The sequence below is a fragment of the Dreissena polymorpha genome, chromosome 11 (genome assembly GCF_020536995.1).
Source record: "Dreissena polymorpha isolate Duluth1 chromosome 11, UMN_Dpol_1.0, whole genome shotgun sequence".
In the NCBI taxonomy this organism is placed as follows: Eukaryota; Metazoa; Mollusca; class Bivalvia; order Myida; family Dreissenidae; genus Dreissena; species Dreissena polymorpha.
The window spans coordinates 81,011,510-81,072,457 of record NC_068365.1 but is presented as its reverse complement, the minus strand read 5'-3'; the positions used below and the strand labels follow the sequence as shown (position 1 = coordinate 81,072,457).

Genomic DNA, 60,948 nt, shown 5'->3' with positions numbered 1-60,948 from the left:
GTGGCTCAAAGATGTAGATAACGGTAATTGTATTGGTTCTGTTTTTATTGACATGAAAAAAGCTTTTGATTTAGTAGATCATGAAATTCTGTTATACACACTTAAACTTCATCACTTTTCGGATGGTACCTTGTCCCTTTTTCATTCTTATCTTAGTCAAAGACAACAATGCGTTAAACTAGGAACTAGTTTTTCTACCCCTCTTACTATTAAGAGTGGTGTCCCTCAAGGTTCTATTTTGGGCCCTCTCTTGTTTCTAATTTATATAAATGATATTGGGTTATTACTAAACCAATCAGACATAGACTTGTATGCTGATGACTCGACACTACATGCTACAGGGGCCAATCCTTCAGAAATTCAAACTAACTTACAAAATGATATTTATTCCATACAAAAATGGTGCACCCTCAATAACATGATGATAAACCCTAATAAATCAAAATGCATGCTTATTGGATCAAAACAAAAAATTAAGAATTTCAACCTTGATCTAAAAATAGATAATAATGCTATTGAAAATGTCACTAGTCAAAACATTTTAGTTCTTTATATTGACAAACATCTGCAATGGAAAGTACACATTGATAAAACATGCTCTAAAATAAGCAGTAAAATAACTCTACTAAAAAAGCTATCAAATTATCTCACTTTTGATATGAAGAAATTATTTCATAATTCATACATTCAAACATGTTTCGATTACTGTTGTACGATCTGGGGCAACGCTAATAAAACCAATTTAAAAAAGTGAATATTTTACAAAAACGCGAAGCGAAAGTCATTCTGCAAAAGCCAAATAGAACACCATCCAAAGAATTGTTTTTACAGCTTAATTGGCTCTCGTTTAATAATAGATGTAAATACCACACGGCAATCTTGATATATAAATGTGTCAACAATCAGACTCCAGAATATTTAAATAATATTATAACTTTTTCTCAAAATCAAAAATATAACTTAAGATCTGCCACCCATAGAGATATTGTTAATACCAAAGCAAATACAGGTTATAAGAAACGAGCTTTTTCATACCATAGCATGGATATTTGGAACAGTATACCGATTGGAATAAGAATGGCATGCTCTATCTCTGCTTTTAAAAAGCAATATAAAGCACATTTATTTTCTAATCAATAATATGTAATATGTTGTTGTTGTCTTTTTTTCTAATCAATGATATTTCATGTGTGTCTGTCTAAAAGGCAAAATGTGTGTTATGTATTGGTGTAAGAAAATATTGTTTAAATGTTTTACTTGTTATAGACCTATTTGTGTATGTTAGTGTAAGAAGGCCACATTGTAAAAAAGTATTGATTCATCTGCATAATATGTATAATGCGTCATTGTCTTTATTTGTAATCTTCTGTTAATAAAGCTTTTATTATTATTATTATTATAATCAATAATATTTCATGTGTGTCTATCTATGTGTGTTATGTATGGGTGTAAGAAAATATTGTTTGAACGTTATACTTATTATAGACCTATTTGTGTATGATATTTTAAGAAGGCCACATTGTAAAAAAGTATTGATTCATTTGCATAATATGTATAATGTGTCATTGTCTTTATGTGTAACCTTCTGTAAATAAAGCTTTTATTATTATTATTATTATTATTATAATCGATGTATATGTTTCGAATACAGCCCTAAAAGGCTTCTTTTAAACAACATACTATCATGCTTATATGATGCTATTTGATAGTACGAAACAAATCAGGATAAATGTATGCTACATTTTAAAAACCAATTTCTATGTTTCTAAATTGTTAATAGAATATCATCTAGTAATCGGTACAAGGACAAACATAAATATAGGCAGCTATACTACCCAAAGTAGTTGATTGAAAAACCTCTAAGATAAGAACATATTGTATAATAGTCTAAATAGATTGGTTAAATGCTTAGAAAACGTTTCAGAATTATCTTGCATGTATGTTTTTTGAAATATTGTTCTCAAAGTGATCTTCTCCAAATGTTGGAAACATACAACTACAACTTTTGTTAAAATTTTGTATTCTAGTCTACACTGTTCGTCAACACTTGTATTGTATATATGTCCTTGTGGGCTTAAATGCCTTATTGGATTGAAATAAACTGTCTGTCTGTCTGTCCATAAAATAAACTCTTTCCTGCTATAATGAACATGGTTCCGAACCACAAATATGATAATCTATAAATCACAGTTAAAAGTGACTTAATTTTGAAAAAAAAAATTGTACTCAGCTTATTTAGAGGTTAATTTAGAAAATGCTTTCCTCCAAATAATTCTTTACTGAAAAAAGATTGACATTTAAATTACAAATTTCATATTTATTTCATTTTACAACATAATAGCATGCTTATCTGTGAATGTATGTTTGTTTAATTTATTAAATATCTGAAAAGTCTTCGCTATGTGATGTCAAAGTAGTATATGTTTATTTCAGAACTGAGATCAGATTGCAGTACACATGTTCCAACACGACTGAGATCAGATTGCAGTACACATGTTCCAACACGACTGAGATCAGATTGCAGTACACATGTTCCAACACGACTGAGATCAGATTGCAGTACACATGTTCCAACTGAGATCAGATTGCAGTACACATGTTCCAACTGAGATCAGATTGCAGTACACATGTTCCAACACGACTTTAACGCAGATTCCAGCAGCAAATTGATTCCGGTGGTGTTCTTTCGACACATACATGATCACATTTAGCCCTCAGAAGTATGTTTCATATTGAGAAATAAACAAAAAAGAACATAATGAAATAATCACTTGTTAAGGAAATTTGAATATGCAATATATAATATCATTACAACCATCATTAACTTTCCACATAATTTGCAAAGGGAAGCAGATGACTGCGCTAGTTAAAACACGTTTGTTTGATTAATTTCCCCAAAATTACTTTCACTTCCTCCCGAGTTTTAGAAAATTCTGTTTAAAATCCTCGTGGATTCTAGCATAACAGTTGTGGACTCACGTCGCGGCAGGTGATCTACGCGTGTTCAGTGGCCCCGTCCCGATCGGATACTAATTTCATCAAATCTTTTAATAATGACATATATGCCGCAATTAATGGAACAAATGGCGAACGATAGTGTTGATGCAATTCTGGAGCACTAATATATGTTGCTCAAGCGAATAATTACCGATAAAACAGAAACTTTATTGCAAATAGAAGTTATAAAAAAGTTTAAAGGGACCTTTTCACGTATGTTGGCATGTAATGAAGTTTGTCATTAAATGCTTTTCATTTAATTATGTAAACATTGGATTTTAAAAGTTCCAGTAAAAACAAGAATACAATAAAAAAAATAAAAAAGTAACCCTCAACTGGGCTCGAACCACTGACCCCTGGAGTAAAGGTCTATCGCCTAGAACACTCGGACATCCGCGCTCATACAACGCGTGATGAATTTTTATACTATATACAGAAGATGAGAAATTTTCGTAGTATCACAAAATATAACGACAACCACAAAACTCTCCAAATTTATTCAATCGTTTCGCGTTGCAACGCTTTATAATTTTTAGGTTTTTAAATCGTAAAAAGATGCATATAATGGATGATTTAGTGCATCGTAAATGTTCAGTATTACTGTTCCTCACACATTTCATAACTACAACGAAAATGTGCAAATCTGAAACTTTTTTAATTTTTTTTGTCAATGTAATGAAACGTGAAAAGGCCACTTTAATTACTGTTCAAGTTCGAATAAAATATATGAATATATTTTTGAAGTTGTGTTAGCCATATATCTTTTGCAATCGCGTACTCTTCCTTTTCGGTGTGACGTCTCGATACGAGCACAGGCAATCGCCATTATTTGCTAGCCTCCCCCCCCCCCCTCCAACTGCTATCCCCTTCCCTCCAGCTTCTACCCGCTCAAAAAAACCTCAAAAGTGTGCATTTGTTATACAAAATATCAAAACAAAAAAGTTTGTCGAAAAACATAAATATTATGTTTTACTTATATATAGGAAATAGGTTTTACTTATTTATAGGAAATAGTCACACCTCCGTTATTAACCAATGAAAGCACAGCGGTTTTAACGCGACTATTTTGACTCGACAATGGCGTGGTTATTATGAAAGTCATCGGTAGAAAAGTTAAAAAGCTAATTTTCGCAACAGATTGAAGTACGGTGGATATATATGTTAGTAAGTGCTAACTTGGTTTAATTTTGATTGTGTTTTATTGTATGAGATGTGTTATTACAATGTGAATGACTGTTCAACCCACAGGTACATGAAAATTAATGTTTGGTCCTTATACTAGTATATATAATTAAAGAAAATGTATGCAACGATGATTCCACAGGTCTATTGAATAACACTATGCAACAACATGAAAGATCGAACAATGCAAACATATGTCGTTGTGGTTGCCAGCGGTTCGCTTTTATCATGCCAAAGGCAGAAACCGCAATTTTGACCCGCAAATACTAGTAACGCATAATAGACACTATGACATCATAAGAACAAGACAACAGCGATTTGTGTTTTACTTTTAGCAACTCGAAAAGACTGACTTGTGACCGTTGTTCTCAGTTCCAAAAATGACTTTCGGAATGAATTATACTTGTCGTTGGCCGTTATGGACAGTTGGCCGTTATTCTAAAGTGATATGGCGATTTTCGTTGGGGTGGGTGGGGACCGTTGTCTGCAGTTGATCGTTGTTCTCTGTTGGCCGCTATGTCAGTTTTGACTGAATATATCTGATGAATCCTCACATTTGCATAAGCATTTTCGACCTCATTCTCTGCACATAGTCATAAACAAGGTTTCAGTGTAACTTTTGGGCGGATATAACATCCGTTGTTAGGGTTAATATTTCAACTTTAACCCATCTACGCCTAGTGGACTCTCCCGTCCTTCTAAATTGGATCTTTTTTTTCCAAAATTAGGGATGTCTAGTATATTTATTTCTGTATTTAGAATATTTTTACAGAAAATCCTTTAAGCAAACAGCGCAGACCCAGATGAGACGCCGCATCATGCGGCGTCTCATCTGGGTGTATGCTGTTTGCCAAGGCCTTTTTTCTAGACGCTAGGCATAAATGGGTTAAATATGAACACAAATTTAAACTTTTGAAATATTATAAGACATTCTTTTCCGCTACTCTTTTATTTGTGGAAAATGGACAGATGTTAACAAAACAGACAGGTAGAAAAAAGCTTGTTTTTTTTCAACTGACTAAGTATACATTGTCTCATAGGCACATTTTCATTCCAGCTCGATAACCGCCGCTCCGCACAATATCTTGATAACTGTCATGCAATAAGCATACGCCGTCTAAAGAGCTGAAACTAAAACCACGACACAAGCTTTCTTGCGCGCATTTCGATGAACATTCTACAATACTTCGTAGCTGTAAACTTTTGAAAGCCTTTCCATTGATCTTATGCTCTTTTACAATCTTAAACTCGATATCATTTGAACAGGTGTCAGTTGTGGCCGTTGTTGTTCCTACTTCCTCTTCTACCGTCTCTGTAACCTCAGTCACACTCTCTTCCGGTGTAGGGACTGTAAAGCATTTTTATCATTTTGGTTAACCTTTTCCCACTTACAAGCAAAGTGAAAATGGCTATGTGCAAACAGCATAAAACCATAACAGCCTGCGAGTGACTCGCAGTCTTATTAGGTTTAATGCTGTTTGCTTCTCATCAATATCTAAGGGTTGGAAATAAAGCCTTTACAATTTGAATCTAATAAGAAAGGTCTTTAATGAAATTTAACTTTCTAAGGGACTACAAATGCGTCAAAATACGTATCGAAGTGGTTAAGGGTTAAACATACCTTACAGTCTCTGAATATGTGCACGTTTTACAAAGAGCCAAAATCAAATGCATAGTTTTTCATCATTTATTTGGTATGCAGTTAAAAAACATTTGCTTTATGAGATATCACGTTGTTTCGGTAAATAAGACTGTAAATACTTGCAATGTTTTTTGTCATGGCGCATTAATTCGTTAATTGATTTACCATAACCACAAAAGCCGTTGAACACCGGGATACTGCCACACTCTGTGACGTCACAATACTCCCATGTCCGGTCGAGATCCTCAGTGAAGCACCACGGAGCGCCCCTACTGTCGTCTGGGTCCCGGCAGAAGTTGTCGGCGAGAAACATAGAGGCTTCCGGAAACATGACGGCGTCTCTAAATCTAGGAATATAATACTATATTATTATTAATACAAAAAATTGCGTTTATTTGTATTCACAGTTAAATGAGCTAAACAATAACCGTGACAGCAATGACAACTTTATAAATTGTGTGATCGAGTATGATTTCTGATAAGTCACCGGACTGCCGACGTGTTTTATCAAATGTGTCGCGTTCAGAGAAAACTTGGCATTATGCATGTGCGTAAAGTGTCGTCCCAGATTAGTCTGTGCAGTCCGCACAGGCTAATCAGGGACGACACTTTCCACTTTTATGACATTGTTCGTTTAAATGAAGTCTCTTCTTAGCAAAAATCCAATTTAGGCGGAAAGTGTCGTCCCTGATTAGCCTGTGCGGACTGCACAGGCTAATCTGGGACGACACTTTACGCACATGCATTATGCCCAGTTTTCTCAGAACACGACCCAAATATGTAAATAAAGCGATACGTCACCCATGTATATAACCTCAACGCACACATAAACATTTAGTTTTTAATATAGTTATCGCAGCGTCTGTCCGTTCGTCAGTATTGCTTCTTGATCGTAGTAAGTAATCATCGAAAATGGAAGATGAATATGATGTTTATGTAAGGATATCTCGGCATTCATGAGAACATTTCTTGTTTTGACTCACTCTACTCGTCTCACCTATACATACTACACATGAGCTCCAAGTACGATTTGTGACAAACAAAGTCATATCAAGCCCTAAAGTCCTTATAATAGTAAGTAGAGTATATACCGGTAATGCAGTATGTCATTTGCTGTGTTAATTATTAATCCTCACAAATCTACATTTGTAGAGAAAATATAGTAATAATAAACGAAATCTTAAAAGCTAAAATAGCTTAATATCTACATTTGTAGAGAATATTTATTACTGATAAACGACGGTTGTGCAAAAATAGCTGAATTCCAAATGCACAAATTGTCTTTTATCAATAACAAGCATCAACACAACTCGAAACCAGTGCATGTGAATCAACCACTTTCGGACCAATGCATTTGAACCCACCCACTGACTGCAAATATGACCCCATACACTGACTGATCATGTGACCCCACCAACTGACTGATCATTTGACCCCACCCACTGACTGATCATTTGATCCCACCCACTGACTGATCATGTGACCCCACCAACTGAATGATCATGTGACCCCACCCACTGACTGATCATTTGATCCCACCTACTGACTGATCATGTGACCCCACCAACTGACTGAAAACATGACCCCACACATTGACAGATCATGTGACACCACCCACTTACTAATCATGTGACCCCACCCGCTTACAGATCATTTTACCCCACACATTGACAGATCATGTGACCCCACCCGCTTACATATCATTTTACCCCACACACTGACAGATCATGTGACCCCACCGCTTACAGATAATATTGCCCCACACATTGACAGATCATGTGACCCCACCCGGTTACATATCATAAATTTTGACTCCATCCACTTACTGATCATGTTACTACACCCACTGACGGATAATGTGACTGCCACCCATTGACTGATCATGTGGCCCCAACCACTGACCGATCATGTGATCCCACCCACTGACTGAACATGTGATTACAACCACTGACTGATCATGTGACCCTACCCATTGACTGATCATGCGACCCCATCCACTGACTGATCATGTGACTCCAACCACTGACCGATCATGTGACCCCACAAACTGACCGATCATGTGACCCTACCAGTTGACTGATCATGTGACCCAACCACTGACTGATCATGTGACTCCAACCACTGACTGATCATGTGACTCCAACCACTGACTGATCATGTGACCCCACCCACTGACTGAACATGTGACCCCACCCACTGACTAATCATGTGACCATATCAACTTACTGATCATGTGACCCCAACCACTGACTGATCATGTGACCCCATCCACTGACTGATCATGTGACCCCGTCCACTGACTGATCATGCGACCCCAACCACGGACTGATCATGTGACTCCAACCACTGACTGATCATGTGACCCCACTCACTGACTGATCATGTGACCCTACCCACTGACTGAACATGTAACTTCAACCACTGACTGATCATGTGACTCCAACCACTGACTGATCATGTGACCCCAACCACTGACTGATCATGTGACCCCACCCACTGACTGACCATGTGACTCCAACCACTGACTGATCATGTGACCCCAACCACTGACTGATCATGTGACTCCAACTACTGACTGATCATGTGACCCCAACCACTGACTGATCATGTGACCCCAACCACTAACTGATCATGTGACCCTACCCACTGACTGAACATGTGACTCCAACCACTGACTGATCATGTGACTCCAAATACTGACTGATCATGTGACTGCCACCCACTGACTGATCATGTGACTGCCACCCACTGACTAATCATGTGACTGCCCACCCACTGACTGATCATGTGACCCCATTCACTGACTGATCGTGTGACTCCACCCACTGACGGATCATGTGACTCCACCCACTGATTGATCATGTGACTCCACCCACTGACTGATCATGTGACCCCAACCACTGACTGATCATGTGACCCCAACCACTGACTGATCATGTGACCCCACCCACTGACTGATCATGTGACTGCCACCCACTGACTGATCATGTGACTGCCTACCACTGACTGATCATGCGACTCCAACCACTGACTGATCATGTGACTGCCACCAATTGACTGATCATGTGACCCCATCCACTGACTGATCATGTGACTCCAACCATTGACTGATCATGTGACTGCCACCTACTGACTGATCATGTGACCCCACCCACTGACTGATCATGTGACTCCAACTATTGACTGATCATGTGACTGCCACCTACTGACTGATCATGTGACCCCACCCATTGACTACTCATGTGACCATATCAACTTACTGATCATGTGACCCCAACCACTGACTGATCATGTGACCCCATCCACTGACTGATCATGTGACCCCGTCCACTGACTGATCATGCGACCCCAACCACGGACTGATCATGTGACTCCAACCAATGACTGATCATGTGACCCCACTCACTGACTGATCATGTGACCCTACCCACTGACTGCACATGTAACTTCAACCACTGACTGATCATGTGACTCCAACCACTGACTGATTATGTGACCCCAACCACTGACTGATCATGTCACCCCACCCACTGACTGACCATGTGACTCCAACCACTGACTGATCATGTGACCCCATCCACTGACTGATCATGTGACTCCAAACACTGACTGATCATGTAACCCCACCCACTGACTGATCATGTGACCCCATCCATTGACTGAACATGTAACTCCACCCACTGACTGATCATGTGACCCCACCCACTGACTGATCATGTGACTCCAACCACTGACTGATCATGTGACTCCAACCACTGACTTATCATGTGACTCCAACCACTGACTGATCATGTGACTCCAAATACTGACTGATCATGTGACCCCACCCACTGACTGATCATGTGACTGCCACCCACTGACTGATCATGTGACTGCCTACCACTGACTGATCATGTGACTCCAACCACTGACTGATCATGTGACTGCCACCAATTGACTGATCATGTGACCCCATCCACTGACTGATCATGTGACTCCAACCATTGACTGATCATGTGACTGCCACCTACTGACTGATCATGTGACCCCACCCACTGACTGATCATGTGACTCCAACCATTGACTGATCATTTGACTCCAACCACTGACTGATCATGTGACTCAAACCATTGACTGATCATGTGACCCCACCCACTGACTGATCATGTGACTCCAACCACTGACTGATCATATGACTCCAACCACTGACTTATCATGTGACTCCAACCACTGACTGATCATGTGACTCCAACCACTGACTGATCATGTAACCCCACCCACTGACTGATCATGTGACCCCATCCATTGACTGAACATGTAACTCCACCCACTGACTGATCATGTGAGTCAAACCACTGACTGATCATGTGACTCCACCCACTGACTGATCATGTGACCCCAACCACTGACTGATCATGTGACCCCACCCACTGACTGATCATGTGACTGCCACCCACTGACTGATCATGTGACTGCCTACCACTGACTGATCATGTGACTCCAACCACTGACTGATCATGTGACTCCAACCATTGACTGATCATTTGACTCCAACCACTGATTGATCATGTGACTCAAACCATTGAATGATCATGTAACCCCACCCACTGACTGATCATGTGACTCCAACCACTGACTGCACATGTAACTCCAACCACTGACTTATCATGTGACTCCAACCACTGACTGATCATGTGACTCCAACCACTGACTGATCATGTGACCCCACCCACTGACTGATCATGTGACCCCATCCATTGACTGAACATGTAACTCCACCCACTGACTGATCATGTGACTCCACCCACTGACTGATCATGAGACTTCAACTACTGACTGATCATGTGACCCCACCCACTGACTGATCATGTGACTCCAACCATTGACTGATCATGTGACTCCAACCACTGACTGATCATGTGACTCCAACAATTGACTGATCATGTGACTCCAGCCACTGACTGATCATGTGACCCCAACCACTGACTGATCATGTGACTCCAACCATTGACTGATCATTTGACTCCAACCACTGACTGATCATGTGACTCAAACCATTGACTGATCATGTGACCCCACCCACTGACTGATCATGTGACTCCAACCACTGACTGCACATGTAACTCCAACCACTGACTTATCATGTGACTCCAACCACTGACTGATCATGTGACTCCAACCACTGACTGATCATGTGACCCCACCCACTGACTGATCATGTGACCCCATCCATTGACTGAACATGTAACTCCACCCACTGACTGATCATGTGACTCCACCCACTGACTGATCATGTGACTTCAACTACTGACTGATCATGTGACCCCACCCACTGACTGATCATGTGACTCCAACCATTGACTGATCATGTGACTCCAACCACTGACTGATCATGTGACTCCAACAATTGACTGATCATGTGACTCCAGCCACTGACTGATCATGTGACCCCAACCACTGACTGATCATGTGACTCCACCCACTTACTGATCATGTGACTCCAACCACTGACCGATCATGTGACTCCAACCATTGACTGATCATTTGACTCCAACCACTGACTGATCATGTGACTCCAACCATTGACTTATCATGTGACTCCAACCACTGACTGATCATGTGACCCCAACCACTGACTGATCATGTGACTCCACCCACTGACTGATCATGTGACCCCCAACCACTGACTGATCATGTGACTCCACCCACTGACTGATCATGTGACTCCAGCCACTGACTGGCCATGTGACCACATCCAATGACTTATCATGTGACCCCACCCACTGACTGATCATGTGACTCTACCTACTGACTGATCATGTGACCCTACTCACTGACTGATCATGTGACTCCATCCACTGACTGATCATGTGACCCCACCCACTGACTGATTATGCGACGACATCCACTGACTAATTATGTGATTCCGTCCACTGACTGATCATTTGTACCAACCACTGACTGATCATGTGACCCTACCCATTGACTGAGCATGTGACCCAAACCACTGACTGATCATGCGACCCCATCCACTGACCGATCATGTGACCCTACCCATTGACTGATCATGCGACCCCATCCACTGACTGATCATGTGACCCCATTCACTGACTGATTATGCGACCCCATCCACTGACTATTTATGTGATTCCGTCCACTGACTGATCATGTGGCACCAACCACTGACCGGTGTCTGTTTGGCTCCTGCGCGTCCCATCGCTGACACGGTCTGCCGCTCTTGGTGCACGTGCGTCTCCCCTTGTACTCACGTGACCTGCCCGCGTTGTAACATTCGGAGACTGTAGAAAGTATGCATTATAATCATAATAATAAATTATGTTGTGAAATTGCATGCTTTATGGGTTATTATGCAATAGAGTCTAAGAACAACCCAGAGGCAGAGCTTTTCACAAATGCGTCAGGGCTCACATCTTGATGAGTATGGAAACGACGCACAGAATAATTCAAGGAGAACGGACAAGCATCCTTAACCCATTTATGCCGAGTGGACTTTCCCATCTTTCTAAATTGGATCAATTTATTTCCAAAATTAGGCATGTCTGGTATATTTATTTTTATTTTAGAATATTTCTTACAGAAATTCATTAAAGTTAACAGCGCAGACCCTGATGAGACGCCGCATCATGCGGCGTCTCATCTGGGTCTACGCTGTTTTCCAATGCCTTTTTTCTAGACGCTGGGCATAAATGAGTTAATACACAGGCACACACTTCACATCTAAAAACATCGACGATTGAACAATGGGATCACAAACAGAAATAACTTCATATTCATAAATTCATAAATTCACGTAGCTTTGTCATCATTAACAGGTAACGGAAAACATTATTTTTATAGGACTGAAAACATGCATCGTTATTTTGTTTGAAATTTTAGGCAAAAGACAGAGTAGAATTATACACGAGAAGACATTATTGTTGTTTCGGTTTAAATATAATTTAATAGGACATAGATAATATACAAATATCAGACATTAGAATGGCTGAAATGGACACACTTCGTGTTTAAAGTGTCGTCTCTGTTTAGCCTGTGCAGTGCACACAGACTTATCCGGACGATACTTTCCGCTTTGGTTGTATTTTTCGTTTAAAAGATGTTTCTTCATAGCGAATATCCAGTATAGGTGGAAAGTCTCGTCCTTTATTGGCCTGTGCAGACTGTAAAGGATAATATAAGACGACACTTTACGCACATGCATTAAACCCTGTTTTCCCAGAGCGATGTTCAAATACAAATATACGTAGGTCAAGGCTTAAAATTGGGTTTTCAATTGACTTATATGATTAATGACAAAATTACATACATTATTTCACCCAGGTGCAGAAAAGTCAAACACCGATAGACAAAAGAAGGTACGATTCGTTGATTAGTATGCCCCTCTTCGAAGAAGAAGGGGTATATTGTTTTGCTGGATGTCGGTCGGTCTGTCTGTCTGTCGGTAGATCAGTTCGTTTTCGATCAATAACTCGTCAATTAATTGACCGATTTGCTTGAGACTTCAGATGTTCATAGGCCTTGGACAGTAGATGACCCCTATTGAAATTGGGGTTACTAGGTCAACAGTCAAGGTCACTATCACACAAAGTGTGAAAATCGATTCCGATCAATTACTCGTCAACCAATGGACCGATTGGCTTGATAATTCACATATGCATTGGTCTTGGACAGTAAATTACCCATATACAAATTGGGGTCACTATGTCAAAGATCACTGTTACACATTAAAAGTAAAATCGTTTCCGATCAATAACTCGTCAACTGATTCACTGGTTGGCTGAATTCTTCACATGTACATTAGCCTTGGACAACCCATGCCCCCTAATAAAATTGGGGTCACTAGGTCAAAGGTCAAGGTAACTATTACACACTTAGTGTGAAATCATTTCTGATCAATAACTCGCCAACTGATTCACCGATTGGCTTGATACTTCCGATGTGCATTGGCCTTGGACAGTAGATGACCCAGAATGAAATTGAGGTCACTAGGTCAAAGGTCAAGGTCACTGTCACAATAAGTAAAAATTGTTTATGATCAATAGCGTATCAGCGAATTTACCGATTGGCTTGATAATTTACATGCGCATTGGCCTTGTACAGTAGATGACTTCTATTGAAATTGGGGTCAATTGTTTAAAGCCCTGTTTGGGGGGGGGGGGGGTACATATGTCTCCGAGGGGTACATAAGTCTCTGACCGCGGAACTCTTGTTTAATTAACATTGTACATTTATATAAATAAACGGTTATGGGCATTGGCTCATATCTAAGAAGAAACATATCGTTAATTTACTTGTATTGCAAAAAGAAACATTATTGGAATTGATTGATATAGAGAAATGAAATATGGAAATATATTTTTATTCTATATTTTTAGACGATTAATTCAACCTTGTATATAAACTGTGAAAATCTTTCAGAATGTCCATTATTCAGGACGGTTCTCAGCAAAATGCGGAACACATACATTCTAATGACGAGACTCAAGAACATAGAGAGTGTACTCACGTGCGCATGAGATGGAGGGCTCGGACCACGTGCCGTTCGCCATGCACACCTCCACGGGACAGTATTTGATCAACGCCTGTGGTTGGTCTGGTGTGTATTTGAGGAAGAGGGGGAGAGCACGAGATAAGTAACTGATGTAACAGCGATCAAAGTAAATTGGGAATCTTACGTTAGTTAATTGAGTCGTGTTCTGGGAAAACTTGGTATAATGCATGTGCGCAAAGTATCGTCCCAGATTAGCCTGTGCAATCCGCACAGGCTAATCAAGGACAACACTTTCCGCTTTTATGACATTTTTTGTTTAAATGAAGTCTCTTCTTAGCAAAAATCCAATTTAGACGGAAAGTGTCGTCCCTGATTAGACTGTGTGGATTACACAGGCTAATCTGGGACGACACTTTCCGCAAATGCATTATGCCCAGTTTTCTCAGAACACGACTCAATTGTTCAAAGAAGATGAGCCTCGCTATGGGAACACTGGGCCTAATGGGCTTAATGCGTTAAGTGTCGTCCTAATTCAGTCCGCACAGGCTATTCAGGGACGACACTATCCGCTTTTATGGCATTTTTGTTTCAAGGCAGGCTCTTCTAAACGAAAATTCAGTCTCGGCAGAAAGTTTCGTCCCAGATTAGCCTTTGCGGACTGCAGCGGCTAATTTGTAACATACATTACGCACGTGCATTTAGCCCCATTTCCCCAGAGTGCGGCTCGTACAGGAACGCAATATTGTAAAGATTACACCAGGATAAGCCTCCGTAAGCGCGACTGACAAGTGCCCTTCACGCACCCCGTGGGGTCAGATCAGGGGATTAGCGGCCCCTTAAGTGGACATTCAAGTGTCCGAGTTCTCCCGTGCTTATCTCGCGTGATATAACTTAATTACAATTTCCGTTCCTGATATGGAAACAGATTTAACATATGCGTCTTATTTCGGCTGATACTTAATGGTAAGCAAACATTTAAGATCGAAAAATGAGTCAATTGCTAAATTGCTTCAACACTTAGAGCCTTGGTTGTGTTTAACAATATTTTCCGGCCGGGATTTTCAAGAATCTTTAACTAATTTTAATTAATTGATAATTTTAGGTAAATGACCTTCCATATAATTATACATTATAATCTCTTTGAAAATAAACAACAAACGATGAATGTTTTGACACCCATTTTATTTGAAGTATGCAAAGCCGAAACATATCAAGAGGGTCCGCTATACGCTGTCTCATCATAAAATAAACACCCTGTCTGTGTTACAAACAAGAGCTGTAATCGTTAATTTGTTGAGCTTCAATAATATTTAGCTTAATTGATATGTTTCTAGAACAAAATATTTCAATTTATTCCATAAAAAAAAATAATCATGTCAAAGGAAATTAAATGGCCATAAGCGCCAAGACCGTAGCATCAGTTCGGTGCATTAAGACCGCGCACTACTTTCTTCCGTCTTCATTCCTTACTTACTTTCATTTTTAAACCATTTTTTTCTATCGTATACATAATTCTATTCTCTTTAGCAAGATGTAATTTTTAAAAATGAACTTCAAATATAAACGCTACAAATCGGTATAAAGTACGAACATGTCAACCTAGATTCTAAAACTCCAAACGTTCGGAGCGTTAGGATCGCGCGCTACTTTCGTACGAATTCATTCCTTATTTACTTTCATTTTTAAACCGCAAGATGTAGTTTTAAAAACTGAACTCCAAATATAAACGCTACAAATCGGTATAAAGTACGAACATGTTAACCGTAGATCTAGATTCTAAAACGGTATGATATTTGCAAAAGTTAAAGTTATAACTCGCCGCGCTGCCCTATCAGAAGAAAAACTTCATATATATTTATATATCTGAAAACTACGAAACGTAGGCTTTCTAATGATATATAATTTGTCAAAATCGGCTGAGAAATGAAAGTATAATTAAAAAAAGACGTGAGTGGGTACATCAAAATGTATAACCTCGGCGCTTTGATGTACGCTAATCGATAGCTCCCTGTCATATGACTAAGTTACGGCATGGTTAAACGCGCCGGGGTGAAACATAAAATGTTTATTTTTTGTGTTTAACGCGCTATAAATCCATTAATAACAACGGAAATATACTAAAAGTTATATTTTTTGAAAGAGGAATTAATAAGCAACAAGATAAACCAACGTATAAACCAATACAATCGGATGATTAGTTTTTGCACAAATTGAATTTACTACAGTAAGGGTCAAATACTCGATTCAACTCCTGTCAATATACGCTCTGTGACTTAATGACAAACAACATCCAAACTTTCGACAATGAACTACACCCTTGGTGAAAATAGCATCGAACATATTTTATGCATAGAAAATTCTATAACTGAAATTGCTCTTTTGAAGCCTTCAAGCGAGATAGTTTCGGGAATAAAAATATATTAACAGAACTTCAAATATATTCTAAATTTTGCGTCGCAATGTATGCATGTACCTTCAACAAAAGATTTATAAATATTTATAAGTTTTTTCATTGTTCTTACCTACATTAGTTATAGAAAAACAATCATCTTTGAAGGAACTATACTTTTTTACTGGAGTCCAAAGTCCGCTTTTATCAAATTTTTCGTTTAAAACAGGTCTCTTATAAAAGAGAATAAAGTGTATGTGGAAAATGTCGTTCCTTGTTAGCCAGTGCGAACTGAGACTACACTTACGCGCATGCATGAAGTCCCGTTTTAATTAAGTTTATAAAAAATAAGTTTTTGCAGCTTTGATAATAATGGATATTGAAAATTTTAAGAACTTGTTCAAATAAATTGAATACCTGGCGATCGAATATGAACTACTTTTTATTATGAATATTTGAATACCAATTTTGCTATTCGTTGCCATTCCTAATAGTTTTAAATAATGTCTATTTATATGGGGATATACCGTCAATATGCCCTTTTAACTCTTTCAGTGCTGGAACCGAATTGTGAAGGCCTTTGCAAACAGTTTGGATCCAGATGAGACGCCACAGAACGTGGCGTCTCATCAGGATCCAAACTGTTTGCTGTTCTGATAGTATTCTTTGAAAAAATTCGGAGAAAATGCTTATTTAAGAAATTCAGAAGACGACATTTTATCAGGCGACAAATTTCCCAGCATGCAAAGGGTTTAGGTAGCCGAACGATATTTATTAAATCAACACTACTTTGATCAAGTTTAAATTTAGATATCGAGTACATTGTTCTTTCCGCTTCACTGTTTAAAGTAGTATGCAATTTTATCATATAAAACAAGAGATGTGTTTGTCAGAAACACAATGCCCCCTAATGCGCCGCTTTTTTTTACCTTTGACCTTGAAGAATGACCTTGACCTTGACCTTTCACCACTCAAAATGTGCAGCTCCATGAGATACACATGCATGCAAAATAAGAAGTTGCTATGTTCAATATTGAAAAAGTTATTGCAAAACTTTACTGTACAGTTAAGTTTTGGGACATAATTTTTTTGACCTTTGACCTTGAAGGATGACCTTGACCTTGACCTTTCACCACTCAAAATGTGCAGCTCCATGAGATACACATGTATGCCATATCAAGTTGCTATGTTCAAGATTTCAAAAGTTTTTGCAAAACTTTACTGTACAGTAAGTTTTGGGACAGAATGACAGAATGACAGACAGAAAGACCGAAAGACAGGCCAAAAACAATATACCCCCGATCTATCGATCCGGGGGCATAAAAGACGCCCTTTTCTGATAACATACAAACAGTTGAAAAATGTGTCATGAATAATGATATACCATTGCATGAAAAGTTCCCATTAGTTGAAACATATGACGTTTCATTGATGACAATCACAATTGGTTGAAACAAATAACTCTTGAACACGCAAAGTTACTATTGGTTGACACATATGACGTCTAATGTACGAAAAGCTACTATCGGTTGAAACATATGACGTGTTACCCTTGATGAGCGAGGCGCACGTGTATGAGATCATGAACTTGGAGGCGGTGACGTCAGTGCACGTGTGGCGCTTGTTGTCCGATAGTAGCTGCATCCGGGCACCCGAGCACTCCTGCTGACCCGGACGAGCGAACTGTCCTGGAATAACCAGTATAATTGGCCGCATTACCCGATGCGACCGAATGTTTTTAATTATGATTCGCGTTCTGTGAAAACGGGGCTTAATTCATGTGCGTTAAGTGCTGTCCCAGTTTAGCCTGTAAGGTCCTCATAGGCTAATCAATGACGACACTTTCCGCCTTTAGGGTACTTTTCCTTTAAAGGAAGTTTCTTTATAGCGAACATGCAGTTTGGTCGGGAAGTGTTTTCTCAGATACCTCCACGTTCATGCATTAAGTCTCGTTTTTTTCCAGAGCGCGGCTCATATAGAACTGCACTGAAACAATAAGTACCGGTATACACAATTAAGAATACAATAACATGCGTGGTCTATTAACGCATGTTGGAAGTCTACCTGCTATTTTAATAATTTATAAAAGTCTCGGAGATCGCGACGTGTTTTTGTATCTTTACGACAAACATCTGCAAAAAGAATAAACACAAGTAATATAAACAATATTCTCCCTATACCGATCTATTTGTAAATAATTCCTGAATTAAATAACATTTGATCCACAGCAAATTATGCTAAGAGTAACAAAAAAGTGCGTAAATGACTGTTACATAAGCGCATTTCTCCGAAAAATATCTACAAACCTTTACATTTGTAAAGTATTCCGTACACACTTATCAGAGTTAAAATTCGACGAGCAACAACGTCACGCATCCTTGTTAGTAATGATTGGCAACAAGCAGACGTCAAAAATCTAAACCATTCTAGAATCTAGAAACCATTCTAAAGACATCAGTTGTTACCTATAAAACAACGTCCTACGATGCTTTCATAGTGGATTCTTTCTTGAAAACAAGATTTAATCATCGTAAAACTGACGATTAAAATGGATTACACTGAAATGGAGAAAGGGCTTGTTGGTTTATGAGCCATGCATTGTGAAGTATTCTATGCATCCAGTTGCTTTCATGGGTTTCTAAGTATTGTACACAGGTCGTTTTATAACTATTACATTTTAAAAAGTCTTTGAAAACACACTTTTTTCCGTATTGAATACTACAGATAAAGAAGCCGCGTCATGCAAAACTGCGTTCTATGTCGTATGCGAACATCCAATCTCTGCAAAAATGGGTCCTATGTCGTATGCGAACACCGAATCTCTGCAAAAATGGGTCGTATGTCTTATGCGAACATCCAATCTCTGCAAAAATGGGTCCTATGTCGTATGCGAACACCGAATCTCTGCAAAAATGGGTCCTATGTTGTATGCGAACACAGAATCTCTGCAAAAATGGGTCCTATGTCGTATGCGAACACCGAATCTCTGCAAAAATTGGGTCCTATGCCGTATGCGAATACCGAATCTCTGCAAAAATGTGTCCTATGTCTTATGCGAACACCGAATCTCTGCAAAATGGTTCTTATGTCGTATGCGAACACCGAATCTCTGCAAAAATGGGTCTTATGTCGTATGCGAACACCGAATCTCTGCAAAAATAAGTCATATGCCTTATGCGAACACCGAATCTCTGCAAAAATGGTTCCTATGTCGTATGCGAACACCGATTCTCTGCAAAAATGGGTCCTATGTCGTATGCGAACACCGAATCTCTGCATAAATGGGTCCTATGTCGTATGCGAACACCGAATCTCTGCAAAAATGGTTCATATGTCGTATGCGAACACCGAATCTCTGCAAAAATGGGTCTTATGTCGCATGCGAACACCGAATCTCTGCAAAAATGGGTCCTATGTCGTATGCGAACACCGAATCTCTGCAAAAATGGGTCCTGTGCCATATGCGAACACCGAATCTCCAGATCAACCAGCGCATCCGCGCAGTCTTGTCATAAGCTGCGCTTCGCCAAAAAGCCTCACAATGTTTATAATCCTAATAAACAGTGTTGGTCGCATATGTCATAAGACTCATTTTCGCATGCCGCCGCTCAAATATGGTTGTTTACCAAAGTGCTTTCGAGAAATCATTTACATTTAAGGGAAGTGTGTTGTGAATTTAATTTAACCCATTTATGCCTAGCGTCTAGAAAAAAGGCCTTGGCAAACAGCGTAGACCCAGGGTCTGCCAAACAGCGTAGACCCAGGGTCTGCGCTGTTTGCTTGAAGGAAATTTTTGTAAGAAATATTCTAAATATAGAAATAAGTATACTAGAAATCCCTAATTTTGGAAATACATTGATCCAATTTAGAATGATGGAAGAGTCCACTAGGCATAAATGGGTTAAGGCATCTTTTCACTGATTGGTTACATGACAAACATGTGTCAAGCGAGACGTGTTGGTAATGCAGATCATTCTAAATGGCATATTTAATAAGGTATTAGTGTCTGTCTGTCATGCGAACCTTGAATTACATCAATAGATCGGGTTTTACAACAAATTCTGTAGTAATTCAAGCTAAATCGTTCTTTGCGTCATAAAGAAATGAAATAACAAAACAAAAATAAATATATGGGATTATATCTGTTTAGTGCATGGCTGTACAATTTTATTTGAAAGCAAAACCTCTGCTTAATTATTTTAGTTTAAAGGGAGGTAACTCTTATCCCTGTACAATATTTCAAGAAACAAAGTTATGCGACTCTGCATAGGCATGTATACCTTGAAGCAATATCTGATTCATTCAAATACTCTGTACTTTTGACCCAAAGGGTACGTCATAAATACTGGCTACGTTGGCAAAATGCTAGCCATTATGCGATCAACACCTTCGAGTCAATGTCTTTGGTTGGAAATTGCATACTAGCGAGCAGTGAACTGCGTATGAACACGTTGATTTTGTATGACGCTCCGTAAAGCAGATTTTCAATGTGTTGATATTTGGACATATGACTGAGTGGGATTTATCATTAACTGAAAAAAATATAAAAAAGATAAAAAGGTGATTTTCCGTTTTTAACATATAGTCTGTATTTTTTTTTATCTGCATGGATGATAAATTCATATCAATGAAATTAAGCACACACTAATCAGGGACGACACTTTCTGATTTTATTGAATTTTGTATTTGGAGGGGTCTCTTTATACCAAAAATCGAATTTGGGCTGAAAGTGTCGTCCCTGAATACACGGGCTAGTGTGAGAGAACTCTTGATGCACATGCATTAAGCCCCGTTTTCCCACACCAGGGCTCATATTTCTTTTGATGTCAAAAACGGTTCGCATTTTAAACGATGATACTTACAGTTACTACGCCCGAGATTCAAGCAAACAGCTATGTATAATGGCATAAATAATGTTTATTTCAGGATTGGAAATGTTCAAATATATACAAATATATTTCTCTTTATGATTTTTAAAGGTCGAAAATTGACCGCCATATCAGGCGAAAACGACCGCTCATCAGTTTTCACAACTTTATATCGGTGACGCCGTCATAAATCTAACTGGCTAATGTGACGCTTATGACGTGCTTCTTAGAATGCTGATATTCAATAAAATTGTCAACAGCAGTTATCTGAAATTGACAGTAGCCATTTCACTGGTCAATTTAGTTACCAATTACACCGGCCATTATTTCTAAACGCCCTAATGACCCGACGGTTTATTTTACAAATTTGACGTCCACCGAAGAATGGGAACGCCAGTTTCAATAAAATCTGCCAAGATTCTGGGATGATAAACTTCGTGCACAGTATCTACTCATTCTGTTAATGAATGGACTATCGTTGGACCAGAGATAATGAAATTAGTTCCGTTTGTTTTACTACTTTGATGGGTTACTTTGCGGCATCACAGGGTGGTCAATTTTACGACATATTACGTAGCTGTGACATATTCATTCCTTCGACTCTTTAAATGACTTATAGCGTTTGTCAGAGATGATGCAGATGCCATATTGCACGAGTTAACGAGCGTTTCCACGTGATGACAACAGTGTCGTAAACAGGTCGTAAATTCCGGACATGCTGACGGGATAGCTACGATTGTGAGAATACTGACTTTGTCAAGCTCACAAGGATTGAATAAGCCACGCTCCATTCAACAACTGGGCATTGATACAAGAAAACGAAAGTATTTTATACACTAGTATGCATTGTATTTTCCGCTTTATACTCTTAAGTAAATAGTAATCCATATAACCATTGTCATATTTTTAATATATTTCGAGTATGATTCGATACGACACGGCAAGCCAATTCACAAAATAAATCTGAGTGCACATGAAATGTTTTGAGGAAACCTCTTTGGAAACAAATTTGTACATGCGATTCACAAGACCTGGAAATCCTATTCCGAATTAATGGACCCCTTCAGAATGCCTTGAACATCACAGCTGAGTCTGCCGGGTTCGCAACTATATGTTTTCCAGACCCGCTATTTACAGTGAAATGTGAGAACTGATGGGATTCGCGTTTGTCATTTCACGCTCCCTGGATACTGCATTCTAGCAGCATTCTAAAGACGAAAGTCTGTGTAAAAAATAGGGTTTCGTCGCGTGGTGTTTTTTTTAGTCACTACCCATTTGGTGGTGAACTGTTTGAAAATGACTGGTCTTACTTGCTGTGATAAACATGGTGAGAATGTTATTGGCTGCTCAAACCACCGATCCTAATATACGAGCCTCTCTATATGAAATCCGGATTTTATGAATGTGCGCTAAGTGTCATATGATACTAGCCAGTGCAGTACGCACAGGCTAATCAAAGAAGACACCCTCCACTTAAGTGGAAATGTCCGTTCAAAGGGATCTCTTCTCAACGAAATCATGTCCAGGCGGAAAGTATCGTCCCTGAATAGCCATTTTCCCGCCCCTTGGCTCAATATATATTTTTTTATTAAAAAGTCACTCAAATGAACAGTTACGTAAAATAAAATAAAAACGCGTTGAAATCGGTGAAATAGAAACGTTTTGTTAACGTTGTGTTGATGATGCCCCGGGCGTATATCGAGTACGGTACTAATACACCGTTCGAACAAGCGTCGATATGAATCTAACTCTGGGAAAACTTGGCGTAAAGTTACGTTACATATTAGCCTGTGCGGACGGCGTAGGCTAATCTGAAACTTGATGCATTAGGCCCAGTTTTCCCAGAACAAGGATAATATATATTTCATTTGCATCAAGCCCTTTCGAACATGATAATAAACATTTTTTGCAAACGAAAAAGATTCAAGTGAAATAAAAGCCACTTACCGGTACTCTCGCCCTTTAAAATGAATTGAACTGTTTCAGGTGGAATGCCCCATTAATGTGCGTATGTACGATTATGAACGGATTTTAACTGTCACACTAGACGAAGTTGTTGCGATATAACTTGAACTCCGATATAATTTAAAAAAAACAATCTCAATGTAAATCTATTGACGACGATCGTACACTTTTCAAACCCAACAAAGCGAGGTCAACCTATAACATAACATACATCTTTAGCATTAAAATAGTATTGATTCAATATTTATGCGGTTTTCCTCTTTTCATGTATATTATACAAATATGCTCAACATGAAAAATACATTGGTCCAGCTTTACATCGTGACAGACAAATTTGATTTTTTCAAGTTCACGATTTTATATAAACACTTTGTATTATAACCGTAAAATAATGAGACGGATAGCGTAAAATTTTGTAGATTTATTTAGAAACATTTCCTAGGGATTCGTAGGCTCGTAAAACAAATCCTCGATTCTACGGTAGATTGAAACTTGACACGGTGCAGCCGTGGGAAATATGTTTGTTTGCTCCCGCGGAACGGAAGTGCGCGTGTCACAGGGCCCTTTTCAATGTCAAAATATATTGTGGTTTGCGGGAAGCATGTATACATTCCTGGAACGTTCCAGACACGGAGGGTTATACTCATAAATATGTTAAAACCAGGAAATATTGTGTTAGCTCGAAATTATAGACGCCTTTTCGACTTGACTAGACGATAGTTTAGGTCCTTTTTAGTTAGTTTTCTTTATAAATAATTTAGGAAGGAACAATTAAATAAACGTCAACTGTAAAACACACATTTGTTAAAAGAGCACACATTTACGCGTATAATGACGCAACATGTCTAATATATTAGAATTTATGCTTTATCAATATAACAATGTTTTATTTTCTAAAATGACGCGTTTGAAAGCTGCAAAACAGAAATACATTTTTGTTTGTATGAAATATGTTAAATGTCATTTTTACCTCTTTGCTTATTTCATTGTCGTTGGTTGTCATTAAGTTTATTTTAATCATGCCAAATTCGTACAGACATAAGCGTTGCCAAGATGAGCAATTGACACATTCTCGAATTAACGAATTAGCAAACTACAAAGTATAATCCGAAATCAAACAAACATGTTTTATCTTTTTCAATATATATTTTCAACGGAAATTGTAATTAAGTTAGGTAACGCGAGATAAGCACGTGAGAACTCGAACACTAGTATGTCCACTTTACGGGCCGCTAATCCCCTGATCTGACCCCACGGGGCGCTTGAAGGGCACTTGTCAGTCGCGCCTACGACGGCTCATTCTGATGTTAATCCCTTACAAGAGGGCGTCAATTAGAACCAGGGTAGTGATCCTTAAGTCCGCCATGGACTTCGTATTTTCCCTTTTTTCTGATAAATTAACCCATTTATGCCTAGCGTCTAAAAAAAGGCATTGGCAAACAGCGTAGACCTAGATGAGACGCCGCATGATCTCATCAGGGTCTGCGCTGTGTGCTGAAGGAATTTCTGTAAGAAATATTCTAAATATAGAAATAATTATACTAACATCCCTAATATTGGAAATAAATTGATCCAATTTAGAAGGATGGGAGAGTCCAGGCATAAATGGGTTAAATCGTTTCACGCATCTTTTATGGCTTTTGGGCCTTAATAATATAAAGAAATAATAATGAAGGGTAATTAGTATATAAAGTACATTTAAACTCTTTTTTGGTATGGATAAGGCATGGATGCAATTTGAGGGGTGCTTTATCTTATAAACTATAATACAATAAAGCCAGCACTCTCGTTGGGGTTTTCAAGATAAAACAAGTTTTTTTTATTTATGATCCAATATACGCCGATAAGTCACTCGTATGCTCCTGCAATCAATCGGCTAAAATAGTGTTTATAAATTTTGTGAGATTATGCTGCATAAACCTGTGGGATTTATCTCAAAGTATGACCTCCAAATAAACCCGCAGTAAAAAGACGGTGATATTTACTGCTTTCCGCTAATTGGTTTGATATAAAATCATCAAACGCTTTGATCAGTAACTAGATTAAGGATGTTATGTTTTTCCTGAACGAGTATACGTTTTCTCCGACTTGGGCGCCATGACAAGCCTCAAAGCGCGTCACCCCGCCCACGGCTTATTAGCCAGTGACCAGTTTCACTAGATGAAATGGACTGCCGTGCAGAAACATGTGCGTTGCGATATCCATTTCAAAGGCTGTTTTAATAAACTTTCATCAAACGCGCTCTGACGCTCTCTAATTAAGGGCGTGTAGCATTTTCAAGGTAATTTAGAGGACTGTTTGCAATGGAGTCTGTGTTGTATGCACCGGTATCTCCAAAGGGCCGTTTTCTGTGAACGAGGAACCTGGAGTTGTACCGAGTTGTATAAGACGCACATGTATTTGTATGATTATTATAAAGTATAATAAACTATATAATATATGGGCCGTACTCTGAAAATGGGTTTAATGATTGTGCGTAAAGCGTCGTCCCAGATAAGCCTGTACAGTACGCACAGGCTTATCAGGGACGACACTTTCATAATTTATGATATTTTCTGTTTAAAGAAAGTATCTTTTCAGCAAAAATCCAGTTTATGCGGAAAGTGTCGTCCCTGATTTGCCAGGCTAATCGGGGACGACACTTTGCGCACATGCATTAAACCCCCTTTTCACAGAGCACGGCCCATATTCTTTGTAATGTTAACATTTCTATTCAACTTCACTTCACGTAGACTAGTATTAGAATTTCAAAAAAATATATAATCGATACTCCATTGATGGGTTTCTTCTGTATATCGCTAAATGGACTACCTCTGCACAGTATTGTCTTATTAAAACTGCAAATAATGTTATCGCACTACTTAGATTATAAATGTGCACTGAACATTTAAACGTGTATCAGAAATATGTTATTTAAGAGCTGTTTTAGCAAAATGTTTAACTTCTTACCGGTACTTCGAAGGCGCATAAATGTACCTTTCCTTATTTTTGAAAGCGATCATATAGACATTCCCCTACATGCTCTTTTTAGTTATGTTTGCGTATAATTTGGTTAATGAATAGGGTTTTTTGGTTATAAACATGCATACAGATATTGAGAAGAATAATTAAACTTCAATGTTGAATTTAAACTTTAAGCCAGATATATGTTAAATTACTTGAAATGATATCAAGGAGATAATGAGACGCTGGATTTGCCAGATCTAACGCATTTATATAAGTGCTACACCATAACCAACTGATTCACTGATGGAAGAAACTTGTTATATCTTGGACTAGAGCCGTATAATTTTCTGTCAAGTATTCTAAAAAGCAAAATTAAGAGGAAGAAGTCCATTTTGACCCTAGGGCTGTTTGTTCCCATAACATAGAACGTGTTCTTAGCGCGCGTTTATTGACGGAACAATCAGGACATCCTTTCCCTCAAACGAGATTTAACGGCTATTTAACGTCAGATTGTTTACAAACAATTCTCTCGAGATGCCTATTATAATTACTCGGTAAACAAACGCTTTTTTGAGAGACAGGTGAGAAAATAAACACCTAGCACTTTGCATACGTACCGGTGTTCGCACATGAACGCCGAATAATGTTCTTTTTTAACACTAGTTTATTTTCCTTTGTACGCTATTGAGATCTGCATCGTCAGCCGTTAAATTTATGATTATATTACACAATTACCTGCTTCTGTCGTATTCTTTTAAAGACCAACGGCTTCGTATGGGGCGAGTTTTTTTTATCTGAAGTTAAATGCGATGTTGGGAAGAGTCCAACCCATGACCCCGAGAAATTTGCAGCAGACCTCTAGCCCCTTAAACACGATTCCGCCATATAGTTATGATGAGATAAAGCTATTTAAACCCTACATGTATTATAATTAAATTCATAATTTATTCTAATTGAATTGAAACAACGTGAACAAATAAACAAAGTCAAAAACATTACACTATAACTTTAATATAAAGAATGTTTATTATAACCGTATTTTACTCATAGTTTGTAAAACAATTAATGAAAGTCTTACACTTTGTAATGTTTTTATACGAAATGGAAAGACGCTTCTATAAAAAATATTCGATAACTTGATCTGAACGTTGAATGGTTTATACAAATACGCCTCGCTCTTGGAAATATCGGCATACTGCATGTGCGAGAAGTATCGTTCCATATTAGCCTGTGTAGTCCGCAAATGTTTATCAGAGACGACACTTTCCGATTTTCTTATCTTTTCTATTTTATGGAAGTCTCTTCTAAGCGAAAATCCAGTTATGGCGGAAAGTGAGTCGTCCTCGATGAGCCTGTGCGCCCATGAATTAAGTCCCGTTTTCCCAGGCTCAAATTGAAATATATTTTGGAAATTTTTTATCAAGCATTTCATTAGAAAACGTTGAACGCTGAATGGTTCACCAGCATCTCGGACACTGATTTTCTTCTCGGGAAAAAGCCTAATGGCTTATCAGCCAGCGCTTCCGAACGACGGGGCGCCAAGAAATTAGAGAGGCCATACATTTTCGTGACCACGCCTACTTTTCCCGCGACTCGCAGTACACTGCGTAAAGCGCATGCGTGTAGTGGCTATGTTCAATTGGCGGACGATAGATTTCCAGGTATACCCCGCCTACTTTTCGGTGGATAGAACGATTTGGCTTATAAATTCCATGTTATCATTTTAAGAAGCTGGCAGTCTTACAAAAAGTCATATGTTCATGGGTTTATCAAGCGTGAAAACACTTTGTTAGCGCTTTCAGAAATTCAGGAGCTTATTTAAAGCATATGTTGCTAAAATTAGTTACGTTTTGCAGAACATTTGTTTCCAATTTAACAGCAATCGTCTACGAAATGTTAAATTGGTGACGTACCTTCGATAATAAGTGAAAATAAGAAACACACCAAGAATTGTGTATTCATATAGATTCATCAGACAGTTTCATATAGCGAGTTAGTGGATTAAGACATTATCAAGTGAGTGCGAAATATTCACACACGGATATTAAAGTAGAGTAGTGACAACGGGTTTAAATCGACTGAACTATGATTCCAGATCAGCAGCTTTTGGCTGATAAAAAGAGTCCAGATATCTCTTCAGCACTCGACGACAACTCAGCGCTTCCATCTTTCACCGATTTGAAACAGGATTTTTTCTCTGACATTATGGACCACCACAGTTCACACCAACAGCTGCAGCAGTTCGCGTTCGCTCAGCAGCAGCTGGACTTTTCTATCAAGCAGGAGGGCCAGGACTTCAGCCTCAGTGACGAGAGCGACTCCCAGTCCGTCAAGGGCCGCTCACAGCCCAAGAAGCGGAAGTTGAGCGCCCGTCGCAGTGACAGTCTGGAGAACATATCGTCGCCGACGGGCTCTGATGAGTCAGAGAGCAGCAAGAAGCGCCGGAAGGGACCACATTCGGTGGAGGATCTACAAACGCAACGCTGCCTGGCGAACGTCCGGGAGCGGCAGCGGACCCAGTCGCTAAACGACGCATTCACCCAGCTCAGAACTATTATTCCAACACTTCCTTCAGACAAGCTGAGTAAAATTCAAACGTTAAAGCTCGCCACCAGATACATTGACTTTCTGTACCAAGTGTTACGGAATGATGACATTCTCTCAGACTCCAAAATGTCCAGCTGCAATTACGTGGCGCACGAGAGACTCAGTTACGCGTTCTCTGTGTGGAGAATGGAAGGCGCATGGTCATTGCCGTCGCACTGACGTCAGCAAAACTTGTGTGATGTCATATTATTTATTGTGTGTTCATTCGGTGAGTTTAATGTGAAATACTTTGTTATCTGTGTTATGGAGTTACATGTATGTTTGATTTCATAAATAATATTTATATTTACGTGATGAACACGTATGGCACTATATTCCGTTTATTTCTTATTCAAACGTTCTTGTAAATAATGAATTAAAATTTTGCAAAATTTGAAGCGAGTGTGAGATTTTTTGAAAATTGTAGTTTCACAAGTTTAAGTGAAAAGATCACAGATTCTCATATCTTTTATCAAATGTCGTTTGATGTTTCAACAAAAAAAAAACACAACAACAACACAACAACAAATAAATATAATATTTGGAAAAATTTAACATCTTTAATAATAAGAGACTCTAAAAACATAATTAAAACAAAAATGAAATGGTTTGCTTCCGCCCAGATTTAAAGCTGGGAACCGTGGGAGCAAAGTCTAAAGCTGACAGTGGGACATTCAGGCTTGGCAATTCAACAGCGATTCAAAAATGTTACATTTGTAATAAATGTAATTTTCAAATTATCGATAAATAACTTCACAAACGTTTTATTTTTTATTGTTTTCAGAAACCTTAATATTCTTTGAAGTTATGTTTTATTATAATTTGTATATAATTTGCATTTTCTATACTAGATTTGTTCTAATTATGATCCGTGAACAAGACTATTTAACATGAAATAAAACAATACGTTTTAAACACTATATACCAGTACTTAAAACAAACGCTTTAATAAAACAACACTGATAATTATTTTAAGAGATCAACAAAACATATGTATATCGCTACCGTTCTTTAAGCACACTTATAATTAGGCAACTGCTGAATAAACTTATGGCATACAGCACAAAAGCAGCATTTACAACTTTCAAAAACAAACAACAAATGAGAAGTACGGAAATATAGTACACACTTTTAAATATTGTTAAATTTATTATTTACGCTACTGTCAGCCTGTAGTCCATTAGAAAATCCTAGTTACGAACTAATTTAAATATCCTCTATACTAGTAGCCATTAGGAAACGTTAATAAATGGTTGTCTTGTCATACTTAAACGCTTATTATTGTATAAATATTATTTTCTCTTTTATCTCAAGATATTCAGGCATTCAGTAGCAAAATGGGTTTTACCGTAGCGTTATTTTCTTTTGAAGATTTATTTGATGGCTTTAACATGAAAATGCTTTTAACTTACAATATATCAGAAATGAAAACACCAGTTGAACTCCGATAGAGTGTAACCTTTCTCTAAATAAGTCATCTGCGCTGTGGAAAGGGTGCTTTAAGTTTCGTCCAAGATTAGCTTGTAGAGTCCGCACAGGCTAATCAGGGACGACAATGTCCACAGGGCTAATCAGGGACGAGAATGTCCACCCTGACTGGATGTTTATTTAGAAGGGACTTCCTTTTAACGATAAATTATATTAAAGGGGAAAGTGTCGTTTTTGATTAGCAAGTACGGACTGCACAGGCTTATCTGGGATGACATTTTACACACATGCATTAAGCACCGTTTTCACAAAAAGCATCTCAAGTAAACAATGGGGCCTCGCATTATACACCTCATTATCGCAGTTATTGCCGGCGAGGCTTATCAGGGGCTTATCAGCATCTCCCGCTGGGTCCTGTGAGATACCATCTGGTACAATGAGCTTCGGTGAGCAACCATGACCGCTTGTAGAGGCAATAAAGATAGATAACAATTGCTACTTGAAGTTTTAAAAGGTCTAAAACGTCTCCAAACATATTTGCGGATTCGATTTCAATCAAGCTTGACCATGTAACGGGCATTAGAATCAACGCGAAGGCATTCCCGATTGCGAGATTTCTTGCAGGACTTGACTGGGAATATTGTTTGCGCTTGGCGCCAAGATTAGAGATGAAGTATGCTGATTTTCTCGTCGTCGTTGTCGTCTTCCGTTAAGTAACATGCTATTCATTTCAAATGATAAAACAGTGAACTAATGTGTAATATTTGAAAATAGTGAAAGTATTTGTCAATCGATTTTACAATCGTAAAAAATTAATGCAAACAAAGTTTTATTGACAAAAAACATTTATTCGCAAGCAATTTTTAGTTTCTTTTTGTTAAATGATGATCTTCATATTCGCTCAATACATGATTTGAATATTTTTTATAGTTTCAAGTTTAAGTTTTTTATTGGAAAATCGGCAAAACGCCTTTGACCATTTACAAACAAGTAAACACAATATATTCAAAGTGCATCAATACATTACAAATACAATCAAGTAAATAAACATATACAACAATGAAACATGTTCAAACATCATGTTCAAACGTGTATATATTGAAAACAACTAATAAGTAACAATTTAAAATTGATATTGATTAATTTATTGAAAACAGAAACATCATTTCTCATCAAGAAGTATTGTTCATTTAGTTATAAAGTAATCATGTATAAGTATAAAACATGTTGGCGATTTTTAAAGAGCACACTATTAATCGGAAATTCATTATATTGTTTTACCTAAAATATACAAAAATAATTGTGTATTATTACATTGACTATAAATTGTAATTAAATGATGATTTTGTTAAATGATGATCTTCATATTCGCTGAATACATGATTTGAATATGTTTTATAATTGATATTTTTTATTTATTGAAAACAGAAACAAGATTTCTCACTAAGAAGTATTATTAATTTAGTTATAAAGCAATCATTTATAAGTATAAAACATGTAAGCGATTTCTAAAGAGCACATTATTAATCGGAAATTCATTGTATTCTTTTACCTAAAATATGCAAAACATGTTTTTGTATTATTACAGTGACTATTTAATGTAATTATACTGCTAGATATTGAAAAGCTATATTGATAAATTTGAAATAATATTGAAAATTCAAATGTATGATGAACACGAAAGGCCAAGCACAAATGGTGTAGAATTAACGTTTGTCGCCTACTGGTATAGAATATATTTACACTGGGAAGTTATATTCATGTACTTTGTAGCACATATTTGTTAAGAAAATGCTGTTATTCACACACCTTTGTGCAATATTCAGTGCCATTTTACATTTATGAACCAACAATATTTAATATAATTTTTTAACAGAAAAAATCTCAAAATCTTCAAAACTGTAAAAGCTTCAAAATCTAACATGACCATTATTATTATTGTTACTATGATTATTATGATCATTATTATGATGATGATGATTATTATTATTATTATTATTATTATTATTAATAATAATAATAATAATAATATTATTATTATTATTATTATTATTATTATTATTATTATTATTATTATTATTATTATTTTTATTATTATTATTATTATTATTATTATTATTATTATTATTATTATTATTATTTTTATTATTATTATTATTATTATTATTATTACTATTACTATTACTATTATGCTTATGATTTTTTTTCTTCATCATTATTTTTGTTATTAATTTTATAACTATTATTACTTGTGTTATTATTATCAAATGACTTGAAACTTTTCAAGTTAATACATAAGCACGACCGACAAACTGTTAAAACAAAACTTCAAAAAAAACAACTGACAAAATAATATTTTATAGCAAAAATGAAATCTAAGGACATGAAACTTATAACAAATTTAAGAGACGTTTAATATCTAGAAAATGTGCTCAATTAAACTGTCAACGAAAAGTATCGAGCGCTTTTAGGGCTAATGTTATGTTTATTCTTGAATTTGGATCGGTCCAAAACATGTTTGGAATAATTTCTATCGCCATCGCTTGTTTAAACTTTTTATTGCGCTGAAAATAAATGTGTGCTGTAATACTAAACTGCAATCGCCCAGAATTATACACTGAGATATTGTCATTTGATATGCTGAGTATAACGTCTGCCCACTGCGTTACGTAACGTCTGCAGACCACGTCTGGATGAACAATGTTGCAGAAGAGACAAGACAGATGCCCGCGCTCCCCATCAATCTTGTCATCACCTTGGTTCACACCTCGCGCACACATTGTGAACAGGCAACTGATAAGCTCGCCAGAGAGACGAACAATCGCCGTGTGCATCGTAAGCTGCAAATTTGTCGTTTAAAGATTACTATCAAATATGCTTGCGATTGCGTAATAAGTATTCCTTATCCGCTCCGGATGTGTTAACACAGCGCCCCATAGCGGCGAGATTCAGCGAGATTATGTGAGAACGTGGTGCGAAACCTGCACGCCATCACGGGAGCTCACACGGCAACACAGAAACTTGAAAATCTGATATTACAGATCTAATTACCCGACAGCCTTTAGTTTGATTAAATAGATTAAACGGGAACTTTCCCAAGAAATATTCGGAGCGATTCCCAGAGATCCCAAAATCTCCGCAAAGTGTTCGACAGCGGCATTGGCGACGGTGGATTAACCACTCAGCCCCAGGGATGGATTAGGTCTCAATTTGAACTTTCCACTGAACACGTCTCTCTTTTTATAACTTGAATGCTTAATATTATATTGGCTCTCGCTGTGGGAAAACAGGGCTTAATGCATACGACCAAAAAAGCGTCGTCCTATATAAGCCTGTGTAGTCCGCATAGGCTTATCTGTAATAACACTACTCACATGCATAAAGCCCGGTTTTCCCAGAACGAGGAACATTTCATGTCACTCAAAATAATCGTCTGATCTACTTTCTAATACATAACATTTACGAAATGTTGTTAACAGTTTATTATAAGACGTAAATTTAAGAAGTTACTGTTTAAGGCGATCGCAATCATTTTTACCAGATTTGGTTTTAAAATGCGCATTACAGTTAATAATCTTCAATGTGTCATAAAAAACAGATTGTGTGACCAGCTTTGAAAATAGGTTTTTGTTCAATGAAAAAACAACATCTTAACAAAATTGATCATTTAAAGAAATAAGCCATTGTTAGTATAAAACTCAAACATGGACACCAATCAACCGATTACATATTGTGTTAAATTTAGTGTATATAGTTGTTTTTCTTGGAAGAACAATCTCTTAACTATTTTTATCATTTTAGGAAAAAAACAAAAACAATTGTAAACATAAAAACCAAACGTAAGCAGCACTCAACCAATTGCATATTTTGTTAAATTTAGTGTATAATTTTTTAGGAGCACAATAACACTTGATTTATCTCAAGATGCGAAAATAAACGAGCTTCACCTTCTTAAGAAACTGGTTCCAAAAACCAAAACAATGTACCAATGTTATATTATGAGTTATGTATATTCCGTCTCATTTCGTTGTAACGTCATATTTCTCTCTTAGAGAAAGCAAATAGCGGCCAATTAGTAGATTAGTATTGTTCGAGAAAAATGGCGCCCGACGTCGTCTCGACCTAATTAGTTCTATTTGTGCAATTACATAATGCATTCATATTCTTTTGCGGTAGAAATAACGAGAAATTGTAGTTTTTATAGTAGTACATTTCTTTTGTGGTGTATTCGTTTTTAACATTCCAACATTACTTACATTAAAGAGTTAATTATGTGTAAACTATGATTATTATATCACACGCACAATTTATTAATTATTTATATTTCTGACAAAAAATACGACTGTTAGACTAAAATATTTTGATATATGAACTGTGTTCTATTAAAAGTGTTTAGTAAGAGTTTTTATGTGTTAGGACTGCACAGGCTAATCTGAGACGACAGTATACAACAACAGGCTAATCTGAGACGACAGTATACAACAACAGGCTAATCTGAGACGACAGTATACAACAACAGGCTAATCTGAGACGACAGTATACTACAACAGGCTAATCTGAGACGACAGTATACAACAACAGCTATCTGAGACGACAGTATTACAACAACAGGCTAATCTGAGACGACAGTATACAACAACAGGTCATCTGAGACGACAGTATACACAACAGGCTAATCTGCAGACGACAGTATACAACAACAGGCTAATCTGAGACGACCAGTATACAAAACCGGCTAATCTGAGACGACAGTATACAACAACAGGCTAATCTGAGACGACAGTATACTACAACACAGGCTAATCTGAGACGACAGTATACTACAACAGGCTAATCTACTAATCTGAGACGACAGTATACAACAACAGGCTAATCTGAGACGACAGTATACTACAACAGGCTAATCTGAGACGACAGTATACTACAACAGGCTAATCTGAGACGACAGTATACTACAACAGGCTAATCTGAGACGACAGTTAGTATACAAAGGTAATCTGAGACGACAGTATACTACAACAGGCTAATCTGAGACGACAGTATACAACAACAGGCTAATCTGAGACGACAGTATACCACAACAATGCAATAAGCCCCGTTTTCCCAGAGCAACGGTCTTTTATATAAAGTCATAAATATCATTATGAAACTCGTAATAAATAAGTATAAACATGACATACTGTATGTGATTATCATCACCACAAAATATACCACAGCAGTAGCCAGAAAGTAGCTTTTGCACTAAGATATGTTTAACTTTCCTATTATTTGCTTATTACTTTTTAAGTGTGAAATGTTATTAACGTGAGGTTAAATTACACATTAAAATATTTTTGGTCTGTATAAGAAGTCTCAATTTGCTATCACTAAAATGTCTTCATTTTTACTCCACTAAAACTTCAACTACTCACGAAAAGAAAGAATTCGGGAAAAAAAGTTAATTAAGACATATTTAATTAGTCACCATTAAACTGCTATGAAAACCCTTATGCTGCTCTTAAGTGCCATTTATATGCTGCAATTTACGTTTTCAAAACCACTTTTATTTCCCATAATGTTTTGACAGCAAATCCCGCTGGCTGCCGTAAAATCTAACACGTAGATTTTTTTCGAACGCTTTCCAAAAAATATAACTGTTATACTGACAATAAATTTCAAGAGCATTTAACTTCTCGCAGCTGTTAGCAATTACATTGCGGGTTCATATTCTTCAAGAGTTATGGCATGAAAATGACTGCGCGCGTTGGCTTTGTCAGTTGCCGAAATAACGTTTTCTAAAGTTGGACGTTTTCCCCGAGGACGTTGTCGACCCATTACGAGAGCATTCTGATATACATGGGCCATGATCTGATCAATCCATGTGCGAAAAGTGTCGTCCCATATTAGCCTTTGCTATCCGCACAGGCTGACCAGGGGCACAGGCTTACCAGGGGCACAGGCTAACCAGGTGCACAGGCTGACCAGGGGCAGAACTGCCTGAATTTTCCACAGAAGATGCTTCCTAGAAGATTCTATACAAGCGGAAAGTGTCGTCCCTGATTAACCTGTGCGGACTGCACAGGCTAACCCGAGGCGATACTGTAAGCACATGACTTTTTTGTGTTATGTCGGTTTTTACAGAGCGCGGCTCTCTTTTTTTTTCATACCCAGCACTTAAATAATATGCTTCTGTTGTTGTAACATTGTATGAGTTTATAAGATGTACACTACACCGTTTATTCCGTGTTTGTTTGTTTGTTTAGTTAGGTGTTTCGCTATTGTCTTTTTGTCAGCCACATAGTTCGCTTAAGCTCACATTGTGCTTTCAAGTCTATATGTTAAACCTAAAATTAATGTGCCTTACACGAATCACACACCACGCCTTCATACAAACAACACGATGAAATTTGTTCCTATGGTCACCGGTATTGTATTAACTTTTGTAATTACTTGTACCAACGTTCCCATATGGTTATACGGCTGGTGGCATGTATATTAAACATCGAATAGCTCGAATTCATAGCCATGGTTTGCTGACATAACGGGACGCGGCTGTCGGATGCCATCTTGTCAGGACTGGTCAGTAATTGTTCGTTATTTGCCCATGTCCATTCTTCCATTAACGTTAATTACTTCATAATCATCAACAGTTCGCGGGAATGTATCATGGTCAGCTGTTTGTATTCGGACGGTCGGAGTGGTGGAATATTGGCAACAATGGTACATGCTGAGTTGAGAGGGGCATCCGCAGAACAAGATGTTGGTCCGCTAGCAAATTGTATTGCATTATGATCATCTTCGTGTAAATTAATGCATTTAAGTCGATTTTTAGTTTACTATAATAATAAATAAAATAACAGACTTGACTTGGATACGGAAAGAAATAACACTGAAATTGATTTTGTTATTACACAAGTTTTTGGTCTAACTTGTGAACATTCAAAGATTGCACGACTAGTCGACATAATCTTGATAGTAAAATGCAATTTTATTGTCATTTTAATAATCTTATTAACAATCTTAGCACGAATACAAAAGTCAGATTAGAATCACTGCAAATGAGCCAAGCTCTAGAAGACGTTGCTTAATGCATGTGCGCAAAGTGTCGTCCACAATGAGCCTTTGCAGTACGCACTGTCTTATAAGGGACGACACTTTCCGCTACTACGGGATTTGTTTAAATGTAAATGAAATCTCTTCTTAACGAAAATGCATTCTAGGAGAAGAGTGCCTTTCCTGATTAAACCCGACTTTCCCAGAACGAGGCTCATATTTTAAGTACATCATGCAAGTAAAGTTTTAATGGTTATGACCACTATAGTACAGGTTATGGCAGACATGTGAAAGTTTGTATAAATACTTTAATTATTGTAGTGGCTTGCAAATTAAAGCAGTTTTTTCTCCCCTAAATGCCTGAACATGGCCCGTTTTGCCCGATCTTCTACTTCAGGGAGCCACATTTTTAAAGAAAATTTGTCAAGATTTTTTCTACGTGTAGGCCAATACCTTTGTTATCAATGTTAATACACAGTTGTTTCAAATTGGAAATTAAAAAAATATTTTTTCCAATTTACTTACCCTTTGTAAGTTGATGCCAAAATGCACAGCACTGTCCCCTATGGTATTACACGACCCGCAAGGTATCGGGTTTCCTGGGGTGTAGTAGCTACTGCTAACCATCAAGACTGTCTGCCGGAGCATGCGGCTGCAAACTCGTTATTCAGAGTGTGTCACCTAATTTGGCGTAGTTCGACGGTAGCGGGACTTAATAATGGTCTTATAATGGTCATACGGTACATAATTATCCACAGCTCTTATACGCAATAATACACAAGTTATCTAAATTCCTACGCTAGAGGTCACGTCACGTTACCTGATTTGTCACTCCTCCATGAGAAAAGTATTGTATGGGAAGTTTTTAGATCTCGGCTAAAAGCTCGATTTCATTAGATATGAAAACGTAAATAAAGATAAGGAAACTCTAAATTCCGACGAATTAGAAACAAATTGCCTCTGCTTATATGAAAGAACATTTTATATGTGTCGTTTATCAGATATGTAGGTAATAAATAGTCTACATGTACTACCACAGCCTCAGTGATTGACACGGCGTAACAGGTGGGCAACATTCCTGCATGCGTTTCAATAGTTCTAACACTTGCCGCATATTAAACGTAGTTCTTTTATAATGCATGTATCCGCAAATAAATTGTCATATTCTCTTAATGACAACATACGTTTTTTTCCATCTATTTAAAGAAGTAATGTTTGGAAAATGCACACATTATATGAGCCTCGTTCTGTGGAAAGGTAATTAAATGCATGTGCGCTAAGTGTCTTCCCAGATTAGCCTGTGCGGTCCGCACACGCTAATCAGGGACGACACTTTTCGCTTTTATTTTATTTTTCGCTTAAAGGAAGATTGTTCTTGACGAAAATCTTGTTTAGGCGGAAAATGTCGTCCCTGATTAGCCTGTGCGGAATGCAAATGCTAATCTTGGACGACACTTAATGCACATGCATTAAAATTCCCTTTCAAAATGCGATTCCATATGTATGTTTTTTGCCGATGACCGTAATGAAGAAAATCTTACCCATGCGGGTTTATTGGAAGAGAACATGGCAGGGGTTGTAACAAAACATTAACACTTTATCCAAGTGGCTTGATACCAACGGTAGCATATGCAAATGAGTACGCCTGGGTACATCTGCCCACTCGAAAGTCTATTCCCCGGCTCTTGATTCTAAACACAGTCGTGTAATGGTGGGCATCGAGACGTGATCGAACTTCAAAGGGGAGACAATCGGGATTGTATGGGTCTTTAATGAGCTTCTATTGCTCACTTACAATTTGAGACCATGTTAATGGTCGGGGCCTAAGAGCAGACACGTGTCCGGTAATTGCTTGCACCGGGTCGGCACGAGCGCGCGGGGTCAGCGTTATGGCCATCCTGCACGTGATGGTAGCGTAACCGCTGTGCTCACTAGCAAGGAATACAATAAGGGAATTGCATAATTAATTATATTTAACGCATGGACTAATTTTATATAAATGTGTATATGTAACGGTTAGTTGTAGGGGATGAATGATAAATGTTTAAGATGCCTTTTGATTTTATCCACAGTCCGTATCGATATCTGGACTATGCATTCCCAATCGCTATGAGTCAATCAACATGTATACGTAGAATGGTAATTTTGTTGATATACTGCCCTTGTCAAATAGTTGGTCTATATTTCGCAACTCGTTCATTTATGTCCTGACCACTGGTGATTTTGTTTTTCATTGGGTATTTACTTGCGAAATTGATTGTCCCAGGGTATCAAAGAGACCCCGTAACTATTTGCTCCGTTGACCACAGGGCTTATCACGAGCCCCAAGTCGACCGTGTCTCGTTACCTGCGCGCGCATGTTAATAGCGCGTGACAACTCGGTAAGCGGTACACCGGTTGATAAATTAATAACCATCGTTAACGATGGAACCAGTCGAGCTCAGAGCATTTTAAAAGGAAATGTGACAAAGACGAACGGAAGATTGATAAAGGTTTCATAGTTTAATGGCTTTAACACACTGTGTCAAAGTGGTGTTAGAAAATCGTTTGCCAGATTGGATACGGAAGTGAAATCTGGAAGGGCATTTCCCTTCGTTTTCGTGGAAAGTCAAACGCATTTTTATATACAAAAATATTAAACATTTAGCAGTGGTATTTTCAGACTTTTTTTCATACAGAGCTGCATTGCCATACATGGGCTAAGAACATGAACTGCATTGTAAAAATGAGACAAAAACCGAGCCGCACAATATGAAAACGTGTCCACGTGCATGTGACTAAAGTGTCGTACAGACTAGCCTGTGCACACTTTCCGCCTTAACTGGATTTTCGTTGATATAAACTTCCTTGAAAGAAAAATACCATAACAGGGAAAAGAGTCGTCCCTGATTTGCCTTCAGCCCAGTTTTCCCTGCTCACATTGAAGGCGCGTGAAACGTGAACATTTATTCCAGGAATATTACATGAATATTAACAAATTATTATCCAGTAAATATCTACACACAAATTGTACATTTGTCATAAGCAGAAAAACTCGTTTTTTTTTTGCAATACTATTTTAAAGCATATACTGACGTTGATCTAAAACCAATAAAGCACAATAAGTCGGTTTTGCATATAAACGAAAAAACTAAACAACTACAACACACATGACGAAACAGTGATTCACAAACTATCGGAAGCTGTAAATATTTATCTCGTAGCAAGCACATATTGTGTCAAAATCACGCTCATAATTTACCCCACAGCTGTGGTTTATCCACAACTGCAACAGCCATCAATGATTTGACGTGTTCAAGTTCACTTTTAAACTCGGGTTTAATTTCACACATTTCCGCTCAATAAGTCTCTTCTGTTTTGTTTATCTACTTTGGTGTTTTCTACCATTGGGAGTTATCAAGGTTTTCAAAAAAAATTTGAAAGACAGGTGTTGAGACAGAGCATTGCACTTAAACGTTGAAATGTTTGAGAACACAACGTTCACATTAATTGATCCTCGAAGTGCTTCGATATTGACAGCGATTTTGTTAGATCGCAATTTCTTCACACAAAAAACACGCGTAATTTAATAATATTCATCATCAAAAATAAGAACAACAAAATCAATAAGAACACTAAAAACAATAATAACATTTAAAACAACTATACAATTCGTCGTTGGTTTCGTTGTCATTGTCCGCATGTGACGTCACGAAATTACAAACCCATCTTTGCACGCGCTTATTTCAAGGGCACTTACGCCACTTAAACAATACTTATATAAAAAAGGTCCTTATAAAATCAAATATAGGTTATTAAGATTTGCGTATGACGTGTGCGATTTGTATTCTTATATTTGATAATTTAAAACGCGGCAACTTTACGACGCAAGGAGGAATCATTTTTACATTAATCAGCAAACCACAGTTGCCGAATTAAGCGTTTAATACGTTTGCACCTTTCCTTCAAAGACAACATTTATGTGTACTTGCAAAGTAAATCATGCAAAGTGTTTAAAGCATCGTTCGGTTGGAGAGCCACTTAAGGATACGGGAATAATATCAATTATAGCTGTTTTCTCATGTGTAATTGATGAAGAGAATAAACATTAAAAGAGAGAAAATAAAGCCCAACACGTTTTTGGGAGTTTATCAGGATGCAGAATCAACTGGGTGTTCATGGGTTTACACACGGGCTGGACAACATGTATTCACACCGATAAGAATTTTATGTTTGCAAATAGCTCAAGCTATTGAAATACATTTGCCGAAATCTTTAGTGAATAAAAGACAGTTTTTCTTGCAGTTTGTGCCGATATCATAGTGTATAAGAATGAATCATTGAATACGTCTGAAATCAGTGACTTAATTTCACGTTGCGTGAAGCATGAACGTGTAGAACAAATATCGACTTTTGAACAAGAACACAGGCTTTTTTAATAAAGTAATTTTGATGTATTTCACATTGCCATAAGACGCATAAAAACTTAAAAGCTTAAGAAAAATTGTTTATATCCATTAAAGTTAAAAGGGGAACCCCACAAAGTCACGTGATCCTGCACCCTGTTATCTGGGAATAAAAAAAATCAGCAAATGTTTCGTAGTGATTGAGAAGTCAACATTATATTTACATAATGATTACAAATTATTTGATGTATTATGTTATCAATAACGATACAACGTATAATTTTAATGTAGGTAAACGTGTCAGAGGTAAAAATGCCTTAGGTGAAAATGCCAGAGGACAAAGTGTCATGGGTAAAAAAATGCCAGTAATACAGTGGTCAAAATGCCAGAGGAAAAAAATACCATACGCACACATGCCAGATATAATATAGAAAAATAGAGTCCTGGGCAATACTTTTAGTATATAGAGTATTGGACGAGTTTTTTTACAGTGACTTTGGCTAATTAAACAATTTATATTTATTGTAATTGTCTAACTAATACGCCTGAACTGTAACTTTGTGTCTTTGACTGTTTTTGTTACATGTACGATACGAATGTAAATGAACGCTTTATTTCATATCCTTGATGTAGATGTACATAAGTCGCGTCCCTGCTTACACAAATATGCAGCAGAAGACTAAGTAAGCAACTAAACAAAAGAAGCAAATTTTCTGTGTTTGCAAATAAGCAAAGGCCTTGAGTCTAATTAAATAATATATCCAGTACTAAATATCCTATTGATAATTGCTAAAAAACTATTTTACTGTCCAACATCTGGTATTTTTATACCTCTGGCATTTTTTGTCTTGTTTTCTTTTTTGCTTTACTTCTGGCCTTTTTCCTCTGGAATATTTACCTCTGGCATTTTTCCACTGGCATTTTTACATACGGCATAAGTACCGCACACCGTATAATTTCGTAGTGCAAAGTGGGCATTTTTTTATTGCTTTCATATTGATAAACTATGCTTGATAACTTTTTTTTCCATTTGAGCAATTACAACTCCATTAACACAAGATGATAGAATGATCAGCAATATTTATTGACCACAGTCTCCTTTAAAATACCATACAGGCGAGAAGTGCGGTCATTGATTAGCCAGTTCGGACTTTACGTTTAAACTTGATTTTTGATAAGAAGAGACTTTCTTGAAACGAAAAATATCATACAAGCGGAAAGTGTCGTCCCTGATATGCCTGTGCGGACTGCACAGGCTTAACTGGGACGACTCTTAACGCACGTGCATTATGCCTCCACATAATATATTATGCCTCCACACAATGGACGCCTGTTTGTGTTATGATTGCAGTAATGAAATGTCAGTTGGGGGCGACCCACTTTAACTATCAGACATGTGATGAAGTAATCTGCAAAGGGAAGTCAATCTCATGACATGAACTTTATACGACTTGTAATTGATTTCACAACAGTCAGTGCAGTTCTGTGAGCACTTTAATCCCTTTGCTCTAAAATGTATTTTGGGTACTTTGTCCTCATACCGATAATTAAAATGTTCTTGTAAGGTACAATGAACTTATTTTTATTACTTTGCTTATTATCATATAAAACTCATTTACAGGTAAGCCTTGCGTACTATGGTAATAAAACTGATTTAGACATGCAACGCGTCGGAAACAAACAACGAGGACGTAACATTACAAAACATCGATTAAATATTGATAATTAAAAAAAATACATTGAAAATATTTTGCATATGAACTAAACTTAAGAGCATACTTTCCGGTAATGCATATGGTGCACCAATGTGTGTTCTGTGTAACTATTTAGAAATGATATCATCGTAATATATTTAAAATTTGGCGTTCAATCACGTGCACTTTACCTAATATTTTCGTCGAAGAGAATGAAGTAAGAATCAACCGTATTTTACTGCAATTACGCCAGTAGATATTTTGGAACTAGTTGAATGTCATTATAGAGTCAAATATGTGTGAGTACGTTCTCAAGTACGTACTATAACTACAGAGTTTCTTCTGCTGAAACCTAGAAAACTTGCAAGCAAGCGATACAGCATTGGTTAATCACTTTAAGTTTTGTGCTGTACTAGGTGATAAATACTGTACATTTACAAGTGCAATGGCCATCGTTCGGTTCTTATTCGATATTTCCAAGGATTCTACATGAAAGAATGGATATTATTCTCCCCATAGCACGAGAGTAAACATGGAAGTTAATTTGGAAATAAACAGAAACGTTCCTCGTAAACATGGCTGCGCTAATTCAGTTCTTACGATGCTGACTTGAAAGACTTCATTATTTAATTTGACGGGTCTGTCAACAAGTCACTACACGGTGGGGATATAAACCGCCTGTTTTATAGGTGTTCCTTACAATTGTTCAAATCAGTAACATCCTTGCCAAGAACATCAGGTTAAATGAGCCTCGTTTTGGGGAAAACTACGCCAAATGCACGTGCTTAAAGTGTCGTCTTCAAAGGCTTATCAGAGACGAAACTTTCCGCTTTTATGGAATACGTTTAAAAGAAGTCCATTCTTAGCGAAAATCAAGTGTAGGCGGGTTTTCCGTTGATGACTGAAAAGTCTATTATCTGAAACTACGCTCCTGCATTAAGTCTAAGAACGAGGCTTAAATTATAACATGTAATTGATTATATAACCAAAAGTTTTACCCATTGGTAAACTCATTCAAAGTAAACGGCAGGTCCATCAAATCCAGCAAAATAAAAAAATGGAAAACGAGGTGAAACAATGTATGTAATTTATTTGCTTCGCCAGAAATGTAATAAAATTAAACTCGTTAAAACTGACACTTTTATTCCTTGAATACCTCGAACTTCAGTCCTTCTGAAATTCAGCGGAAGGTTGCAATTAAGCAATGGTCATAAATCATGTTTTAGACCCACTCGTATTGTAGCTAATAACCATAAAGTAGTCTCACATATTAAAAGCCGCTGCAGACCGCCATTACATGTAAACTTTTATATAAAACATTATTGAATATTCAGATCAGTTAAACAGAACCGTAACAAACTATGACAACAAACATATTTCACCACAATAAATTATTATTTCCGCATTTATACACGTTCAGAAATCCTTGGTGAAATAAGCATTGTTCTGGGAAATCTGGGCTTCATGGATGTGCGTTAAGTGTCATCTCAGATTCATTAGCCTGTGAAGTCCGCCAGACTTAGTCGGGGAGGACACTTTCCTCTTAAACTGAATTTTGGTTTAGAAAAGAATTCCTTCATCCCCGATTAGCTTGTGCGGGCTTCACACGGCACTTTAAACACATGTATTAACCCATGTATTCCCAGCCAGAGGATCAAATCTTCATCTCAATATCAATAAATGGTTTATTGTTGTTGCTAAACTAATAACGACCTGGGCCATCGAGGAAAAGAAGCTTTCTTGTGCGAAAGAAATATCATTTGGGATACAGTTGAATTATCCCTTTCCCACTCAGAAGAAAAGTAAAAATGGCTATGTTCAAACAGCATAAAACCAGAATAGCATGTGAGTAACTCACAGTCTGTTCAGGTTTTATGCTACTTGCTTCTCATCAGTATCTAAGTGTTGGAATTGAAGCCTTTAAAACTTCAATCTAATAAGAAAGGTCTTTAAATAATTGTAGATTTCTAAGAGACTACAAATGCGTCAAAATACGTACAAGGTTATACGCACAGTTTATGAGAGGTCATTATTGAGTGCATCGTTATTAAATAATTAAGTTGCAGGTATCTTTATTAAGAAAACCATACAATATACTATAGTAAGCAACGTAATCGGACAGTATGTACAAGTAAATGTTTTTCTTCATAACATCCCATACATGCTATTAATTTACTTCTTGTGATAAGTATCACAACATTCAAAATACAAACAGCTTTGCTCCAATAAACACCCATCTTTATCACTTATGAATTTATAGATTTAATATGTTTCGACATACAAAAGGGAGCATTATATGTCTTATTAAAATAAAATGCATACACAAATTGTCCAAATGAGGTAAACTGTAGTAAATGGTATACGCACTACAGCTAACTGTTGCAAAAAAAAAACATACTTAATTTTCAACGCATTTGATGGTGCTAATACGTAAGTTGTTTTGGACAATGGAACAGTCTCTTCATCAAGTTCAGATGTGTTAAATAAATGGAAGCATAATTTTAGCTCACTCTTTAATAATAGAAATGTACAGGACTTTCCTAATGTTAATAGCGATATTATTAATCTTGGTAATGAAAGTAATGCCTCTTTTAATAATGATATAAGTATTGCAGAAGTTAAGAAAGCAATATGGAAAGCTAAATGTGGGAAAGCTTATGGGGTGGACGAGATACCATCTGAAGTACTTAGTAATGATACATCCATTTATTTTTTACATGTGTTGTTCAATTTATGTTTTGATAATTGAATTGTACCATCAGTTTGGAGTAAATGTATCATCTATCCTATCTCCAAGTCTCCTACGCTAGATCCCAGAGACCCGGTGTCATATCGAGGTTTTGCCCGTGCGTCTGCAATCTACAAGGTCTACTGTACGATACTTGATGGTAGGTTGAGCACTTATATTGAAAGAAATAGTATTTTAGTAGATGAACAGAATGGCTTCAGGAAAAAACGTAGTACTGTTCATCACTTATCTTCTCTAACAAGTATTATAGAAACCCGTAACCAGCATAAATTAGCAACATTTACTGCCTGTATTGACTTTAGAAAAGCATATTGTTCAGTAGATAGAACAAAACTTTGGAATAATTTACTTAGTAATGGTGTGTCAGGAAAAATGCTACAGCCAATCAAATCTATATATACACATATAATTCTGTATATTCCTGTGTTAGAGTTAATTCGCATAGAACGGATTAGTTTGAAGTAAAATGTGGTTTTAGTCAGGGGTGTATTTTATCCCCTATTCTGTTCAATATATTTATAAATGGTTAAGCATTGCATTTTAAATAGTTAGATATTGGTGTTAAAATTGATGATGAGATTGTATGTGTTTTATTATATGCTGATGATATTGTACTTCTGGTCGATAGTGAGCAAAACCTTCAAACACTATTAAACGTATTAAATGTATTAAATGAATGGTGTATTAGAAATAGCATGGGTATTAATGTAGGAAAAAGCAATATTGTTCACTTTCGTACAAAACTATGCCGAGATCTAATGTTGTGTTCACATGTGGTGACCAAGTGATAGAATATGTAAATCAGTATACATATATGTGATTAGTTTTGAATGAGTTTTTGCTAATTGTTACTGCTAAGATGGTAGCTCAGAGTGCTAGTAGAGCTTTAGGTTTACTTATTGCCAACGTTAAAACAATTGGTGGTGTACCATACGATGTCATCACGAAACTTTACGACTCAGTTGTTGGACAGTCATTGCTTACGGGGCGGCTATATGGGGGCATAAATCCTTTCCATGTGTAACAGCTGTCCAGAACAGGACAATGCGGTTTTATCTAGGAGTTGGTTAATACACCCGAAATCTTGGTGTTTCTGGAGAAATGGGTTGGACTCCAGTCCCTATCCGCCAGTGGAGAGTGACGGCAAATTACTGGGCCCGTCTTTCCACTACCAATTCCTCTAGATTAAACAAGCGCATAGCACTCAGGGCTAACACCAAATCAGTAAGATGTAAAAATTGGGTTTTCTTTGTGCGAAAGCATCTATCTCATTGCAATCTTAGACATCATTACGATGTTTCTAGACCTATATCCAAGGGTGTTATTGTTAAGGACATTGAACAGTTTATGTTGAGTGTTGGTGTTGAGAAACATTGCAAGTTAATAATCCCTAAGAGTCATAGACCGGCCCTGTGTAAATTTAAGTGTGGCGTTGCTCCGATTCGCCTCTAGACAGGAAGGTATTAAGGTCTGCCTGCTGACAGACGCTTCTGTCCCTTTTGTAGAGATAATACAATTGAAAATGAATGTCATGTATTATTAGAATGTAGCATGTATAATGATATCAGATATAATTTTGTTGAAAAAGCTGTTGATTCTACTCCAAATTTTATGAAAATTTCGAATAGCGATAAGCTGAAATCCCTTTTTATCAATGGAGATTTAACAAGAATCTTAGCCAAAACGTGCTTTTTAATTTAACAAAGAAGACAGTTTTACATATGTAAATAAGTAGTAGTGTTGCATGTTTTATGTAAATAACAGCGGAAGTATATTTATTATCTTTGATATATGATGTATCTGTGTATAGTAAGAAATTCTAGTCATAAGTTGATAGTATATTGAGCGTCTTTGTGTATAGAATCTATTATATAGGATTAGAGATGATAAATTCTCTGTAACGCTCAATTATAGTTCTTAAGGTTTTAATGAAAATAGTTGTTTATTATATAAATGTCTCTTATTATTTTATCATCTGAAACAACTGTTTTATTAAAATACAGAAGGCCGCTTTTAACCAGTCCACGTAGGATCTGATCTTAGCTGGTAGTCGCTCTTTTACATCATTTTCACTTTGCGCATTAGTGCCCATTTTAACAATCACCAGGGTTTTATCAACTTCAATATTTTATCGCAGGTGTTTAACAAAAGGTTAACAGGGACAATCTGATTTTTATGATGTATGTTAATGAAGTATGTTCTTGTAAAAAAGGCAATAGTTTTAATCGTAATATTACACACTTTAAATGTCTATTACAAATCTATAAGATTGGCCATACATGTTTGTAATTTGTGTTATTTTATGTATTTTTTTATACATGTCATGGATTAGACAATAAACTTTAAAACTCTACGTAAGCGTCTTTTGTTTGTATGACACGTTCGTATGACGGCTCCCAGACGCCCTCGGTTAATGTACTCGATCATTCTAGAAACAGTGGGCACATGTGGAAGAAACACAGGAGACGCGGTAACAGCTATGGTGTCGAATAATTGACCGATGGTTTCAGAGTTGAAATCTTCTAGATTCTCTACTTCACGTGCTTATGCCCGTTTGAAATCATTCAAATGATAAATGGATGGAATTAAACAACCCCGCCCCCGAACCTTTGTCATGAAATGGCGCACAAGTTACGCTAATGTTTTTTGCACATACGGGTTATTCAAGTACGGTAAAGACTGAAAACGTTTGTATCGTTAAAAGCAAAGCAGAGCATCATCTTTAAAAATCTATAGGGAATAATCTTACACTTTTTAAAATGACTTAAAAGTATAAATTATTACGTGAAATGATGAATGTGTTAGATACACTCTGTATCGATCGATATACAGATACATCCTATTAAAGTATGGTTTTGTTCCATTTTATACATATATATACAAAGTCGCGTCTAGCCGTTTAAAAGAAATAAAACGCTTTGATTAAATTTGCCGTAGCTTTTGACCTCTCAAATATCATAGCATGTTTAGCGGAAGTGCCGTTATATTGTTGAACGTTACATAGCGCGCCACTTTTATTAGTCTTTTATGTTCAAAATATCATATCATGTTTATATATATAGGAATTAAATTGTGTGCCTGTCTGTCTGTCAGACTGTCTGTCCGTCCGTTCGACCGTCCGTTCTTCTGTCCTTCCGTCTTCCTGTTTGTCTACCAGTTAAATCATTTGTCTCTTTATTCGAGGCGTTTGACCTCATTTTCAGTATCTACTTCTAATGGATCATTGATGGAGACAGCCAGCTGAAAAAATGTAAACGTTGTCTTTTTATTGCAGTGTATTATCCAATACAATACGTGTTTGCACTTAAACAATGCAACCGATATGCTTTGTTTGCGACCTCTATGCGATTTGTTAAGTCATTCATAAAATCAAAGGGCAAAGATAAAGGGTTATAAACTGATACGCGTTGCGCGGCGTGCAATGGCGATTGCTCATTTGATACGCTTGCGAATGATATATCTAAGTGACTGTTAGTATTTTGCATTAGTGCATAATGCACAAAACGATTTAATCTCAGTAGCAATGTTTTCGTTTTCTCAGAAGTGAAATACTAGACCGTTTGTAATGAATTGATGACCGGTAGTGTTTTCAAGTATTTCATTTCAGAGCGCAACGGAGATTCTACTTGATTATCATTCATTTTATCACTTGGACGAAAGAGACTGAAATAAGTTGATCAAGATGTAATGATGATCGTTAACGTCATGCTTTCGAAAAATATGTTTATTCGAACCCCTTTCGTAATGCGTAGTTCTGTATGACGGCTGTGTTTTGCTGACGCAGAGAGTCCGTGTTCAATCTGGAAAAAGTTTGTTTGTGCAAAATATCGCAATATTACATGCATGTTAAGAAACACATATACGAGTACCATCATACAAATAATATTTTGTTAGAAAATTTGTACTTGTTTTAATAGCATTTAAATACAGAATCCGAATGAATAACGCATCTTTCTTTATATCATATCCATAAAAAGTATAATTTGATAATGAGCTTTTTGAAGAATGTTTGCAGCTGACACTCTACCAAAAACATAATTGAAAATTCCAACCATGTAAGGTAATCTTTTGCTTATTTCATTTAAACCTATTCAGATCCCTCGTGTCAAAACCGCGTTACAATTATTTAATTACCGTAATGGCGATACTTCTAATTAAGGTAACGGACGCAGTTAACGCTACTATAGGATAAGGCGGTGCTTCCGAATAACGTGTTGACAGGCCATACGAATCCTAATCGACCCCTGATATGCGCATCCGACTGATACAATTAGAAATAATTTAATTAAGTTTAACTACCGGTATGCGGTGTTGGCATTTGCTGACCGTAAGAGGGCGGGGAGCTTAAGCGGTTGAGTGAGGCGATCAGAAAAAAAAACAACTTGCGCTAGTATTTTATTCAAGGCAACTGACCGGTTGCCTATACAATACCTGCCAAATCATACAACAATTCAAAAGATACAAGCATGTTATAAGCTGGGTCACCACACACGTATCTCAGATTTAATCGTTAAGATTAAAGTGAAAATTTATTAAACCTCATGACATTGTTCTTCAATAAAACAATAATATTTAATTTCAATTCGATTTACAAACAATTTAATCACTCAATATTTTAATTAATTTATACAGCAAAAAATATGTTATGCTGTGTTGCGATCACAACAATAACTGAAGTGGCTACTCTTTCAGGCTTTATTTATATAATTCGGATGCAGTTGTAAATCATGCGTCTTTGTATCCATCCATATATCATATCGTTTCAACGTAACGGAGTCAATTGAATATTGATAAACGTTAAGGAACATACATGCACATAAATGTCATCGAAAGATCACCTGTGACTTGAGTCGAATGTTGTATCATTACCGATCGCACATCAATTGTAACCAAGCAATACAATAATCCAGTTTGATAAATTATTTCGTCCCTTTAACAGTAACTTTTGCAAGTGTTTAGTGTCTTGTAAAACACATCGAAGATGAATTACTTATCACGGAGGCGAAGAAACATAACATAGATATATTCCTGATATGAAAAGGTCATTGAGGTTCCAAAACTTCCTCTTAGTTTAAATATACAAAACGATTGACAGGGACACTGACTGACAATTTGTTGATTCAACAAGTTCAAAAACAAAATTAATGGCGTGAAATCTTACGCGCATAACTATATATCGGTTGTTTGCCCACTGTATTAAATATTATATATGTAAAATAAATATACAATTAACTATGCCATGCCATACAAACAGTACATTTCCCCCCAAAAATAACAATCGACATGGCAAACATATAATCATATATAATCATATTCAACGTAATATCATGGGAAGATTTTAACAACTATTGACAGATTCCTAACACTCTTAACCCCGTAACTCGGATCGAGTTACTGCAATTAGTTTCTGTGAACGTTTAATTTGTATACCAAAAAAGTCAATATGTATTTGTTTTACTTTAATAGTTTACCGGTAAGCGTTAACTATAAAACATTATCAAATCATTATTAAAACTAGAATCGCGATGTCACAATTTTCAAAATCGGTAGGAATTTCTTAATCATGGTAAATGTTAGAAATAAGTTATAGTGTTCATTATGTGTTAAAAATTAACTCGTGAGTGATACAAGCTTTAATACAATTGCACAGTTGTACATTCTTTTAATGTTTATTTGACTACTAAAACCCCTTCAACATTTTCGCAAACGCATTGATATGAAAGATAATAGCCTCACAGTAATATTCATTCACCAGTCCCCGCAAAATCTTTCTGGGAAATAAAAATGATGTTCTGAAAAAACCCACTAACAACTATTCCGAGTTGTCAACACCACGGTGTAAAAACAAACCTTACTATGAGGCACCTTTGGAGATAGAATTGCTTTAGCATCGCTGACATATACACGAGTTGATGTGGTTATTCTTGAAAGAACTATACTACTCAAAATTTGCTAAGGATCACTTTTTATAGTGCATGTGTATGTGTAATTTGAAGTTCACCCCGTGCTAGATTCAGCCAGCGTCACGCATCAACGATAAATCAATACATAAAAATAAAATCAAAAACACGCATTCTAATATCAAAACCTGCAAAATAACAATTCAAATTAAATTAAATTACATTGAAGATAATGTGAAAATAAAAAGTGATCCTTAGCAAATTTTGAGTAGTTTATATAACATACCTAGCCTTTGATATGGGATAAAATATACAGATTGCTGGCTAGAAAAAAAAACACAATGAACCAATGACATTGTATTTCCTGTACTTATGCTTACATTTAATGCCTTAAAAAAGAGTCTTCTAGAATAAGAATGTTCCATATACCAGCATCATTGAATTGTACACTATGATTAAATTGTTATAGTTACAAAAAATCTATTATATCTCGTCATAATGAGTGCATGGATTAACATTATATTTATTTATAATTACATCTGTACTGTACCATAAGCAACGCCATATGCAATACTAGTAATGACAAGTAAAGCTGCATCATTGAAAACATATTGTAACTTTGCATCGGGGTTGTTTGTCCTTAACAGGAAATTACTTAATTGTGTGTTTACCGGACATCTGTAGATGTATGAACACTTTTGAGCTAATGACAACTAAAATTTATCGACATGATATACATGTCTGTAATTTACTTTAATATGACCGTGCATCACACCACTATCTCTTCTGATGCCATCGCATACAACTGGCAATGGACCTCGCAGCCGTCTTGCTTCTCCACCCTCACGCACAGGGTTGGATGTTTGTACTGCAGTATTGCAGTAATTAAATGTTGGCGGGATACGACCCACTAAAATCATCAGGCATGTGATGGAGTAATTTGTAAAGGGAAGTCAATCTCATGACAAGAACTTTATTATGGTTTTAAATCTATTTCACAACATTCGGCTCAGCTCTGTGTGCGAATATACTCAGGCACTCTTGTTGCTCGCGTTGCATGTTCCTGTCGTAGAGATAATAAATAACAACTTGTAATGCGCAATATACTATGTTTTCTTGATGTGCTTATTGCAATGTTAAAACTTATTTACCGGAAGCGCCTGTATTATAGTTATAACAGCTAATTTGGCGGTTGAACGCCTGGAAACCATTCATCATGGACGTCAAACTCATTCATCATGGGCGTCAGACTCACGACAAATTGATAAAGTATCGCTTGTTTTTTTTTTATATAAAACATATATTATTATTACTTTTACTATAGCTATTACTATGTTGGCTTATTTCGGCTATATCGTTTTGGCGTTATGACGGGTTTGAAGATGGTTGCACCCATGGCAACACGAAATAACGACAACAGAAGAACTAAATGGGCACTGAAACGACATTATTACGTTTGTCCTTTTTGTTGTTTAGGCGGGTATACTTTTCGTTCTAGTGTGATCGCGAACACAAGTGGTTAGCGTGTTGCTATGATAATAATTAGTGAAAACATCATTTTGAATGATAAATAACCATATTATAACGAAAAATTAACTTATTTGAAAAATAATTCACTATCGAATATAACATATATATTTGAAAGTGAATTTTTTTTTCATAAAATTAAATTTTTCGTTATAATATGATTATTTATCATTCAAAATGATGCTTTTACTAATTAATATCATAGCCACACGCTAACCACCTCTGATCGCGAACCGCTAACAACCCGACACGCCATAATGACACATTTACCCGCCAGAAGGACAAAAAAGCGCAAATGCAACATTATTTCGGTTGTCTCCCTTTTAATCACTTTTACGGTTATATTTGTCGATCTACCATTTTACCGTATTGACGACTCGCAAACCCACCGACTCTCCAACACGGAACAGCGACATAAAGAGCACCAATACGACAATTATAATATATGATCGCCTTTTTGTCGATCTGGTGTGTTTTCATGTTGGTTAGCTGAAAAAATGCTAACACGCAGCGTTAATATTGCATAAATTTAGTCTTATTTTGCGAACATAAAGGCTTGTTTACAAGCGGTTCATTATTGGCCAATCACTTTCAGATTTGTGGTGTACCAAGAGGAACATAAGGTGCATTAACATGTGCATGGCTCCTCGTTCAGTTTCCCATGTGATAATTCCAAGGATTCTACATGAAAGGGTGGCCACACAGTGTGAAGGTAAACACAGTCATTATTTTGGAAATAAACATAAGCAGGCATTGTAAATACGGCTTTGCTGATTTGTCTCTTACGACCTCGAAAAGACTCTTTTGTTTAATTTGACGCGGATGTCAATAAATCACTACACAGCGGGAATATAAAACGCCTGTTTTATTGGTGTTCATTACAATCATTAACATCAGTAACATCTTTGACAAGACCATCAAGGGAGCTGGCATAATACCGATGCTATAACTTTATTACGTGGTATGGATTCGATTTACTAGCAGTAAAGCACATTTCACGCTTTAATCTTTAAAAAAACACATTCCACTGCTACTTTAAGTCTACGAAACCGCCAGCGTACTTACATATTTTAACATAATGTTTACAAGAGTAAGCATTTACTCGTAACAATACACATTCCGCAAATACGAATAGATTTATCATTAAAGGATACAACATGCGCATACTTTTAAACCACACCTGAAAGCATTTAACGTAATTTAAAATGATGCGTAATTGCTTATTCAGAATTGTAATTCAATCAAATTTGTTAAAAACTGAAAATTTTATTCCTTGAATGTAACGATCACCAGTGATTTCTGCTGCGTGAAGCCATAAACAGTGGGCTTCATATTATGTTTAATTAACCCATTTATGCCCAGTGGACTCTCCCATCCTTGTAAATTGGATCAATTTATTTCCAAAATTAGGGATGTCTAGTTTATTTATTTCTATATTTAGAATATTACTTACTACAATTCATTTAAGCAAACAGCGTAGACCCAGATGAGACGCCGCATCATGCGGCGTCTCATCTGGGTCTACGCTGTTTGCAATGTCCTTTTTTCAGGACGCTAGGCATGAATTGGTTAAGAACCACCCGTACTGTAACTTAAAATCATAATATTGCCCGACATATTCGACACCGCTTTTCAAACACAATATATATATATATATGTATTGGCTATTATTAAAATAAAAATATACTACCTACAACATAATCGAAGAAAAAAACTGTTGCAGAAATTTCTGACTCCCTCTGTTAATGCACTCGGTCATTCTAGAAACAGTGAGCTCGTGCGGGAAACAGACAGGAGGAGAGGTTTTCTCCTTTATGTCGAATTAACGCCCGAAGATTTCAGCGAGTCAATCTTCTAGACTTTATTCTTCTTGTGCTTGCGTCCGTTTATTTTTTTAATGGTAAATAAATGCAATTAAACAACCCCCCGAACCGTGGTCATGAAAGTATGCGCAATTAACGCTCACGTTTTTTTTATACACTTGCGGGTTGGTTAACACGTTAATGACATAAAGTGAATTCGTCAAGGCACAGACACGTTTGTATCGAATGAAGCAAAGCAGGACATAACCTTATAATTAAAACATGCTGCTTTGAGGTAAATTAACGGCATGTATCTTGAACAAGGGTTCAAGCCGACACTGTGTACCTTGCACTCGGTTTATTGACACAGTGACTTTAACTTAATATAAATACCACTGTTAATTTCTAAGAACGTTTAACAAATCTAGCTGGAGGGAATACATTACTTAATATTTGTAAAAGACTTTTGCACTAAGAAAGTATTATGTGAAATGAATGTATGTACGGATATCAGTTTAGAAACACTCTGTGTCGAGTTACAGATACATCCATGTTTTAAAGCATTTATTGTATGCACATACACTTATTATTAAAGCCAAATTATAATTTGATCGTTTCGGAATATAAAAGTGAGTATTGTTACTGAGGTTTACATGCTAAAACATTATATTATTTTCCGTCATGTATTTGACAATAATGTATGATTTAGTCATGTATATGTCATCAATATCAACGTTATTATTTGTGTAGAAGAATTTTAACGGAGAATTTACGACAAGCTTATTGAGAACTGGAACAGAAAACTATACAACAGTGCAGTGATACATGTATATTAGAGCTAAAAGTTTAACACTTAATTTTGAATATGAAACGTTCTTAGATATCTTACCAAAACGTGTGAGTGTTCATTGCATTAAGACTATCGGCTCACCCATTGCATATTCAAATAGGTAAATATGCTAAATATAACATTGCCAAATGTATTGTTTGTGTTTCATTTCGAATGACATACATGTACAATTCCAACGAGCTTGTATATGTCCTACATTTTCGAATATTATGAAAAATAAACTAATAACGCTCACTTTTCCGACCGTAATATTTATAAATTTAAAAGTTTATTTCAATAAAAAAGAACGGATTGACTCAGTTGTGTCTTTTGTTAAATTATCACGTAAAGGATGGTACTTTAATATGAATGCATTAAATTAGTTTGTATTATCTGTTTGTTTGTTATTAATTCTTTAACGCCGCTCACTTGTAAGACTAATGCGGTCATTGCTTCCAAATATTGAGTCCATCCTATTTCATGTTTCTTTAAGTTTTATTGTCTTCTACATATTAAAGCATGCTTGCCATGAAATTTATTTCTAAATTTTAACTGAACACGCTGGAAAAGCAAAATAACTGTGTACACCGAACAGAATATTTCACATTTATTTTTCCTTTTGTTTTAGTAGTTGATTTTCAAGGACTGAAATTAGTCTACGTACTTGCGTAAACATTACCTGTTGTATGTATATGTATTTTTCATGTAGTTTATTTTCCGTCTGACGTTCTGACACATGTTGACATTTTAATGTGTTGTTGACAATGTATATTATACAAGTAAAATTAATTGTCTGTTTACGTGTTTGACTGCACGTAGACCTGCTTGTTGTGTGCCTGTATGTCAGTCGATCTGTTTCTTTGTCCGTCAGTCCGTCCGTGGTTTGTCCGCTCGTTAGCCCGTCAGTCTTTCTGTCCGTTCGCCTGTCCGTTCGTCCGTTTGTCTATCTGTCGGTCTTCCAGTTAAATCATGTAACACCTTCCTTTTGTCTGTGTGTCTACCAGTTAAATCGTGTAGCTCTGTCCTTTTGTATGTGTGTCTACCAGTTTAAGCATGTGACTCCTGCCTTTTGTCTGTGTGTTTACGAATAAAACCATGTAACTCCTTCCTTTTGTCTGTGTGTCTAGCAGTTAAATCATGTAACTCCGTCCTTTTGTCTGTTTGTGTAGTAGTTAAATCATGTAAGTTTTTCATTTTGTCTGTGCGTCTACCATTTAAATCATTGGACTCATTTACCCGGTATTTGACGTCGTTTTCAGTATCCTATTCAATGGAATCATTGATGGCGACAGCTAGCTGACATTATGTACAGGTTGTATTTTTATTGCAGTGTATGTTACAGAACAATAATTATTTACACTAAAACAATGCAACTGATGTGCTTTGTTCTTCAACATGTATGCGATTTTTGAAGTCATACATAAAAGCCGAGCGCAAAGATCAAGGGCACAATACTGATAAGCGTTGAGCGGCTCGCAAGGGGCGACTGATACGCTTGGGGATTATTCATCAGAGAGACTGTTTGTTTGTGCATTAATGCATAATGCACAATACGATTTAATCTCAGAAGCAGTGCTTTTGTTTCCTCAGAAGTGAAATACTAGACCGTTTATAATTGATTCGATGACCGGTAGTGTTTGAAAGCTTTTCATTTCAGAACGCAACGGAGCTTCAACTTGCTTATAATTTATTTTACCAAGTGCAGGAGAGCGACGGAAGATTGTAATATACATAATGATGATATGTAACCTCTTGCTTTCAAAAGATATGTTAATTCGAACCCCTTTTTAAATTCGTTGTTATGTATGACGGCTGTGTTTTACTGGCGAAATGCATCCAACCAAGAAGAAAAAATGGGTGTGCAAAATATCACATTATTACATCCATGAAAAGAAAATAATAAAAGAGTACCATCATACAAATATATATATATATTTTTGTTAACGTATGTACTTATTTTAATAGCCTTTCAATACAGAATCCGAAAGAATAGCGCATCTATCTTTATATGATATCAAAGCAAAATATAATTTGGTAATAAGCTCTCATTTATGCCTAGCGTCTAGAGAAAAGGCAATAACAAACAGCGTAGACCCTGATGAGACGCCGCATTATGCGCTGTTTGCTTAAATGAATTTCTGTAAGAAATATTCTAAATATAGAAATAAATATACTAGACATCCCTAATTTTGGAAATTAATTGATCCAATTTAGAAGGATGGGAGAGTCCACTCAGCATAAATGGGTGTATGAATGTCTGCAGCTCACACTCCATTCGACTGATAAAATTAGAAATAATTTAATTAATTTAAACTATAGGCTTTGGCATTCCTTGACCGGCGGGGATCTTTAGCGTCCGTGGACAACGAAAAGAATAATCACGATGGTCTGTTATTAATGACAAGTGACCAATGCATACAATATACTATACAGGCCGATACATACAACACTACAAATCATTAAGGTTGGGTCACTGCTTTAAAGAGGTCCGTGTAAAGTATAGTGTAGTTAGATATTACACTTAGTCCAGATTTTATCAAGAACTTTAATCTGAAAATACAATTTAAATCCTTAAATTGTTATTGAAATAAAAAAAATATTTAAATTCGATGTAATTACAATTCAATAACTAAATGGTTTAATATGCACCAGAGAAACAAAAACATCACTTATGATGTTGCGATCTCAACAATATTTTGAATACTGAAGTCGCTACTTACTCCGGCGTTATTTAAATCGATCGAATCAAGTCGTGAATTGTGTGAAATAGTATCATTAATATATATCATATCGAATCGTAAACAGATCGCATTTGATCTTTTTAGACGTTTGGGAACATACATGCACATAAAATGTCATCGCACGACTGATTGGCTGTGGCTGATTGTGGCCCTCGTGGCGGATCGCACATCAATGGTACATGTGGTAACCAGGCGATACACGAACACCAGTTTGGTAAATGACTTCTGCCCCTATACTTGTAGCGTTTGCAAGGTTTTCGTGTCTTGTCAAAAATAAAGGTGAAAGATGAACGCCTTATCACAAATGCGACGGACCATTACATTGCTACATTTTTGAAAATAAATGGCCATGGTAAATCGAACAACATCCTCTCAGCTAAATTAGACTAATAAAAACGGGACTGACATGAGATTTGGCTGACTACGGATAAACAAATAACACAATACATTAACCCTTTGCATGCTGGGAAATTTGTCGTCTGCTAAAATGTCGTCTGCTGAATTTCTAGAATTAGCATTTTCTTCGATTTTTTTTTCAAAGAATAATATCAGTATAGCAAACAGTTTGGATCCTGATGAGACGCAACGTTCTTCAAAATTCGGTTCCAGCACTGAAAGAGTTAACGGCGTTCAGCCTTGCGCGCATGATAACTTGAGTTTTTCATTTACTTTAGTAGAATATAATATAGATACATTTTCGACAAAAACAATTTAGACGCATCAACCTTTTTTCCCGTGGACTTATCTTTGTTTATTGCAGAAGACATTACAAGATAAGTATTGATGCAAAGCATCAAAGGGCGTCGGGAATTTCAGTGTTAAAGGCACTCAATGAAGTTACATGGAACGATTTTTTTGTGTACTGTAAATATTAATATATTGGCCGATTATTTTAAACAAAATAGAAAAAGATACTGGTAGAACCATTATTTATGATTGTGTGTTATAACCCCCAAAATAACCATTATCTATGATGTTGTGTTATAACTCCCAAATAACCATTATCTATGATTTTGTGTTTTAAATTCCAAATATTTCATAGTTCATTTTATTTGCATTGGTTTCCTTTTTTTCTGACATCCGTGTGCAGTTTTCATTAATGGAACAGAACTGTGTAGGTTTAAAAAAATCTGCTTCATCTTGTAAGCGTAATTTCATATTTTTCTCAACTTCAAGGGGAGATGATTCTTAACTTATTCTTACGTTGCTCATTTACGATAGGGGTTGAGTAAAATATCTACATCAAAACAAAAAGTTAACATAAAACACAAATACAATAATTTGATTCTACTGGGGCTCGAATCTTGGGCCTCTCACATGTGAAGCGAGCGTGTAACCACTACACTATTGAACAGCTTGAAAAATCACCTTCTTACTAAGATATTAATACGCTATTAATAGTCGGTTTAAATGTCAACCCGGCAGTTTAAACGCTGGATAGTGAGCGGGGTTAAAGGTCCATACCACTGGCAAAATACGGGTCAGGACTGCGGCCTTCTATGTGTGGTTCTTAAAAAAAACCCTGTAGGAGGACTTGATAGTAATGAAACTGGGGTGCTGTGATGGTGCTCCTCATTGAAAAGCGGTTGCTTCCGTTATCAAGACTCATTATTACAATTAATTATACGTGTCGCTAGGACAGTGGAATAAATAAGGTTTTAATGTGTTTACGAACCCCCACCACCATCCTCTCACACATATATTTCATGGGCATAATAAAAACAAAAAATGGTTACAATAAAACAGCATATTTATTTAAGCTAAAATGTCTACATCAAAACAAAAAGTTAACATAGAA

At 36.7% G+C, this 60,948-nt stretch overlaps 2 protein-coding genes across 2 annotated transcripts; one reads left to right on the top strand and one right to left on the bottom strand.

The window, feature by feature from the left end:
- Positions 1–5,151: 5,151 nt before the first annotated feature.
- Positions 5,152–18,414, bottom strand: LOC127849974 (plasminogen-like). The gene is made up of 5 exons (XM_052382711.1): positions 18,249–18,414; positions 14,325–14,411; positions 11,988–12,099; positions 5,987–6,168; positions 5,152–5,527 (listed from the first exon to the last, which is right to left on the bottom strand). The coding sequence occupies exons 1-5, from the start codon at positions 18,412–18,414 to the stop codon at positions 5,214–5,216; spliced, it is 861 nt and encodes a 286-aa protein (XP_052238671.1). The 3' UTR covers positions 5,152–5,213.
- A 9,812-nt stretch (positions 18,415–28,226) lies between these two features.
- On the top strand, positions 28,227–29,561 carry LOC127850934 (twist-related protein 2-like). The gene has a single exon (XM_052384336.1). It carries the CDS (start codon positions 28,563–28,565, stop codon positions 29,241–29,243), a length of 681 nt encoding a protein of 226 aa, XP_052240296.1. The 5' UTR covers positions 28,227–28,562; the 3' UTR covers positions 29,244–29,561.
- Positions 29,562–60,948: the final 31,387 nt, after the last annotated feature.

Excerpts from the sequence above, each read along its gene's own strand:
- LOC127850934 (XM_052384336.1), top strand. The coding sequence starts at position 28,563 with ATGATTCCAGATCAGCAGCTTTTGGCTGATAAAAAGAGTCCAGATATC.
- LOC127849974 (XM_052382711.1), bottom strand. The coding sequence starts at position 18,414 with ATGCGGCCAATTATACTGGTTATTCCAGGACAGTTCGCTCGTCCGGGT. Across the intron at positions 14,412-18,248 it reads GTGCGCCTCGCTCATCAAGG|ACCAACCACAGGCGTTGATC; the intron begins GTAACACGTCAT and ends AATACACACCAG. Across the intron at positions 5,528-5,986 it reads CAACGGCTTTTGTGGTTATG|TCCCTACACCGGAAGAGAGT; the intron begins GTAAATCAATTA and ends AATGCTTTACAG.